General features: G+C 39.2%; 1 protein-coding gene across 1 annotated transcript; it reads left to right on the top strand.

Annotated features, from left to right (window-relative positions):
• Positions 1 to 38,709: 38,709 nt before the first annotated feature.
• On the top strand, positions 38,710 to 42,622 carry LOC308688340 (interferon-induced GTP-binding protein MxB-like). Its single transcript, XM_081361341.1, has 11 exons — positions 38,710 to 38,847; positions 38,926 to 39,080; positions 39,250 to 39,388; positions 39,463 to 39,661; positions 39,771 to 39,849; positions 39,936 to 40,058; positions 40,155 to 40,296; positions 40,612 to 40,770; positions 41,189 to 41,265; positions 41,555 to 41,797; positions 41,887 to 42,622. The coding sequence occupies exons 1-11, from the start codon at positions 38,742 to 38,744 to the stop codon at positions 42,109 to 42,111; spliced, it is 1,647 nt and encodes a 548-aa protein (XP_081217467.1). The 5' UTR covers positions 38,710 to 38,741; the 3' UTR covers positions 42,112 to 42,622.
• Positions 42,623 to 66,245: the final 23,623 nt, after the last annotated feature.

The following is a 66,245-nucleotide window of genomic DNA, read 5'->3' as shown; positions in this document are numbered from 1 at the left end:
CGTACACTCTTCAGAAAATTAAAAAAAAACTTGATTAAATATAAACAGCTAAGACAGAAGAACAAAGTCCCTAGATAAAACCTCAATAGAGAGACTAGCTTTGCAGAGAAGTGTGAAATGTTCGCAGGGAAACAGGTGAGAGCCAAACCCGCTGTGAGAGCCTTACGGCACACCACAAACAGTCCGCCTGCCACCTTCATTTCTGTCCTCGCAGCCAACTGGTTTGTCTGCTGTCACTTGCTCGGTAAATCGCTCTTGCTAGTAGATTTCACACCCAGATAGAAGCAGCTAATTGGAAGTGTGTGGACCACAAAAGAAGATGACACCTTTGAGCATTTGTTCTTACAACACTGCAAACCTTTTGTTTGACACTTTGTAATTGAATTAGAGAGCCTGCTAAAGTTGCCCTGTATGTTTTGATGAAAAAAACTAGCAGATGGAATCCGCTACGCAAACATCTGTTGCAAATAATCACCATTTTTTCAAGTGAGTATTTTACCAGTTTCCATTCTGAGTTGAGGTTTCTTTGTTGTGACAGGTAAAAGGGGAAAGAATGCAAAGGTTTGCATCTGGAGCACACTTCTTCTAATAAATGTCATTGCAAAGTAACGACTTTATTGTCTCTGTTGCATGTGCCTTTAGCCAACAAGGTTAAATGTCACATCCAATATGCAATGACCAAAATAAGTATAATTGTCAATACAGTGAGTAAAATGACAAAATGTTGAATACAAGTTGCATTGAGCAAAGAGGAACTGCAATGCAATAGCAATCGTTAGGGTGAATTTTCTCTTGCTAAAAGCCCAAACTGATCATCGTTGAAGCATTTTGATATAAAAGTGGCCTCTTGAGTGAAATATAGATCATGACGGCATTGTTTCTGAAAATTTGAATCGGATCATGGATTTAGTACTGTGGAGTTAACAAGCATTCAGGGAGCTTTTGATTCTAATAGCTTTCTACTGCTGAGGAACGGATACCATCCTGAACATCTGTATGACATTGACTCTAAACAGGCTTAAATGCCTTCCCCCGTGCCTTTCACATACTCATGAATTCCCTCATCTCGAACGTCTTCGATTTCTGATTGAATACACAATATAACCTATCACTCTCCATTGTGAGCAGTTCTTTGCCTGAGAATAATGTTCAATCACGTCCTTTTCAATCTTGCGGAACTGCCGCTGGAAATTCAGGAAGATCCATGTAACATGCCAGCAGGATTTTGGATGTTTCTGCCGATTCGACAGAATCGTGAAACACGACTCAGTCCAACAGTAACCTCCCTTTCCTCAAGCAAACGTGTGATTTGACACAAAAGTGCCACTCCAGTGAGTTTGAGGCCATATGGGCGCCCTGTTGTAACAAGCATGCAATTAATCCTGAATTAGTCCACCCAATCTGCCACACGCTACAGTCTGACGAAGACTCTGTGTGCACCCTGGGAAGCGGGCTGGAGAAGAGAGGAGAGCGTGTTAACGCTACGGTACACACACGGCTTCCAGGAAACATCAGAGCATCCGTTCCACATTTGCCTGACACCAGAGTGATCATTCCAGCTCCTGCCATCTCCAGAGATTCAGCACGGGAAGACACGACGATGAATAATTTAAACAAATGACAAAATCCATCCCGAGTAGGTGAGGATGGACTGCACGGAGGGATTACAAGGTTTCAGCAGAATATGATGGATTTGGACTGCTGCAGGATTTAGATAGTCTGGATTACAGTTTTAATATTTAGCTTTATAGTCATGATAAAAATAAATAAATAAAAGCTGCTTTGGCATTCAAAAGGAGACTAAAATCTGTTGTAGGTTGTTAAAGCTGGTGTATGGATCTCAGGAGAGGATCTTTTGATATTCTATTGTACATCAAAGTAAGATTGTCTGAGACATACAAAAATGTATCTTTTAAAAATCTAGAAATGTAACCTTAAAATTCATTATGATTTCAAACATTTTTGAAAAACAAATGTTGATTTAATGACTAAAATGTCAAGTGGTGTAAATATAAAAGCAAATCTTGAATACAGATTGAAGTGGTTTCAAACACATTTTTTTTTCAAGGTAAAAATATTTGCTAGTTACAAAACTCTGTTGTTTTGTTCTCACTTTCAGAGTGATTAATTTTCTTTCACAGTAACAACAACACCATAGTCTTGTTTCTGCACAAGCAGATAAATAATAAAAAATTATTATAAAAAATAAATCAGTCACCATGAAATCAAAAAGGAATTTTGTAGTATTTATTATAAATGATTTATCTGTGCACATTATTTTTTTTATGTCAGGTGCCCTCATAATCTTTAATCAAAATAAATAACTTCCTTCCGTCTTGTAGCGTATATTTCTTCTCTTCTGACGTGTTTACTGGCGCAAGGGCGGGGCAACCTGTCACTCACATGAGGTCGACCAATAGCAAACAACAACCATTCAATCAATTCCAGATGGACAAAATCAAGTCCCACCCTCCATTTCTTCAAGAATCTGTTTCACTTGGATATACGTCACAATAGGGAAGGAAATACTATCGCACCATCTGTTTCATGCCGTAAAAGAAACACCATGTGGGGTTCTTTTTACCATCCTACATGCAGCACTATGGCACTCCAACCACATATATAACTTAAGTAGCTTTGAGAAAAACTCATTAATTTGTGGTTTAGAGCAACAGCAGTTTTTAATGTTAAATTTGTATTACCTTACCTAACGGAGGTAAACAACCACACTGTCGGCTCTCTCTCTAATGTAGCGCTGCTTAGTCTGATTCATTCTATTCTTTTGATGCATCTTAAATGATGCATCTTTTTCATAATTTTTTTCAAGTCTGATACATTTTAGTGAATCAGTTCATCCTATAATCCCATATGTAGCTTTGTAAAGTCTGATTCATTCTAGTAAGTCAGTTAATTCTAAATGTTCACCACTCGTTATGAACAGATTACAAAAATGTTAATTAATTGTGAGGCTTTTTACATTTGGTCAATTTAATTCACCTACATGTATTTCAACAACGTGCAACATTTTAGACCTGCTAAAAATGTGAAATTAAAGACAATTGAATCTGTTCAGATCAATATACACTAATATAGATCTGCAAGCTTTTAAAGTCAGTTATATGTAAACAAAGTAATTGTGCTGTAAACTATATTCATCAGGCCGCTTTCAAATATCAAGGTAATTATTAAAGTCACCATGAAATGGCATTAGCAGACCATTTTTATGGTACATACTTCTATGTGAAAGAGTAAATTCAACAAGAAGAAAAAAAAGTAGGACAGGATTTGGATATTTTCTTCCAGGGGATTGATTAAATGGTGAAAAGTTGACTCAATATGACAGGTGGTTGGAGGATGAAGGATTGCAAAGACAAACATTTTTTCTCTGGAATAACTCCTGCTGATTAATCATTCACAATAAGACCAGTGATGTGTACTAAGAAAGTAAATAGAGTCAATTTGATTTAATGTAGAAAAAGTAAATCAAATATGTTGGCCACAGTAAATCAAACTGACTGTTAAGGCTTTAAATTTTTTTTTTTTTTCCCAAAGCTTTTTAAGTTTTAGTTGTTGTCTCTCATGATCATTATTAATCAAAGTCATTATTAAAAAATGTTAAAATAAGCAATAAATCATTATTGGCCGTGTCAATATTCCTCTTTCGATCCATCACCTTGTTGGCCAAGCTTGGGAAAACATTTAAAGCCACAGTATATTTCCAACTTGGCCACAACCACCATCTTTACTTTGTTTAACTTCTGTGTTTGTTTTGAAAAAGAGACCACTACTGTTGTGTCTAAGAAACCCATGAATCACAGAAAACCACAGCCATGCCACATACAGCACACTTTACATGCACATCCTGAACCAGTTATTGCGATACAGGCTCAGATACTCATGTATCTAATTACTAATTATTATGGTGGCTATATTCATTACACAAAATTTATTGGCACAAATCCATAAATCAATATGAAACGTTTTTTCCTTCCACCTTCGATTATATCTATCTATCTATCTATCTATCTATCTATCTATCTATCTATCTATCTATCTATCTATCTATCTATCTATCTATCTATCTATCTATCTATCTATCTATCTATCTATCTATCTAATTTAGTTTTTTTTCAGCTGTCACTTGCCTAACATCAGTAATGTTGCATGCTTCTTTTGGGCTTTTTTCTTGCTGATCCACCAAATCTTACGCTTCAACAAACTGAGGCCTTCACATGTGCTACTGGATCACCCAAAATTTGTTGTTTTTTTCTCTCAGTATGTGTGTGTGCTCACAAAGCTTTGTCTTTCTAGACTTACCCAGAAGGCAATGGGCCAAAGGTTGATTGCTGGCAGGGTGTGTCCACGCAACAGTGTACTTGCATGGGTGCATTTCTGAAGCCCATGCTGCTTCAAGATCCCGTTAGGCTTCCCTGAAGGCTGCAAAACACACAGTGTTGAGACTCAGCAATAGTTCTGGTACTGGAGAGGCTTTAAATCAACAGATCTGGCCAAGCTAGCCAGCAGCAGAAAGCTAAAATATATGTGCTAAACGAGTCCACAGCTAGCGGCAACTTTATACCTGCAAACACACAGTGACAGCTGAAGGCAAGTCATTTGTGAATGAACGTGAGACAGCAAGAGAGAAATTAGAGAAGTAAAGAGAACATGAGAAAGGGAAAAAGACAGAGAGAGTAAAAGAAACAAAGAGAAAGAGCCTGGAAAATATTCAGTGTAAAAAAAACATAATTTCCTGTGACTGGCTTTTCCAGTGCGGGGGAAGGGAAGAGTCGTTGTACCAAGGCTGACATCATGCCACGGCAGTGGTTCTCTTACTATATTACTGACTTGCACATCAGCGTTGAGAAGTTACTTTTAAACCGCACCTTATCAAGCTACAAGCTACTCACAATTAAAGTTTTACATTTTGAAAAAGAGTAATAGAATGTTTGTTCAGAGTTATCTGGTCGTAATAATGTTCTCAACATGTTATCATTAAAATGTATTTATCGTTCACAAAATAGTTTTTCTTTTTGAAACATTTTAGTTGGATGTTCATCTAACGTTTTTTAAACGTTCCCAGCTACCAATTGTTGGTTCCCAGAACGTTCTGTGAACGCTGTTCCAAAGCATGTATTTGTAATGTTTGTTAGGGGAACTTTGTACAGGGAACATTCAAAGGTTCTCTTAAGTTTTTTTAAAAAAAGAGAACCTACAGAGAACGTTATTTGATTTCCAAAAAATAACCAAATGGGAACCATTTGGAAACATTAGGGGAACGTTCTGTGTTTGCTGGGTTACTACTTGTTTGAGAACATTCAGAAAGCATTACAAAGTAATGTCCCTGTACTGTTTGCAAAATGTTTAAAAAACTGTACCTTTTGGATGTAACTTTTTCATAACTTAATGGGAATGCTAGTAAAACTTCCTAAGAATTTTTTTTTTTTTTTTTTTTTTTTTTTTGCTGGGTCACTAATGGAGATCCTTGTTTTTTGTACCAGATAAATACAGCTCAACGTAAGCTGTACTTCAACGTTTTCTTTTTAACGTAAAAATGTTTAATATATAACTATTATCTTTGCAGATAGATACAGTAGATAGATTACAATTACAATTAAGAAAAGTAATCACACATCATCCAAAAAGGTGCAAAAGTTGAGATATTCATGTTAAGCACAAATGATGCATCACAGTTTACACAGCAAGTTTTCTGCAGAAAATATAAAGTAGTATTGAGGCACGTCTTTGCAAGCACCGATAAATGGAGAACAAACAAACCAGATAGATGTATGTATGTATGTATGTACGTACGTACGTATGTTTGTTTGTTTGTTTGTTTGTTACCGGAAGAATGTTTGCTCATAATTTTGAGAGAACCTTGCCTGTGTAACGTTCCCTGTGTAAGCTGAGTTAACACTGAATGTACACTAAACAACTAATAAAAGTGGCAAAACACTCCAATCTTTACACCTCAGTTGAAAACAGGGAAAGCATGCATTATTGTTGAAGATAGCTTGTTACTGTAAAATCTACACTAAAGAAGCTGGGCAACTTAGTTAGCTACTTCCCAACACAGATGTAGACAGTTTATTAATCATATAGATGTTAAAATGAAAGCAAAATATTTTGTTCAAATTTTGAATTTATGAAATGTTCCTTTTGAGACACCTGGCTAAATATACCCATCATTGGCTCATAAAGGTTTTATAGGCTTTTGTACAAAATGTCATGTGCTACATTACTTGTACTTTATTTGCAGTATGCAATATGTAAATTGTTAAAAAATCTGTAAATGTAAAATGGAGCGCAAACTGTATGTAACGCACACTGTCAGTGATGCATTGGACTTGACTTGTGATTGAGGAGTGACCTGGAAGTGATTTTAACATTTTTTTTTTGTTATTCATTTTTAATCAGACATTTTAGATAAAACTGGATTAAAAATGCAAAATATGTTTTTGACTGCACTATATGCCACTCACTGAATTAAACAGTAATGAGGTCATATGGCAAATAATGTAGCATACTTCCACTTGAAACCTTTAACGTTACATATTTATACCACATAGTGTTTAAAAAGAAATAGTATAGGATACAGTACCTCCACTGGGCAGTATGCAGTGAGCAGGACTCAAGTTTTGACTTCCCTAAAGTCTCCCTGTGCATTGCACTTGCACTTAAATACCTTTTTTCCACTTGTGTGGCAATTGTACATAGTGAGCTGTGCACGTAAATGGATTTCCAGGCCTGCCATGAGGGGACCGTTTCATAGTCCAGAAGGTTCCAATTTAATCACACAGAATGTATATTTTGTATGGGGGACATTCTCAACATGTCAGAGAAAAATGGCTGGTGTATATCTGTAAAATATATATAATTATAAGTCGCAAAAATCGTTTCAGACTGTTTCGTTTGCAAAAAGGGGTTAACAAAACATTTCACTGTCACAAGTGCAGGCTCCAAGCGTCTAGGGAGTGAAAGTTAATAAATGCTTTTCACAGCTTGTGTTTTGCCTTCCCGCTATACTTTGACTAGGCAGTCAGCATTCGCCTCAGCGGCCATAAATTACAGTGCGGTGTGTTTGCCTCGGGTCCTGATGGTTTATTTCAACCCTGTTCCTTCATGACAGATTTGACAATGTGGCTGTGAGATCCCCTCTGTTTCAGCTTTTTAGCCCCATCAGATTGCGTGTGATTCTGTGTCAGAACATATGTGAAGCCATGGAGGAAATACTGTAGATTTTGTCAGGTGAGCACTTTAGCATCTGACTGAGTATGTGGCACAGTTGCACTCACTACAGTTTCCGTTTTGCCCACCGAAAGTCTGTATGGCATTGATGTGTGTGCGAAAGAGGGAGCAGGAAAAATGATTTTGCCTCAGAGGAGACTCGCCGTATTATTTCAAGACTGCATTAGCCAGATTCTGCTAATGGAGCAGGACTATAACTCAACAGTTTGAAAGAGCTGTTGCCCTGAAGCACAAGCATCCCTTTGACCCTAAATTTGAATACAGATTACAATGTTGATGTGCAGTGACTGTACATAAATAGTGTTCACATGCAAACAAATTTTGAATACATGCAGGGCAGAAACAGATTCGCACTCTCTGTCATGAATACATACGCATAAACACACTAATGTATGATGTAATGCATTGCATGTTTGGTTGTATGACCTTTATATATATAAACACACACACACACACAAAAACACACTAATTTTTAAAAAGTTCAAAAAAACATGTTCCCCAAATTCACAGTTTCCACAAAAATATTAGGCAGCACAACTGTTGCAATAATAAACACAAATAGCAAATGTTTTTTGAGCACCAAATCAACATATTAGAATTATTTTAGAATGATCATGTGACACTGAAGACTGGAATGAATGATGGTATACACTCACCTAAAGGATTATTAGGAACACCATACTAATACTGTGTTTGACCCACTTTCGCCTTCAGAACTGCCTTAATTCTATGTGGCATTGATTCAACAAGGTGCTGAAAGCATTCTTTAGAAATGTTGGCCCATATTGATAGGATAGCATCTTGCAGTTGATGGAGATTTGTGGGATGCACATCCAGGGCACGAAGCTCCCGTTCCACCACATCCCAAAGATGCTCTATTGGGTTGAGATCTGGTGACTGTGGGGGCCATTTTAGTACAGTGAACTCGTTGTCATGTTCAAGAAACCAATTTGAAATGATTCGAGCTTTGTGACATGGTGCATTATCCTGCTGGAAGTAGCCATCAGAGGATGGGTACATGGTGGTCATAAAGGGATGGACATGGTCAGAAACAATGCTCAGGTAGGCCGTGGCATTTAAACGATGCCCAATTGGCACTAAGGGGTCTAAAGTGTGCCAAGAAAACATCCCCCACACCATTACACCACCACCACCAGCCTGCACAGTGGTAACAAGGCATGATGGATCCATGTTCTCATTCTGTTTACGCCAAATTCTGACTCTACCATCTGAATGTCTCAACAGAAATCGAGACGCATCAGACCAGGCAACATTTTTCCAGTCTTCAACTGTCAACTTCAATTGTAGCCTCTTTTTCCTATTTGTAGTGGAGATGAATGGTACCCGGTGGGGTCTTCTGCTGTTTTAGCCCATCCGCCTCAAGGTTGTGCGTGTTGTGGCTTCACAAATGCTTTGCTGCATACCTCAGTTGTAACGAGTGGTTATTTCAGTCAAAGTTGCTCTTCTATCAGCTTGAATCAGTCGGCCCATTCTCCTCTGACCTCTAGCATCAACAAGCCATTTTCGCCCACAGGACTGCCGCATACTGGATGTTTTTCTCTTTTCACACCATTCTTTGTAAACCCTAGAAATGGTTGTGCGTGAAAATCCCAGTAACTGAGCAGATTGTGAAATACTCAGACCGGCCCGTCTGGCACCAACAACCATGCCACGCTCAAAATTGCTTAAATCACCTTTCTTTCCCATTCTGACATTCAGTTTGGAGTTCAGGAGATTGTCTTGACCAGGACCACACCCCTAAATGCACTGAAGCAACTGCCATGTGATTGGTTGATTAGATAATCGCATTAATGAGAAATTGAACAAGTGTTCCTAATAATCCTTTAGGTGAGTGTAAATTACAGGATTTTTGTATTGTAATATTTCGGAATATTACTACTTTTACATTTTTTTAATCAAATAAATGCAGCCTGGTGAGCATAAAAGACTTGTTTCAAAAACATGAAAAAATCGTTTGATCCCCACTTTTGAACTTGTTGTATGACAATTATTAACAAGCTATCTACAGATTAGAAGAGAAAATAAGCTTGCTTTCATACAAAAAATGTAATTCTGTCATTTACTCACTCATGTCATTCCAAACAGGTATGTTGATTATTTCCCCCCCATACAACAATTTTTGAAGAATCTGCACACATGCTTTTTTTCCACATGACTGGTAAAAGTGATCTGTAAATTTTCAAAAAGAACAAATATTCTATAACTTGTCCATATGAATCATGCAAAAAAAAATCTTTGGAAATCATACAATAGCTTCCCAGACGGCAACATAGTGTCGGCCCAGATCCGGCCCTGGTACAACTAGATTTGCGCACAGCGCAGATGTGGGCCAGATCTGGGCCGACACTAGTTTCACAAAAACTATTGTGTAATGTATTGTAACATATTGGATATAGGGTTAGGGTTTTTGATAATGTGACTGTGATATTGCCAATGAGATTCCAAAACATAGATGCTGCTGCAACGTGATATTATAGTTCTCTATATAATATCTATGGGTGAACTACATTTTGAAATGGAGAAGCGCGCACGCGCCTTCACACAGAGCGAAGCCACATTAACATTTTCATGGATTAATAACTTAAATTCTGCTCTGTGCCTCATACAAAACTATTATATACTGCCAGAGAGGACTTTTGCTACCGGTTTTGAAATTTTCGCAATAAATAAATTATTGTGATTACACATGTCTGTTGTTTTTCTTCATAATTGTAGCCTACGTAGTTTTAAGAAATTGTTATGGGTAGGTTTAGGGGTAGGAGTAGGATTAGTGGCTCAAAATATCTTTTAATGCTATATTGTTAATAAAACTGCCATTTCCCTACACATGTCTGTCCATTACGTTTTATCCTTTTTATATTCTGTATAAAATGGGTATGTTTAGGTTTGTGAGTAGGGTTAAGGGATCTTACATTAATCTATAAAACGGTAAAAGGGAAATTATACAGATATCTTTATGATATGAAAGATTCGTAAATAGTTAATGTTTTGTAGCAGTAAAATCGTAATAATGTTACGTTTAAATTTTGCAGATATGTCCATTTCAGCATCTATCCAAACGTACAAAAAGTATGTTTTCTATCTTTGAAAATTACGTATTAACAATGAGACCAGGCTGGATTAAAATGACTTTTCACTCTTTGTTTGAAGAATAACCACAGAAGTGACTGTTGCAAATCAAATCTCTTGGCCGGATAGAGCCACCAGTTTCATCTTGGTTTAAGCTGCTTATCAGTTCAGAGTTCTGTAATTAACTCAACAACAAATATTGTCCATAGATAAGAAGTTAAGGGACCAGAAGTCTTTTTCTGGTGCAGTCACTTCAGCTGCTCCTCAAGGCAGAGTGGGAGGAGAGGAAAAGAGGCACAATGTGGCGACAGAGCACTCCGGTCCACACCCGGGCTCAGACAATAGGGGAAGTCCTGCCCCATAATGTATTGTGTTTAATACAGAGCCAGGACGGGGAGAGGGAATTTGTCAATCTAGCTGTGTGCTGTAACAAGGTACACAAATCAAGCTTCGGCATCGAGCCAAACCTTTGGAGGGTTCTCATGTGAGAAGAAACCAGCGATTTTTCATCGTGTTGTACAGTTCTCAAAAACACAAAAACACTGCTTTAATGGGTTCGAACAATACTCTGTAAACAGGTGATTGCCATATGCACCAAATACCCATGACATTGCAGACGTTTATGATTTAGTACCATTTACAAACTTTGGTGGGGAAACGAATGTGGTGTAAACATGTAGACAATTGTGCACATTAAATCGGAAAAGCCTTGTCTTCATTATTTAGGCTAATGGGTTTGCATGCAATGAGCACATTGTTTGTATTGCTTACTGTTTAATATAAAGTTGCTTTACTGAAAGAGAAATAAAACATGTTTTCTGTTTATTTGGGAAAAGGTAAAAACTATATATTTTTTTCTGTTTTGTTGTCAGTTAGTCATGCTGGTCCCAAAATAAAGAATTTATCATACACACAAATGTTTTTTTGGTGTTTGTTATTTTTGCATGTACTGTGTATTTGTGCATCCTCATGCCATCATAATTAGTTGAAGATTTTTGGCACACTTTGTCAACAAATTATAGATTAAATATATTTTTACCAGTTTAAACCTGTACACCACAATCAAGTTACCATTAATAAAAACAATAAACTGCATGTGCAACATTACTTGAAATGTCAGGTTTTGGAATCCATACATAATTTTTTAACTATTAGTAAGTACATTTGGGGTCAGTAAGATGTAAAATATAAAATATAAATGCTGTTCTCTCAAAAGAACAGCATTTATATTAAATATTTAAATGTTCATTAAAGTGCGCTATTTTAAAGTTCCTAATTTTGTTTTGGAGGTCTCCTACAACAGGTTTACATGCATCCAAGGTCAAAAAACACTTTAATTTTCTCATAATATACAGTCTCAAAGAGTCTTAAAACAGGGTCTTCTTGACATGTCGACAACACAAACCAAACTTCCAGTCTCAGCTAGAACTACAGTGAGGCCGGGTTAAAGTAAATGTCATTCGTGGGCAGCCAATGAAGACTATAGGCTGGCATTATGCAAATTTGTTACAATGTTACGTAGGTATGTAACAGGATGGGAGACTGGACTTGCTGATCTGTTGTGCACTTTGATCTTTTCTACTTTTTACATTCACAAACATATATATTACACACTGCATGAAAGGTAAATTCGAAAAAGCATAGCAGAACTTTAAAATTCAAGTACCATTATTTGAAAATGTCCACAAAAAAAAAAAAAGTGCCATAAACAAGTTTCATAAGGAATTGCGTACAAAAGGGATCTGGTACTTAATTTTTATTTTTTTTTTTTACAAATCCTTTCTTAAAACATCAACATTTGCAGTGTCCTTTTCAGACATAATTTGAAAGACGTTGTTGTATAACGTTTTCGGCAAAGGGGAACACATCTGTTCTTTGCCATGCAATATGAGACCGTTCTATATTACAGCACAGACAGCAACATAAGCAAACTGGCAGTTGTTATTGCAAATGAATTATGACAGTATAACAGTGATTAATCAGGAGAGAATTCTTTTAATGCATGGCTTTACATATTCATCGCATAAATCACCACAAAAAATGCCCTGCGCACATAACGAAGACAACGAATGAGGTGTTTCATGTTTTAATAGAAAGAAATAACAGCTTGTGGTTAACAAAAGCATAAAAGACATGAAAAATTATAGCCTGTTCAGGAGTACACAAGTGGTGATCTCACTCAGATGGTTTTGACAAAGTGACCAAACGAATGCACACATAGAGGAAGACGTTTGAGCTTAGAGGTAGCTTCAATCTCAATATGAAGGAGAACATGGTCTCTGTGGGCTACATCAGGCAGGAGCGCGTGGGTGAGACTGTTTCATGCTTCTTGGACTATGTCATGCTTCCCATTTTCAGCCTGCCAGCATCTATGATCCCAGGCTACTGAGGGACCTTCACTCAAAGTGGTGGGCGACAACAGTGTAAAGAAGTGCATGGGATGAGATATGCCAGTGAGAACTGACGATTACATCATTTTTTTTTGTAGAACTGCTTTATAGATGAAATTAACTAATTTAATAATTGATGATCTTTACAACGGAACTGAAACAACACTGAACTGACCTGAACTGCATCATTTTCCTGTTATCACTGTAAAGCTGCTTTAAAACAAGCTCTATTGTATAGAGCGCTATATAAATAAAGGTGACGAACTCTAAAGTGATTGTGGGAAAGGATGCAATAACACTAACATTGTTTTGTTAGTTCTAACATCAAGAAGATTCGACTTAAAAAAAACAAAAATGGAAATAAAAGCATACTGTTGTTTTTAAAAGCCGAACTTATGCATACACACACAGAAAAAACAAATTGCTGCATTTTCTTAAATATGTTATTGTCAGTGACAAAGGTTATAAAAATACTGTCATTTTGTATTTCTTTTGGGTTGTGGTAAAAGAAAGGAAAACAGCAAAGAAAAAACAACAGTCCTGGTGTTTGTCAAATTCAGCTCTGATTAAACTGACATCCTTGACGATGAAAATGTCCCTTGAGGAGGGCCATATGCTTAGACTAGTCTTCTTTCCATTGTCAACGTGAATTTGACCTTTTTAGATAACTTTGAACTAGACGTTGGAAATGTCTTTGTGAGTAGGTTTTAATTTGTGTTATTTTACTTTATTTATTTATTTCAAATTTTGTGCAAATGCCCGAACATCTTCAGCACACAACATGTGATGCTGGCATATTCCATGTGCCTGTTTCTTGTTATTTTTAATCTCAGGCTTTCTAAACAAGGGCCTAATAGACTTTTTAAATAACTGGGTGGCTCTCCATACAAAAGCATCTGGGAAAAGGAAGGAAGCATGGCTCAATGATGGGAAGATGCGTATGTGTGTGTGTGTGTGTGTGTGTGTGTGTGTGTGTGTGTTTATATGTTTCATTTGCATGGGAAAGGATTCAAGTTATAACAGACTGGACATTGCAGGTTCCTCAAACACATGTGGTCCAGTCTGCTTAAAAAAAAAAAAAAAAATATGTGCACAAAAAGTATGTTACAAACTTTTACACATAAAAAAAAAAAAACAGATTAGAAAAAAATAATAATCTGATCCTGTTCAAACTAAAAAGATCAAAAGAGTCAAGTGTTTAGTATGTATATATATATATATATATATATATATATATATATATATATATATATATACAGTATATATATATTCTTTCATCATTTACTCACCTGTTCCAAACCTGTATGAATTTCTGTCTTCTGTTGAACACCAAAAAATATAGTTTTGAAGAATGTTGGTTACCAAACAGTTTAGGTTCCCATTGATTTCATTGTATGGACAAAAAACATAATGGGAGTAAATGGGAACCAAAACTGTTTGGTTACCAACATTCTTCAATATATCGTCTTTTGTGTTCCACAGAAGAAAGAAAGTCATACAGGTTAGGATAGAAATGTCATGAGAGTAAATTATGACAGAATTTTCATTCCCTTTCGTGGTCACTCCGAGTTACGTCGGATGACGACGATTGGGGTTTCGCTTAGAAGCCTATCACCTTCGAGTATATAAAACGAGCCAATGGCAATGAAATGCCATGGGTCTGCGGAATTTGCAAAGCGTAACTCCGCCCGCCGCAGGGGGTATATAAGGAAGTACGCTGGCAGAATGCAGATATGTTTTCGCTTTGGAGCCGAGAACTTCTCCACTCCTGCAAGCCAAATATTCTGAGTTAATCTTCTCATTCCCTTCGAGACGAGCGAACTCTCCGGTGTTGGTGTGACGGCGATTTCAGCGAGTGCTCACTACCCTGCTGATCTGCTCAGTGATCTGACAGATAGTGTGTTTCTCCCTGTTCGCTTCAACATTCGCGGAGTTTTTCCTCTCACAAAAAGAGCATTGCACGCGGCACGTCTTTTTAAAGATGCCTCGCCCGTGCACTTCTGGTTGCGGTTGCGACATATTCTTTTCTGATGGGCACAATCTCTGCTTAGCATGTTTGGGCGTTGATCACGCTAAAGCAGCGTTTGTGGATGACTCATGTTCCCATTGCGGGAACATGACCATCTCCATGCTGCGGTCGAGACTCAATGAGCTCGTCAGAGCGAGAGTCCCCTCATCCACACCCCGATCTACGGTCTCCCCGAGAGGCTGTACTTCGGCTGGTGGCCAGGGTGACCTGAGGGTGACTGTGTGGGACATACCGCCGACACGTCCACGGTCCACACACCCCTCTTCAGCATCGGTACCCGCGAGTGTCCAAACCGAGACCGCTGGTCCCTCTACGGAGGCCCCGCGCGTTTCGTTTGGCGCTCCAGAAGAGGATACGATGTCGATCGCTGCATCACAAGGTGGGCGTGAGTCCTCGGGAAGTGAGGATTCGGCTGTGTTGCCGCCCTCGGGCGTGCCAGCATGGCCCGAGTCTGATCCCGAGCTGACTGCCATGCTTTCCCGGGCAGCCGCGGCCATTGGATTAGAGTGGTCCCCGCCACCAGATCCAGTGCGCTCGCGGCTGGATGATTGGTTTTTGGGAGCGGCCGCTGACACCCGTCGCCGCCCAACCCCAATACCATTTTTCCCGGAAGTGCATGAGGAAGTCACGCGGTCCTGGAAGGCTCCCATGTCCTCCCGCGATCGTTTGTCGGCTTTCTCCGCCTTTCCTCCCCTCGATAGAGCTGATGCTTGTGGGTACACTGGGATTCCCACGGTTGAGCATTCTGTCGCGATGCAGCTGTGTCCGGCAAGCGCTTCATCACGTGGTGATCCTAAGCACCCATCCAAAGCCTGTAGATTCTCATCTTCCATGGTGGCGAAATCCTACAGAGCGGCGGGACAGGCAGCTGCCTCTTTGCATGCCATGGCCATCTTACAGGTCTACCAGGCCAAGATGCTCCGTGATATGCACGAGGGTAGGACAGACCCAGGGCTCTTTGATGAGCTGCGTGCCGCCACCGACCTCGCTCTCCGGGCGACGAAGGTGACCGCGCGCTCCCTGGGTTTGGTGATGTCCACAGCTGTGGTACAGGAGCGACATCTCTGGCTGAACCTGGCCGATATGCGTGAGCCCGAGCGGACTCGTCTGCTTGACGCTCCCATATCCCAGGCCGGCCTTTTCGGCGGTGCAGTCGAGGACTTTGCCCAACAGTTCTCGACTGCCCAGAAGCAGACTGAGGCGATTAAGCACATTCTGCCCCGACGCTCCGCTGCTCAGCCATCGGCACAGAATCCTCAGCCTGCTCGCCGCCGAGGGCGCCCTCCCGCGGCTCCCGCCCCTCCCGCACGGCCCCAGCAGCAGCCTTCATCTGGCCCGCGTCGTGGAGGAAGCCGTAGGAAGGCGCCACAGCCCTCTCCAGCCCCGCAGCCCGCTAAACGCCAGGCTAAGCGGCGCTCCTGAGACGGGCAGCTCAGGATTGGCATTCTTTTCTGTTCAGGAGCTGGTAGTAGGGCCACTCCTTCCCCCGGTGGAGGGCCGGGGGAGAATCTTTTGTTCTCCACTCCCCGCTGCTCGTCCAACGACGAGCAGTACCCTAATGTGGTTAAAGACAGAATCGAATCCCCCAATCCTGAGCCCACAGAGCTCGAGGGCCACAGTGCGCGCCACCCTCGGGTCCCGCCACTGCCGCCCTCCTCTGTCCCAAAGGTCCGGGATGACAGCACGCGCCGCCCACGGGCCACGCTCCTCTCATCCCCCTCTGTCGCCAGACCCCTGCCAGAGCACGCCCCCGTGGGACGCGCGCCCTCCCCTGGCCTCCTCTGGCAGGACGCGGTTAATGACCGTGCCCCCGCACAGGGCCGCTATGCCACCCTCGCCGGTGCCGGTCATTCCGCCTCGCTGCCCCACCGACGGTACGTCTGTGGTTCGTATGACCCCGCTGGTGCACTTTCTGGAGGCCTGGCTAGAGCTTCCCAGACTGTCCCGCTGGGTCGCGAGAACCATCAGGCTCGGCTACGCGATTCAGTTCGCGCGATCTCCTCCCCGCTTCAGGGGAGTCCGCTTCACTATGGTCGGTGGCAATGCCCCTGTCATGAGAGCGGAGGTCGCCACCCTGCTGGCGAAGGGTGCGATCGAGATTGTCCCTCCAGCCGAAATGAAGTCCGGCTTCTACAGCCCTTACTTCATTGTACCCAAGAAGTCCGGTGGGTTACGGCCAATCCTCGACCTGCGCGTCTTGAACCGCTCCCTTCACAGGCTGCCGTTCAAGATGCTAACGGCCAAACACATCCTCCAGTGTGTGCGGCCGCAGGATTGGTTTGCAGCGATCGACCTGAAGGACGCCTACTTCCATGTCTCCATTTTACCTCGTCACAGACCGTTTCTACGGTTTGCTTTCGAGGGGCAGGCATACCAGTACGCGGTTCTCCCTTTCGGGCTAGCCCTGTCTCCTCGCGTCTTTACGAAGGTCGTCGAGGCAGCCCTTGTTCCCCTCCGGGAACACGGGGTTCGCATCCTGAACTATCTCGACGACTGGCTAATCCTAGCTCACTCTCGAGACCAGGTTTGCGAACACAGGGACCTAGTGCTCCGGCACCTAGCTCGTCTGGGCCTTCGGGTCAACTGGGAGAAGAGCAAACTCTGCCCCGTGCAGCGGATCTCTTTTCTCGGTATGGAGATCGACTCGGTCGCCATGTGCGCGCAGCTTACGAGCGAGCGCGCGCAGTCACTGCTGACTTGTCTTCGCCAATTCGAGGGCAAGAGTGCGGTTCTACTGAAACTATTTCAGAGGCTCCTGGGGCATATGGCATCCGCAGCCGCAGTAACGCCGCTGGGATTGCTTCATATGAGACCGCTTCAGCTTTGGCTTCGCGATCGAGTCCCGAGGTGGGCATGGCAACACGGCACGCTCCAAGTCCAAGTGACTCCAGCCTGCCGTCAGACCTTCACCCCGTGGACGAACCTCAATTTTCTACGGGCCGGAGTGCCCTTAGAACGAGTTTCCCGGCATGTTGTTGTATCAACAGATGCCTCCACCACGGGCTGGGGCGCCATGTGCAATGGCCATGCTGCCGCGGGCTCCTGGACAGGACCCCAGCGCCTTTGGCATGTCAATTGCCTCGAGTTGCTGGCTGTACGTCTCGCCCTGCACCGCTTCCATGCGTTGCTCAGGGGTCAGCACGTACTAGTCCGATCAGACAATACCGCAACAGTAGCGTACATCAACCATCAAGGTGGTCTACGCTCCCGCCGTATGTCGCAACTCGCTCGCCACCTCCTCATATGGAGTCAGAAGCATCTGAGGTCGCTTCGAGCCATTTATATCCCGGGACACCTGAACCAGGCGGCCGACGAGCTGTCTCGAGTTCGGCCTCTCGCTGGAGAATGGCGACTCCATCCCCAGACGGTCCAGCTGATTTGGGATCAGTTCGGCGACGCACAGGTAGACCTGTTTGCCTCCCACGACTCGTCCCATTGCGACCTGTTTTATTCCCTGACCGAGGGCACGCTCGGCACGGATGCACTGGCGCACAGCTGGCCGCGGGGCCTACGCAAGTATGCGTTTCCCCCAGTGAGCCTCCTTGCGCAGACCTTGCGCAAGATCAGGGAGGACGAGGAGCAGGTCATTTTGGTTGCCCCGTATTGGCACAACCGGACCTGGTTCTCCGAACTAGTACTCCTCGCGACAGCACCTCCCTGGCCAATTCCTCTGAGGAAGGGCCTCCTTTCTCAGGGACGGGGCACCTTATGGCACCCTCGTCCCGATCTTTGGAACCTCCACGTGTGGCTCCTGGACGGGACGAGGCAGGTTTGAGTACCCTACCACCTGCGGTGGTGGCTACCATCACTTCCGCTAGAGCTTCGTCCACGAGACATGCCTATGCGTTGAAGTGGAACCTCTTCGTCAACTGGTGTTCTTCTAAACATCAAGAACCCACGAAATGCCCGATCAGTGTCGTGCTTTCCTTCCTGCAAGAAGGGTTGGAGCGAAGGCTGTCTCCCTCCACCCTGAAAGTGTATGTTGCCGCCATTGCCGCACATCACGAAGCAGTCGATGGTAAGTCTTTGGGGAAGCACGATCTGATCGTCAGGTTCCTGAGGGGAGCGAGGAGACTAAATCCTCCTCGTCCTCCCCTCGTACCCTCTTGGGACCTCTCAGTGGTTCTAACTGCCCTGCAGAGTGCTCCATTTGAGCCTTTGCAATCAGTGGAGCTTAAGTTCCTGTCAATGAAGACAGCGCTCCTGGTTGCATTGGCCTCCATCAAGAGGGTAGGGGACCTGCAGGCATTTTCGGTTGACGAAGCGTGCCTGGAATTCGGGCCGGCTGACTCTCACGTGATCCTGAGACCCCGGCTTGGATATGTGCCCAAGGTTCCTACCACACCCTTTCGAGACCAGGTAGTGAACCTGCAAGCGCTGCCCTTGGAGGAGGCAGACCCAGCCTTGGCACTGCTCTGTCCAGTACGCGCCCTCCGTGCTTACGTAGACAGAACGCGGTGTTTCAGGACCTCAGACCAGCTCTTTGTCTGTCATGGTGGGAAGCTGAAGGGAAAGGCTCTCTCAAAGCAGAGGTTATCTCACTGGATAGTGGATACCATTGCTTTGGCATACCAGCTGCAAGGTCGTCCGTGCCCCCTTGGTGTGAAAGCCCACTCCACACGTAGTGTGGCTTCCTCTTGGGCTCTAGCGCATGGCGCCTCGCTAACAGACATTTGTAGAGCTGCAGGCTGGGCGACACCCAACACATTCGCGAGATTCTATAATCTCCGAGTAGAGCCAGGTTCTTCTCATGTACTCGCTTCAACCAGCCGGTGCTAGATTCTGCTCAGGTGTCTTCGCTTGCTCGCCATTCCTCTCCACGGACGGGATACGTGCGATCATCTTCTCAGGTGAGTCTGATAAGCTCTGAGTTCCTCCAGCACTGGTTACGTCATCGCCTGAGTTATGCCAATTTCCATAACACAGCTTTTGCGCTTGGCTAGGTGCCTCCATGTGCATGGTTCCCCCTCTGGGCGACCCCCACATGTGTATTCCACTGTAAGTCTCCTTGTGAGCGTGTGTCTTTCCCTTGGCAAGCCACCTTGCCACCCCTGGGGTTTAAAATTCCACCTGCGGCTGGACACCCCAGTGATTTTCCATATGCAGCCCTCTGGGTCATATGTGTATTCTAAGTCCCCCCCATCAATGGCTGGGCATAATTGCATATTTCTCTCTGGAGATATGCTTCCCAGTGTACTTTGGTATCCCTGTGTTAAGTAGGACTCCTTCGTTCGTGCTAGTCTCACAACAGGGAGCTCAGACTTACGCAGGGCACTGGAAGACAGCCGAGGTGGCGTGATTAGACTGGAACCCCAATGGTCGTCATCCGACGTAACTCGGAGTGACCACGAAAGGGAACGTCTTGGTTACGGATGTAACCCTCGTTCCCTGAGTGGGAACGGAGACGTTACGTCTTCCTGCCACTTCCGCTGTACCGCTGAAAAATGCCTGGGTCCAGTCTCGACTCCTCAGCGAAGACATATCTGCATTCTGCCAGCGTACTTCCTTATATACCCCCTGCGGCGGGCGGAGTTACGCTATGCAAATTCCGCAGACCCATGGCATTTCATTGCCATTGGCTCGTTTTATATACTCGAAGGTGATAGGCTTCTAAGCGAAACCCCAATCGTCGTCATCCGACGTAACGTCTCCGTTCCCACTCAGGGAATGAGGGTTACATCCGTAACCGAGACGTTTTGGGTGAACTATCCCTTTAACATTTTAGAGACATCTTCATTGCCAGAAAACATCCAGGCATAATAATCAAACTCCTGATATGTTTATTGATTATTCCATTTCTGTGAAAGTGAGGACACAAATTATAATAAAAGCACAGAATTGATACATGGTGATCTGACTCTAAAAAATCTTTTCAATGGGAGTGTAAAAATACTGAAAACGATTTTAAATGTGAATGAAATTTGAAAACAGCTTTGCTGAAGATTCAAAATATGAATTGCCATGGATGAATAATCCAACAGCCACACTGTAAAGCATTTCAAGTCTGTTAAACTTAGAAACAAAAGTTCACCTGCTGCCTTAACTCAACTTAAATATATTCTTTGTTTCAACTCAAAATGTTGTGTTTTACAAGTTAACTAGCTAATGAACATGCGTTGTTTCAACTTGATTCTCTGAGTTTAAACAACTTTGTCAAATGTTGTTTCAACTTGATTCTCCAAGTTAAGACAACTTACTAGGTTACGTTATTGAAAGCTCATAATCAACAAATCATCTGCTCAAAAATATTTTTATTGTAAATAGTTCAATGTTGCATAAATTTAACATTGGTTTTATGATACAATTCATGTCAGGAAAACAGGTTCTAATATTAAACAGTTTCATTATGTTACAGAATTTCACAACAATTTCATCTTTCACATACTTTCTTGAGAGGTGTTAGGACACAACACAGGGAACTACACTGCGACCAAAATGGTCGCATATGCGACCTTTTGAAATGCCATTGCGACCCTAATTTTTAATGGGTCGCAAATGTATCACTGATTATTTTTGTACCTATGTTTTAGGCAATATGCTATGATTTACTATGAGCATTTATTAAAACAGAAATGTGTATTTTAAGAATACGTTTTATAACGTGCTCTGCCTCTGAGCATTCAAAACATCAAGTTAACTTCAGCCCCGCGACCGTTACTTAGAGATTAAAACGTAGCCTACCATTGTATCAGTGCTGCGCGAGCGGCTCTCTCTCTCTCTCACAAACACGGACGCGCACACACAGAGAGAGAAGATAATTGTAAAATGAAAATTGACGGGCTATAGTTTACATTTAATATTTAACGTTTCATATTTTAACGTGTTCTAACGTGTGCGTTCCTTCCTCAGCGCGTACATGTGAAGCTCACATGCACTAAAAGCCTGTCTACCAGCGCCTGGATACTGGACTAAGTTATCTTTCGAGTCTTATTGTGCTTATACTGTTAAATACACACAAGGTTTAGATAAACAAAGTCGGTTATGTCTAAAGTGAAAGCAAACTTGAGAAAATTGAGTAAATCTGCTTGTCAAATGCGTGTATATTAGACGCGTCGCGCGCAACTCTCAAAGAGACAGTAGCAATAGTAAACACGCTGCCGCTTGTCCCTAAAGGGATAGTTCACCCAAAAATCATTTACGCACTCTAATGTTGTTCCAAACCTGTATTAACTTCCTTCTAATATTTTTCTAATATTAATTTTTTGAAGAATGTGGCTATCCAGTAGCTGGTCCCCATTGACTTCCAAAGGAGAAAAATATACTAAGTCACTGGGGTACATCAACTGTTTGGTAAAACCAACATAAAAAAGAATCGTGATAAAATCGTTATTTTCCTGAAAAAAATCGTGATACAATATTTTTGCCATTGGAATAATAAATTAAGTAGCCTATCTTAATTGTACACAATGTTCCTGTTTTTTTTTTTTTTTTTTTTTTTTTTTTTTTTTTTTTTTTTACTGTTTTATAGCAATATTAATATTGGTTATTATCGGTATCGACCACAATTTTCACATCGGTGCATCACTACTGAAGAGTTCAGGAGTCTGCCCATCTGTGCCAACCATAGCATGTTGAAATCCATTTAGGAGAATATCTATCCCAACCAATGTTAAAGGGGTCATGAACTGGATTGTTTTATTATTTTATAATGTTGCCTGGGGTGCCCTTATAATGTTAGTATGATTTTTACATCAAAAATTGTCATAATTTATAAATAAAAGCCATTTTTCCAAGCCTGATTTCTGCCTCAGATTTGAACGCTCCGTTTTAAGGGGCGTGTCTGCTGTGAGACTGCAGTGCAATCGCCCACTGCTGTGATTGGCTGACATGCTTGCATATGAAATAGCTAGTATTACATGAACTCTCTCGAAAACTTTTACTTCGTTTTTACTATTACAGCTATCGAGATAACAAATCGTGAAAAGTATCGTTTAAAGCATTATATTTAAATCTATTCCATCACATGAAAGGTTGCAGCATGATGAGCACTGAGCAGATGACAGACAGTCTGTTGATCGCGTGAATAAAGATCTTATCATTGCAACGCAATTTTTGCACTCTCACAAATGCTTACACCAAATCACAATGCAAACACGATGTGAATACACAGTAAGAGCTTCGTTGTGTAGTGTAACAGTGTCATTATTTCATCACGAGTTTGGTAAGTGTCCAGATAAGCTCTCGCGGCTCGCGCTGTGCTGTTTGATTGACAGCTTGGGCGAATGGAAAGGGATCGTTCTTTGATCGCTTTCTGTACGTTAATTTAATAACAGTTTAAAAAAGATTATTTTCATAATACTACGAGAAATTATGTGAAGTTGATCGTTTAGTCACTGATGCATAAACAGTATTGAACGATTTTAAGAGAAAGATATCTGAACTTGAATAATTACACATCAGAAATCACTGATCGCAGATCAGGCATTAGAGTACACATGGTTACTTACATGTTGCTGGCAGATCCGTGTCGGGAAATTGTGATCGACTCACTGATTTAATAAAGTTTAACCATGCTGGAATCCTAAGGAAGCTTAATGCAGACTGTCTTCTTCCACAAACAGGCGCTGCACAATATTTTGTAAACCGCATGTTTATTGCTTGGAAGTAGCTCGATCCGGTTTAGCAATCATCATGTCGTCCTATGTTATTTAGCATGTTTGGGCGAATCGGTGGGCGGGGCTAAACAGGCCGTGTTGAAGTAGGCGTTGATCTTCTTTTGTGGAGGCGGTGTTTTATCCTCTTTGACGTCATTGTTCCCCACTTTGAAAAATGAGTCGTTTGCTGAGCCTGATGTCTATAAAAGCTTTTATTGGACTAACAAGGTAGTTTTCAGTTCTGAAACTTACAGGATATTATTATAGTATGATGATCTCTTATATGTCAAAAGCTCAAGGAAAATTTGATTTCTCAGTTCATCACCCCTTTAAAGAAAACAAAAACAAGAAGGCATGTGGTTTAAAAGATGGCAAGTAAAATAAAAAGCACATCTGTATGTAATACAGTTTCATTATTGTTTATTATTATCCAGAGCGGCTAACTATACATAATTTGTGCGACCAAATCATGTTTTGCGCCAGTAACTGAAAAAGTTAGTAGCGCAAGTGCCACCAGTGGAAAAGGTTAGTGTAGTTCCCTGCAACATTAATCTATTAAAAATCAATAAAAATAATACTCAGTTATACCGAATGTTGAAGGAATTATAGCTTTTGGAGTCATATTTGCTGAATAAACCATGACAGGGTGAAAAAGACACAGATATAAAGAGTCTTGTATCACATTAAACAAGGGGTTAAATTTGTGACAAGCACTGTAAACTTCACAGCAGTCCATCTGGTTGTATGCGTATTTGGGACAAGGCCTTAGTGGCACAAATATGTTGCCATGGTCAACGTCATGATTCAAAATATATTTCATCACTCAATGCTGAAAATGACTAAACAGTATAACGTGATCTAGAGAGACATGCCACAATTAGCTGTATTCAACAGATAAAAATGTCGAATAAATAATCTCAACATATCTTTACAGATATCTTTGACTACATCCTTTAAACTAGTTGGCTGACTCTAAAACTGGAGCTCAGTTTCCATTCCCACCCAAACAAAAACTTCAGGATGGCTTGTTTCAGCTGCCTGACTTTCAAAACACATCCAGTAGTGCTGATAGCACCACATGCAATGTCTAATACTGAGGCTTGGGTGGGCTTGGAGAACCAGCTAATGTATAAAATCACACGATCAAATGGGGTCACAATGCTCTTCAAGACTCTTGTTGTAATGGGAAATAACTGACACAGAATAAATATTTTAAAAACTCATTTATAACAATATTTACATCATCTTTCAATGTCCCTGAAAATGTGTTCTGGTCAATAAACACTGGTCAAACAGCCAGTGATACTAACAGTCCTCCAAGGCATTGAGCAGAGTTTGTGCATTACTTTGAACTTGCACCTTGTTGGTTTTGAGAAGAATAGTCCAAAAGAAAGCACAAAATGAATTAAAACCATTCTTTGAAGCAGTTTTGGTAAACAAACAGTATAAACAACTGCAGTACTTTTTCAGCAACAATTTACAAAAACGTCATATTTGAAATTATGCAGAATACAACATGTTGACAGAAGAATTCCTGTTCTTTTTTACAGTGTTAAAAATTATGCGATGACCTGAGGAAAAAAAAAAAAAACAAGGATTTGCCAAGAGCTATACATGAATTAATTTCAGCTGTTCTATGGCTTTCAATGGTGCACATTGAGAGGCTGGTTTAACTTTTAAATGAAAGCATTTTCTTTTTTTCATAAGTCATGATACATAGGCCTACATAATAGGCTACAGCATGTACGGGTTTAAACTTTAGAAATTACTGGTTCCTGCTTTTATTATCCTGGTCAGAAGACCTACTCCTCAGCAGACAGTGCTGCTCTGTTCACCTAATCATCTCTGTAGTCTGATTATGGATAAACACCCCCCTCTACAGGGTATTTCAGAGATAAAAAACGATTTCAACAGAAACTAAGCATGCAGCCTAGTAATAATGATTTAACATTAACATTCAATTCTCAAAAAACATAATATATTTTGTGAATTAACTTAATTAAGTTATATACATAACATTATAGCCTATCATTATGTTTATATATGTTATCAAAAATCAATAATATTGCAAATAATGGCTATAACTTTTTAAAAGTGGGTGATGATCTGGGAAGATTAGGACAGTGAGAACAGTGTGTATTATTTATTGATAAATTGTATAAACAGTAATTTAGATGACTTATTTTATAATCTTAGTCAAAGCTGAATAACCATATGAGAAAATGGATGGATTTAGGCAAGTATGTAAACTATAGGCCTATTAAAAAAAAGGTCCAGAGCTAGAAAAACTTACAATGCAGTAAAATGTAAAACAGTTACATAAATGATTTCTTCAGTACTCTACTCTAGAAAAACGGTTCTAAACGGTACCAAATTAGGGTTTGTCGGCTTGTAAAAATAGCAGAACCCTTTTTGGTGCTAAATATAACTCTTTTTGTAAGGTTCCACAAAGAACCATGCTCTGAAAGTGCTATATAGGACCTTAATGGTGTTACAAATAACCTTTTCAATTATATTTATTTTCATTAATATTAATATTATCAGTATCTTCATATTGTTAATATTACCATTATTAATATTATTTTTTTATAAATTATTTGAAAGCATCTGAAATGCACAATTGAGTTTAGAGTTACATTGTGTCTCTTCCATTTGATTATGTAAAAACAACTATGTTAATGAAGGCCCAAATTAGCAAAAATGGACAGTATGAGCCCTTTACCATGTTAAAAGGAAAAAGTGATATAAAATCATGGTATAGCTTTAATGTTTTTGTGACTAGGTATGTTTATGCATAAAGTCATAATTAAAAAAAAAAGTCAAACAATATGGATCATATCTCTGTTACTTACTTTGTGGAGAAGAGAAGATGAGTATCTTTAACTGAACAGGGGTGCGTTTCCGAATAGCATCGTTAGCCAACTATGTTCGCAAGTTCCGTCGTTATCAGCATAATTCAACGAGTCAGTGTTTGAAACCATCGTTCTAACGAACATTCGCAAACAGCATCGCATTCGCAGAGTTATGTGGTTGGAACGACAGCTCTCGACCTGGTTAGATAGTTTCTAGTTTGCATGACTTAATAAATCCTCATCTGGAGCAAAATAAGCAAGTTGACATTCAGTACAACCCGTGTCTTTTACTAAGAATACATACAAATGTAATTTACGTTTTAGTTTGTCGAGCACCGTTTTTGAAGAGTGCGCATGTGCGAACGTGCTCTAGGCTACTATGTAAGAACGAGTCTATGACTGAATCTGGAAATAAAGCAAAATAACTGAGAAAAATGAGAAATAGTCCTCAGATGTCATGTCTGTAATTTATAGCAAAACATCTAGCGTTGACAGATTCATTAAAATAAGTTATTACTCCACCACGTGCGTGACGTCATAAACCAACGTGGTTGAATGACCACTTTGCAATACAGTTTCGAGAAACAGTCGTGACTAGCTAGTTGATTTCTTCAACGATGCATCCCAAGCGGGAAGGAAGTCAACCGGAAGTTGAAGCCGGCCGCGTGCCACCATCTTGTAGCAGAACTTCACCTGCTGTTAGCATCCCATTGACTCCCATTCATTTTGGTGTCACTTTGACAGCGAAAAACTTTACATCTGAGGCGTTTGAAGACTCCATTTGTCCATTATTTATTTCCAAAGAAACACGACAATTTATAAAATGCTCCTTTACCTTGTAGCTTATGTTATGGCCCCGTAGAAGCAGTTTTTGTAAAAGTAGGCTAACGATTGCGTCATAACCACGCGACTCTGTCGCACAGTAGAGAGATTACCTTATGGACAGGAGGAGAAGCTTGCGCGCAATCAAGGGGACGTGGAGGCAAAATAAAAAAATAATGAATCAGAATACCTAGCAAAAGTTTCTCTTGCTCCAAGCTCATGGACAGCTCCTACTCACACTCTCCGTCTCTGCAAGTTTCGGAAGGGAATGATTCAGATTTCTCATGCCACAGCCACTAGAAGACAGACGGGTTACTCACGTCACATCTACGTCGTCAAGCTCCGTTTGAAGCCCAATTTATACTTCTGCGTCGAACTTACGTCGTATACGTCGTAGGCTGTGTGTAGCACGCATACCCTTCGGCATACCCTGACGTGCACCTCTCCAAAAATGTGACAACGTGTCAACTCTACGCAGACGCAAGCGCTGTGATTGGTCTGCTAGGACCGCTCCCTCGGGTTTCACATGCTCCCTCTGCGCGCGTGAACGCGGACAACGACGCAGAAGTATAAATGAAAACCAACGCATTGCCTACAGCGTAGAGGCTCTGGCGTAGGTTTGACGCAGAAGTGGTAAATTAGATATATATCAGCCTTGAGTCGGTTTGAGTCTGCGCGTTAACGGAAGTCCTAAAAAATCACTGAAAATGGGCTTCACTTGTCTCAATTGAGTTCCAATGAGATGGCTCTGTCCACTTCTTATACTGTCTATGGATGTATCGTACTATGGTAGTTATTAAGCAGCGAGTTACGTCGTTGTTCGGGAAACGCACCCCTGCTCACACTTACATGTTCTGTTAAACTAAAAAGAGAAAAATTCATGATTTTTAGGAAATGATTGTTACAATTTTGTTACAAAATTATTACAAAGTTATCATTTATAGACATTTTAAGAAAGAAATCATTTACCTGTTGAGAGTATGTTGACAGTCTGTGTAGTTGTATAGCTGAGCTCCAGAAAATCAGTAATAAGGTGGCTTTGACAGTTACAGATAAAAAAAAAAAAAAAAAAATACTCTGGGCCTCGTAGTGTTTTTGCGCTTCATCAGTGTTGCAGTGTTGTAGTGTTGCACGTCATCACGCATCACACACATGACCGGCGTCGGCCAATAGTGAGCCTACGTGGTGACGTGTAACACAGACGCGCTGCGCAAAAAGACTACGCGAACCAACTAGAGGCCCTGAGAGAAGGAAATGAAAAGTGGAATAAAGTCGTTATTTTTGTTTGTTTTTGCGCACAAAAAGTATTCTCGTCGCTTGATATACTTAAGATTGAGCCACTGGAGTCACTTGGACTATATTAACGATCTCTTTAATGACTTTTCTGGGCCAGCAAGTTTCGGTCACATAGCAGCCTATGGAGGAGTGAGACATAGCTCAGATTTCATCAAAAATATCTTAATTTGTGTTCCGAAGATGAACGAAGGTCTTACGCGGTTGGAACAACATGAGGGTGAGTAATTACTGACAGAATTTTCATTTTTGGGTGAACTAACCCTTTAAATAGCCTTATTATATAAAGTCATTAAACTCCCTTGATAAAAAGGGGTGGATCAAAAATGCATCCAGGGATTTGAACCATTTTGGTAACCATTTTTTTATATATAGGCTACTGTACAATAAAGCATAAAGTAGAACCGCGAAGGACATTATTTCTAGTAGGGAAATAATCATTTCGAACTATTTACAAATAATATTTGCATTAATTTGCATTCAAATATGTACATATGATTTAGGCCTACTTTTATTTGTATGCTTATTTCGAAAATGTCTCGTCACACTAAGTTTTGAACTAGGCTATACATTAATCACGTATATGCATATTTTCAAATTCAAAACGGCCTTGTCCCCCTCAATGTACACTGCCGTTCAAAAGTTTGAGATAGGAAAGATTTTTAAAGTTTTTAAAAGAAGTCACTTATGCTCACCAAGGTCGCATTTTTAAAATACAGTTTAAATTAACAGTGTAAAAAAACTATTATCTATTTGAATATATTTTAAAATGTAGCCTAATTTATTCCTACGATCAAAGCTGAATCTTCAGCATGACTACTTAATTAGTGTCCCATGGTCCTTTAGAAATCATTCTAATATGCTAATTTGATGCAAAAAAACCCATACTTTATTATTATCAACGTTTAGAACAGTTGTGGATTTTTTTTCAGGATTCTTTGATATATAGAAAGTTATATTTAATTTATTTGGAATGGAATCTTTTGTAACATAATAAATGTCTTTACTGTAACTTTTTTTAATCAAATTAATGCATCCTTGCTGAATAATGTTACAAAAGCTTTCTATTTTAGATCAATGCTGTTCTTTTGAACTTTCTATTCCTCAAAGAATCCTGAAAAAAAAATGCACATAACTGTTTTCAACATTGATAATATTAGGCTCGTTTGAGACGAGCAAAATCTGCACAGAACCGATCACCGGTGATCACCGCGAGATGCATGCCGGTTAGAAATGTGTCCGAGCACGGTCCGCCTTGCTCTGATGTCATGCTGACGTAGGGGAGACCGGGGACAGTTGTAACAGGGGATGGTTGCAACATGTCATTTTTCTCCAATCAGAAACAAGCTAGAGTGATGACACTCACACTGAACATGCACAGTTAGACCCTCCTCCCACCAAGAAAACGGTAGACACATTCAACATCTGCTGCTGCATTTATTGAACAAAACTTGTTTTGGAGGTATGAAAGTAATTTTTTTCACTAGATATATTTTTGTCATACTGTCCTGAAATTTTGTATGAATTAATCAAAACTTACTTAGTTTGAATTACTGTTGTGCTGACTTCTAAGTGACATGGTTAGCATGTGTCAAAGTCAGTGTGTCTAGCAGGAATATGATGTTCTGTCATGGCTGATAGGGTCGGGGACGGTTGCAACAAGTTATAAATTGCATGTTTAATAAAAGTTTGTTGCATTGCAAATTGTTCAATTCTTCCTGTCTGACACTAAAATATGGAGAGATTGAATAGCATCTGTAACACCTGCACACTGAATCTATGTAGGCCTATGTTCTACGCATGAACAAACAAAACTCAATAACCGTTATTTGATAAATATGACTAAATAAATAAATAATAGGCTACAATAATATTATTGAAATAAATAATACTATAATATTATAGTAGGCCTAAAACAGTTAATATTTTCAGAATTATATGCTCATTGAGACAAGAAGATTAAGTTAATTAATTAAATTTAAGGTATTTTTAATCATGTTGCAACCGTCCCTGGGTTGTGTTGCAACCGTCCCCTGGGTCGGGGTCAGTTGCAACATCTGACTTCTTCCATTCAAATAAATACTGTGAACGATATGTCATATATAATCATCTTTAAATGGTATGGGTAATTAGCAGACAGATGCAAGTTTAATATATACAAATTTGGCTGGTCTAGTCCAAATAGTCTCTGAGTAATTGAGAGAAATGCAAAAAGTGTTGCAACTGTCCCCGGTCTCCCCCTATTGTCAAAAAACTCTCGCGACGGCGAGGCGGGGGCGCAGTTGCTCTCCACCGACTGCTGATCGAAAGCACGATGGGAAACGACTTGCTGACAACATAGCTTTATGCTCATTGGTTTAAACAACCGTGATTGTTCTCTTTTAAAATGTTTGATATTAACTCTGATATCATGTGTTTATGTTTATAAATGATGTGTGAATATTTCCATTACATAGGCTATTCCCTTTATACTTTGTCAGTGTGATCTCTATGGGTTATGTGATTGTTTAGCCTATATATACAGGGGCGTAGTTTGTGTGTGTGTGTGTGTGGGGGGGGGGGGGTAGGGGGGTGATAACCCCCCCAATATTTAAATCTATGCATTACAACCCCCCCAATATTTATACCATGATCACATGAAAAATATGCAGAATAATTTTTCAACCCCCCCAATGTTCAAACCAAATCTACGCCCTTGTATATATAATGGAAATAAATAGGCTAACAGTACTTTTGTGTCTTGTTCATTATATTTATTTTCATATAAAAGCAAGATAACTTAAATTACATTCATTTTATTAGCAATACTGTGCATGAGTGTAAATCGCGCAATATCCACCTTTGACATCGCAGGTGTCTGATCCATTATTTCTATAGGTTATACAAAAAAAGACAAAAGAGGACAAAAGAAATAGGCTGAATAAGCTGATCTATAGCATGTAAAATGGTGGTAGCCTAGTCTATGAACGGTACACCCCCCAAGCTCACAGAAATGGTTAGACCAAAGTCTTCAGCAGCCAATGACACTGACCCGTTCAAACGGATTTTTAACGTTTCACACATATTTTACATGTATTTAATGCGTAGGCGATCTCACATGTGAAATACGCATTGAATACGCATATTTAACGCGCTGATTTGTCACGCGTATTCAATGCGTAGCCTATTTAACACGTTATACGCGTTGTTGACGTGTTAAAATTCACTGGCGCTCTTGGCTTTCCACATGGGACACTTCTGAAACGCACCGCGTCGCGGCTGATGTAAACACAAGCATTTATGATAGAGTGGCTGCGATCAGCTCCGGTGGCCGTGTCGCAGCCGTAACGCGCCGCAGACGTGTGCAGTGTAAATAAGGGGTAAAAATAAACTATAATAAGATAGTTTACAAGTAGTATTAGTATAACTACAAATAAGTATTTTCCCTAATACATTTCCAGTCCACTTTGACTGTAGCCTACAATAAACCTCACGATATGATTATTTTTCATGTAGGCTATTGAAACTGAGAAATGAAACCGTTCTTCAGGGGACGAAACGAAACTACTGTGATATCCAGGAAATGAAACTAAACAAGTACATAAACGCTCTAGGATTCACTTAAAGGGACACTTCACCCATTTGCATTAAGCTTTGCATTGTTAGAAACCCAGTCATACTATTGAATGGTCATGCAACATTTTTTCATTTTCCCCCGAGACGAGAGAAATCTGTATTTACCTCTTTACACTTCCTCCTACAATGACGCAAAAATCATCATTTTGCGTCATTGTAGGAGGAAGTGTAAGAGGGGGGGATTTCTGTTAAGACTACAAGCACTAGATCCACCCTGTTAGCGCATTGGACCTAATGCGCTAACAGACCTATCACAGATCAGTGCGAGTGCGTTTGATTTCAACGGCAGAAACCTGCAGAAAACATGGACGAAGAAAGCTGAGTAGTAGGGGTTACCATACTCTATTTCCCGGACATGTCCGGCCGTCGAGATCGACAAAAATGTCCGGGATTCAGCTTTTGCTTTCTGCGGTCGCCATCCATTGTTTACATGCTCACCTTTTGTTTCAATCTAACTGAATTCACCCCGATTGGTGAATCTTAATGTAATGTTTACATGAATGCTAAACAAGTAATCGGTTGATTTGCGTTTTAACATTGCTAAGAAAATACCCGCACCTCCGTGAGAGATAGCCCATGAGACCGGTGCATCTCACAGGCGTGCTCATCAGTAATCACAGTAATACAGGGAGCAGGACGAGGCTAGCGCCGCGGGAGAAAGACGCGAGGCCGGATGCGTGATCGATTGAAAGACGCGAGGCCGGTGGCGTGATCGGTTGATGTGTGTTTTACCATTGCTAAGAAAATAGCTGCTACCTGCTCCTCCGTGCGAGATACGAGAACAGTGCCTCACAGGTGTCGGTCGTCAGTAATCACGCCACCGGCCTCGCGCCGTTCTCCCGCGCCCCTCAGCCTCGTCCTGCTCGCCACAGTAAACATGATGAATGGCGACTGTAGAACGCAAAAGCCGAATCCCGGACATTTTGGGCAAACTCGTCACGGAGACTCACTCGTAGCCTAGCCTTGCCTTGATGTTTTTGTTCTCAACTGCGCTGTCTTACCGGTAGGCGTGGCTTGGGAGTGGCCTTGTAGGGCAGCGAAGCAAGTGCATTCTGGGAGTTGTTGTCTTTCATCCACATAAGCCAAAAATACATTTTCTGGCTTTTCTCAGTCTAGAAAGCTCCAAATTCAAAAATAATTTCACATTTCTTCTACATAAATGACCCACTTTCAATACACATTCATGTCTCCACGGGTGAAATGACCCTTTAACCGGTAAAGAGCAGCATCATCTGAGACAATCATTTCGAGGAGTGCGCGAGCATTCTGCGCCAGACATATCAACTTGAAGTAGCCTTTTTTCTCTTTTTTATTTAGACATTTCCGTCGTTGGTTGATGAGGATGGAGAAAATTAGTTATACATTCAGTCAGCAATATATGGGGCGCCGTTTGTAAAGCGGCTCACGCTGAAAATAACAGCAATATTTTGTCACATTTAGCTTCAAACTATGTTTAAAAAACTGGTATGAATTTTTGACAGTCACTTTTTAGCACATTTACAACAATATTTGTCAACGTAGAGATATTTTAAATAGTTAAATCTTAATATTAAATGTTACACCTAAATGTTAAATGTTAAATCTAAATCTAAATGTTAAATCTAAATCTAAATGTTAAATCTAAATGTTAAATATAAATGTTAAATCTAAATATTAAATCTAAATCTAAATATTAAATCTAAATGTTAAATCTAAATGTTAAATCTAAATGTTAAATCTAAATGTTAAATCTAAATCTAAATGTTAAATCTAAATCTAAATGTTAAATCTAAATCTAAATGTTAAATCTAAATATTAAATCTAAATCTAAATGTTAAATCTAAATGTTAAATCTAAATGTTAAATCTAAATGTTAAATCTAAATCTAAATCTAAATGTTAAATCTAAATGTTAAATCTAAATGTTAAATCTAAATCTAAATCTAAATGTTAAATCTAAATGTTAAATCTAAATGTTAAATCTAAATCTAAATGTTAAATCTAAATGTTAAATCTAAATGTTAAATCTAAATCTAAATGTTAAATCTAAATCTAAATGTTAAATCTAAATCTAAATGTTGAATCTAAATCCGATTACCTCCATTTTGAATTTGCATATTTGTTAAATATTTAGTTTCACCTGAAACATTTAGATTCAACATTTAGATTTAGATTTAGATTTAACATTTAGATTTAGATTTAACATTTAGATTTAGTTTTAACATTTAGATTTAACATTTAGATTTAACATTTAGATTTAATATTTAGATTTAACATTAAGATTTAGATTTAACATTTAGATTTAGATTTAATATTTAGATTTAACATTTAGATTTAGATTTAATATTTAGATTTAACATTTAGATTTAATATTTAGATTTAACATTTAGATTTAGATTTAATATTTAGATTTAACATTAAGATTTAGATTTAACATTTAGATTTAACATTTAGATTTAGATTTAACATTTAGATTTAGATTTAACATTTAGATTTAGATTTAGCATTTAGATTTAACATTTAACAATTAGTTGTAACATTTAATTTTTAGATTTAACTATTTAAAATATTTCTAAGTTGACAAATATTGTTGTAAATGTGGTAAAAAGTGACCGTCAAAAATTCATACCAGTTTTGTAAACATTGTTTGAAGCTAAATGTGACAAAATGTTGCTGCTATTTTCAGTGTGAGCCGCTTTACAAACGGCGCCCCATAGCAATATGAGGAAAAAATCCGCCCTTGCATCGACACTATCGACAATTTACGGTCTGTGGGAGTCGAAAAGGACCTGGCGTTGCCTGCCATCGCCGTCATTGGAGACCAAAGCTCAGGAAAGAGTTCTGTTCTGGAGGCGCTGTCAGGAGTAGCGTTACCCAGGGGTAGTGGTAAGGACTGTAGGGAAACACATTATATATATAAATATAAACTAAAACAGAAATAAATAAAGTATAGCCTAACTTAGGCTATGTGATTAACTATCCTTAGCAACGAATATGGCACAGTGATGATATACCGGGATATCTTTTTTTTTTCATTTTTTTTTTTTCATATTCATATAGCCTACCTTATAATTTAGGGGGAGCGTGGGGCACAACGTAACACGGGGCTAGTTGTAACACACTTGTTTTAAATACTTCCACACATGCTAGCATGACGAAACTTGGTGTGTTTACTAGTTGCCATATTAACACTACAGAGAAAAAATTAAGCCAAAATTATTTATTTTTTGGAAGATATCCATAGACATTAATTAAACCATAGCAAAAGTAAATTTCTTAAGTTAATTTTTTATCTCTATTTTTTGTGTTAAAAATTAGACAAATCTGATATTATTTTAATCTCCAATATGTTATAACAGTTAATGCTTCGCTAACTAGCAGAAGACACCAGCCGGGTTTAAATCCCAGTTGTGCAGGCGGGGCATGTTGTCACTCTGCGTTACAGTGCGCCCCTATTAGAAATATGCTATTATATTCTATACTTTTAGTAATTCTATTGAGAAAACATGAGAAAAAGGTGAATAAAGACTGAGACTCAATGTTCAGAAATTACTTATTATTTATTTGTTTTGAACTAGGCCTATGTTGTATAGCTGTGTTTTCCTGTGTCCGTGGTCAAAACTCAAAAATTTGTTTATATTAATTATAATTATTAAAAAATGGCATTATTTTATATGAAAAAGTTAATAATTGCATTTTATTTAGAAAATATTTTAGTTTGTCTTGTATTTTTTTTTATTAGATCAGATAGCATTTTAAGCTGTAATATGGTCATGTTACAATGTGCCCCTCACATGTTATGTATACCCCACCTATGGGGCATGTTGTCACATTTCACTTCCATTCTTTCGGGGTATATCAAGAAAAAAAAATATATACTGTATTATTAAAACAAAACCACATAATTGTAATAGACATGTGTGAAATTAACGTGGAAACAAAATAAATACTCTGAACCATAAGTAGATTTAGCTACACAAATTGAAAAAGTCAAAAAGCGTTACTTTGTGCCCCGCTCTCCCGTACATGGTACCGTAAAGCCCTATTATAGTTTAACATGGAAAGGTGGGGTAAAGTAATCATTACCAGAGCTTCTCTGTGATTTTAGTCCCGTCCTAATGTGCCATCTCAGTAATCATTTCAATGTCAGTAAAAATTACGGCGACTTTTACTTTCTGTAAAAAGGTCCGGAAAAATTACCTCAGGTAGGCTAAAAAATACTCATTCCGTGCGAATAGACCAGCTGTAATGTAGGCTACCGTGGCTACGTAAATATTCCGTCATTTCCTTTTTAAAAGTATATGGCGACCGACGCTTGAAAAAGCATTCAGTTGCGTTCTAGACGCTGGAAGAAGTCTCTGGCTAAACTCAAGTGTTTTCCATAAACCATCAAAAAGAAGAAAGCACTAGAGGCACGAAGCATCTTTTAGTTGGGCTAGTGCCTATTACCAACACAATCCAATCTTAAGTTAATTAATGCATCGTTCGACCAGACATATACATATTAAATGTGTCTGCGCACCTGACATCAGGAAGCAACATAATAGGTCAAGTCAGGTAAAGTGGGACACTTTTTGGTAAATTGCATTTTAAACAACCTAAATCAGTTAGAATGTATTAAAATTTATGTGTTTTGTTTAAATAGATTGTAATGAAGGCCACTATGGTGAAATTTTCCCAATTTATGTATTTATTAACAAACTGTTCATCTTTAAACACCATCTGACACCCTCTTCAGCAAACTGGAAGCAATCAGGTTGAGTGGGACATTTTATTAGGGAAAGTGGGACACTATTTTATGGTTAAAATGAACATGAGAAATACAACCTCAATTCCAATGAAGTTGGGACGTTGTGTAAAACGTAAATAAAACCAGAATACATGCATTGAAAATGTGTGGCGCATTATCAAGCGCAAAATACAACAACGGAGACCTTCAATTAATTAATACTTGGAAGGATTTTTTAAAAACACATTTCTGGAAATAATGCAAAAATTGTAACACTGTAAACTTCACTCTACATTTAATGAATGGATCTTTCATTAAGCCTACATCCTTTTATCACCTTTTAACAATATCAGTGAACACATCCAAGACAGATTAAGTCATCATCATCCATAAGTCCGTTGAGCTCTCCGCAGGACTCATGATACCACCATTGGCAGTGGCAGCAAGCCACCCATTCCTCATTGGCCTTTGGGTCGCTTGCATCCCCGTAGACCCCCTTGCAACCAGTACAGGGGTCACTTTCCTGAACTGTTTGCAGGGGAGGAATGGCAGCTTTTTGGGGGCGGACACCAGCAGGCTTACGCACTTTGGTTGTTTTTTGGTTTCTTTTTGTCTGCTTTGGCCTGGACAAAGTTGAAGTGTTCCTGGCTTGTTAGGTGGTAGCTGGGTGGCCTCGCCATCATCCTCTTCTTTCCCCTCTCTCTTGTAGGTACTTCAATAAGGTCTGAGAACCTTACAATGGAAGCCCACTCAGCTGTTGAAGTGCTGGGTAGAGAGGGTGGGCCCAGCTGTGAGGGTGGAGGCATGGGGGGCTGGCCCAGTTGTGAGGGTGGAGACATGGGGGGCTGGCCCAGTTGTGAGGGTGGAGGCATGGGGGGCTGGCCCGGTTGTGAGGGTGGAGGCATGGGGGGCTGGCCCGGTTGTGAGGATGGAGGCATGGGGGGCTGACCAAGTTGTGAGGGTGGAGGCATGGGGGGCTGGCCCAGTTGTGAGGGTGGAGGCATGGGGGGCTGGACTAGTTGTGAGGGTGTAGGCATGGGGGCTGGCCTAGTTGTGAGGGTGGAGGCATGGGGGGCTGGCCCAGTGGTGAGGGTGGAGGTATGGGGGGCTGGCCAAGTTGTGAGGGTGGAGGCATGGGGCGCTGGCCTAGTTGTGAGGGTGGAGGCATGGGGGGCTGGCCTAGTTGTGAGGGTGGAGGCATGGGGGGCTGGCCTAGTTGTGAGGGTGGAGGGAGGGGGGCTGGCCAAGTTGTGATGGTGGAGGCATGGGGGGCTGGCCCAGTTGTGAGGGTGGAGGCATGGGGGGCTGGACTAGTTGTGAGGGTGGAGGCATGGGGGGCTGGCCCAGTTGTGAGGGTGGAGGCATGGGGGGCTGGCCCAGTTGTGAGGGTGGAGGCATGGGAGGCTGACCCAGTTGTGAGGGTGGAGGCATGGGGGGCTGGCCCAGTTGTGAGAGTGGAGGCATGGGGGCTGGCCCAGTTGTGAGGGTGGAGGCATGGGAGGCTGGCCCAGTTGTGAGGGTGGAGGCATGGGGGGCTGGCCCAGTTGTGAGGGTGGAGGTATGCACGTCCTCATCAGGCTGGCTGGTTACCACCACTTCTTCCACACCAAAATAAATGTCCTCCTCTGACAACAGAAGGGTTTCTGATGTTTCCTCAATCACCCTTTCAGTGACACATTATTATTACTTATAACTTTAAAATGTTATCTTCTTGTTCATGAAATGGCTGCACTGTGTTTGCTAGCATTAGCCCTAAAACTGTCCCACTCAGCCTGTAATGCACTGTCCCACTCAACCTAACACTGTCAGGTTGAGTGGGACAGTGCTGTGAATCTAATTTTCACAAATATTTTACACACATGACGACAGGAGGGTGACGGCGGTGTGTAAATCGAGTTACCCCTCCCACTTCTGCTAGTTTTACTGAGATATATTATCCCATGCGAATTGGCCATTACTATTACAGATGTCCTGTGGTAAAATTACATTACTCCATCTACCCTTGTATAGCTAATCCCGTCCAAATAGGGCTTAAGGCTAAAACTATGTCTGGCCTCTACCATTTTGTACAGGAATTGTTACACGATGCCCTCTTGAGATCAAGATGATAAGAACTAAGGGCGAGGACAAATGGCATGGGAGAATCAGTTACCAGAACTATGAGGAAGACATTGATGACCCAGCAGAAGTGGAGAAAAAGATTCGTGAAGGTAAAAAAAATGCTTGCTTGAATGTATCCAGAGGTCTCTCTAAGTCAGCATTTCAACAATATCTTATTATTTTTGTAGCCCAGGATGAGATGGCTGGAGTAGGTGTTGGTATTAGTGATGAACTCATCAGTCTGCAGATCCATTCTGCCAATGTTCCTGACCTCACTCTCATTGACCTCCCCGGGATTGCACGAGTGGCTGTCAAGGGTCAACCTGAAAATATTGGAGATCAGGTAAATTTAACTTTCTTATAATGTTCTTTTTGTAGTCTATGATTTGTTTTGTTTTTTACTTCACTATATTTTTCATATGATATTTTGTTGGAAAGAACAAATGTGATATATACTTGTGATATAATGGTCTGTTTAAAGACACAGGAACATTAATGAAATGCATTTCCAGATTAAGAGACTGATCAGGAAGTTTGTTACGAAGCAAGAAACAATCAACCTGGTTGTGGTGCCATGCAATGTTGACATCGCAACCACCGAAGCATTGCAGATGGCTCAGGAGGAGGACCCTGAGGGCGAAAGAACTTTAGGTGTGCATTACTCATTGCAATGCTACACATCAAACTGAATCAGACTCAGTATAACTATTGTTTGTCTACTACAGGCATCTTAACAAAGCCGGATCTGGTGGATAAGGGCACTGAAGGGACAGTGGTAGACATTGTGCACAATGAGGTCATTCACCTTACCAAAGGCTACATGATTGTAAGGTGCAGGGGACAAAAAGAGATTGTAGATCAGGTCACACTTAATGAGGCCACGGCAACAGAGAATGCCTTCTTTAAAGACCATCCTCATTTCAGGTGGGTAAATGGTCACAACAGTTAGTTATTGAGATTCAAGCTGAACTTTTCAACTTTTCTAAGTAAATCACCTGTAATATGTATCACCTGCCTTTTTCTTTTCTCCCAGCAAACTCTACGAAGAAGGTTTTGCTACTATTCCTAAGTTGGCTGAGAAACTAACAATTGAGTTGGTTCATCACATTCAGGTGAAATAATCTTTATTAACAAAAAAAGGCCTACAGAATTTTTTGACTCATAATAAACATAGCTCATTTTCATAATTGCTGTGTAGAAATCCCTGCCTCGGTTAGAAGAACAAATTGAGGCGAAGCTCGCTGAAACACAGAGGGAACTGGAGGCATATGGCAACGGACCCCCATCAGATCCTACAGAAAGAATGAGCTTTCTCATTGATGTGAGTACAACATGAAATTTACACAGCTACTATATCAAAGAAGTGTGAATATTTAGTGAGTAACTAAAATCTTTCACATTTTATCACTGAATTTAGAAAGTTACATCTTTCACACATGATACCCTCAATCTGACCATTGGAGAGGAGGTTAAATGTGGATCAGATCTACTGATTTTTCCAGAACTTCGTGAAGAATTTGCAAAATGGGATGGCTTCTTGGATCGTTCAGGATATTCCTGTGAGCGAAGCACTGTTGCTTTTGTTTGTTTGTTTAAAAATACTTTAACCATATCCACATCTGCACAAAATATTTCCAACCTAAATTGCTAATTTAATCTAAGTAACTTTTTACTAAGTAACATTTTTGATGCTTTTATGAAAAAAAATATATATAATTTTTGAATTATTTGACAACTTTTATTTCCTTTAATGTATGAAAAGCATTCATTATGCTTTGTTTAAATTAGATTTTTTTTTTCTGTGATCTGTGAAAAAATCTGTGGTAATGTAAATGTAAAAGTGCCTTCTGACATTTTTCATAAATCCTTTGCAGTCAACACAAAGATTGAGAAAGAAGTTGATAACTATGAAGCCAAATATCGGGGAAGAGAGCTTCCAGGATTCATCAATTACAAGACCTTTGAAGGGCTTGTTAGGGATCAGATCAAGCTGTTGGAAGAACCTGCCTTAAAGACGCTGAAAACTATCTCTGGTTTGTGTTGTTTTTTTATATTTTTCATATAGATCTTGCTTTGTGTACAGGCCCTTTGTCATTATGAAACTGGTGGAGTCTTAGAACTGCTAAATCCATTTTAACCTCAAGTGAACTTTCCGGTTTATCCAATAGATATGTTGATTGTTTCAGTTGTTGACAATACGTTTTGTTTCCTAGTGGATAAATATCAAATATCACATTGAAAGGTGACTCATTAACTCAACATTCTGTCCTCAAGTAAAGCATGTAACCTTAAGCTACAGGTAGAGTTTCCTTTAATTACATTAACATTTTGCTTTGGATAAAAGTATTACAGTGCAGTTTCTCGTGACAACTGGATTCACTGGATAATCAAACTTTCAAGCTGGAAGTTTGGTAAATAAGCTATATTAACAGTGTGTTTGTGTTTACATAGATGTGGTTAGAAGGAAGTTCATCCAGCTGGCCCAGTGCAGCTTCATTGGATTCCCTAATCTTCTGAAAACAGCAAAGGTAGTTTTTATTTTGTTTTATTTTTATTTAATGCCAATGTTTCTGGGAATACACAAATTCAGTGTTCATTTCGAACTACTTTCAGTTGGCTTTCTTGGACTGTCAAGTTGACAGTTTGACAAATTGATTGAGTGTTAATATTAAATTTCACACAAATAAATCACATTACTTTTCAGTGACAAATAATCAGTAATGCCTTTAAATAATAATAAAGGTTTTAAGGAATTTTCTGTTTTATCACTTAAAGAGAGTTACAATTTTTCAGTATTTTTTTTTTATACTTTCAAAGACTAAGATCGAAGCCATCAAGCTGGATAAAGAATCACTGGCAGAATCCATGCTGAGGACCCAATTCAAGATGGAGCTCATTGTTTACAGTCAAGATGGCACATACAGCCGGAGCCTGAGAGATGCAAAGGAAAAGATGCAAGAGGATGAAGACACTAAAGACCGTTTGAATTGCATAGGCATTAGCACAGACAGTCACGCCACCTTGCGAGAGATGAGGTTGCACCTTCAATCCTACTACACGGTAAGTGTGCCAACTAAAGCTTTCTGTGCCATCAGTGGAAGCTCAAACTGTACTGTATTTCTGAGATGCTGTCTTATATACCTTACCAGATTGCAAGCAAGCGTCTAGCCGACCAGATCCCAATGGTGATCCGCTATATGTTGCTCCAGGAAGCAGCTTTGGAGCTGCAAAGGAGCATGTTGCAGTTGCTGCAAGATAAAGATGGTGTGGACAACCTGCTTAAAGAAGACTTTGACATTGGCCAAAAGCGGGAGAGCTTACTGAGTCGCCAGAAACGTCTGATGAAAGCACGCAGCCTCTTGGTTACCTATTAGAATTCACTTCATATAGTCGATTTCAACGGTTTTAATGCAACAATATGCTCATGAGGTTATAGCTTGAAATATTACATTTACATTACATTTTACATTTAATCATTGAATCATGGCATGCTGTCTTGCCCCACGAGCAATTTTGAACCACTGTAATTCGCTGTATAATGGCATTTCTCAGGGTTCCATCTCTTGTCTGAAGCTGGTACAAACACTGCTGCTAGACTAATCAAAGGGAAACACAAACATGACCACATTACACATATTTTAATTTCTTTGCACTGGCTCCGTCAAGTATCAGATTGATTTTAAACTCATTATTTGCCTACAAAGTCCTCAATAACCTGGCACCCCAATACTTAACTGATTTATGGGTGTTGTATACACCTTCTAGAACCTGAAGATTTTGTGACCTTGGCCTACTCACTGTCTCTAGAGTTAAACTTAAAAATCGTCTCTATTGCGCTTTTGCTATACTGCTGGACCGAAACTCACTTGGAATAGCCTTCCTCTTTACATTAGGCATGGCCTATCTATCACTGCTTTTAAATCCTATCTTAACACATTTATTCTTCCTGGCTTTTTAACACACCTTTAGTATGTTATTTTGTGTCTCTTTTTATAGTGTTGATTGTCTAGTTTTTTTTTTTTTTTTTTTTTTTCTCTATATTTTGTTCTTTTAATTCATTGCGATTATTTTATCCATTGTAAAGCACTTTGGTCTACCTGGGTTTTATTTAAATGTGCAATATAAATGAACATTGATTGATTAATGTGCTGAAAAGTCTTAAGCAATACTCTTTAGTATATGCCAGTCTATCACAGTCTTGGGGGTTAAAATCAACTTGCATCAACTGTTGCTTCAGCTGATCCTCATAGCACTTGCATGGGGATCCTCGATTTCGCTTGCCCTGGCAACCCTTATGAAAAGAAAATATATTTCCCTATATATGAATGATCAATATATTAAATGGTTTAAAAATATACAGAATAATATATTACTATATATTGAATAATACATAAGGAATTCCCACTTTTCATATATTGAAAAATATGTGACACTATATTTACTAATAATGTATGTATTTTTATATTCAGTAATACACTTCATAATATATTGATGTATATGTGGTCAGATATGTTACTGCATGTGTAATATATTGCAGATATATTTACTCATGAAGCATACAAACTTGTATAGAAAAAATACATTGTGTAATATATTTCTTATATTTTTTAATTATTATCATTATAAATGTTTTATATTTTCAAGCTAGTTAACAAAAACACATGCATACCTGTATGTACTTAAGTATTTAGCTAAGAGTCATCACAGTGCTTATTACTTATAAAATATAGTAATTCTAGTCTTAATGGTTTTTGGCCAGTTGTTAACCCAACCACAGGCTCTACTCTTCAGCATAATGATAACCCCAAAAACTCACACATACCAGAAAAATTTTAAATTCCAAAATGATAGAACATTAAACACTAACAGTAACAGGGTACTGTTCTACTTGAGGATACAGTAATAATGCATAATGCACTTCATGACCATTGTGGACACTTGCACATTGATCATTAAAGGGATAGTTCACCCAAAAATTAAAATTCTGTCAGTAATTACTCACCCTCATGTTGTTCCAACCCCGTAAGACCTTCGTTTATCTTCGGAACACAAATTAAGATATTTTTTATTAAATCTGAGAGCTGGATCACTCCTACATAGGCTTCTAAGGCATTATAACTTGCTGGCCCAGAAAATGTATTAAAGACATCGTAAATATAGTCCATGTGACTACAGTGGCTCAACCTTAAGTTTATAAAGCGACGAGAATACTTTTTGTGCGCAAAAATAACGACTTTATTCCACTATTCATATCTTTCTCTCGGGGCCTCGAGTTTTTTCACGTAGTATAACTGCGCAGCGCTTCTGTGTTATACGTCACACGCATCACACACATGACCAGCGTCGGCCAATAGTGAGTCTGCGTGTGACGTACAACACAGATGCGCTGCACAGTTATACTACACTGTAAAAAAAGTGTAATTTTAAAGGTAATTGTCTATTTTTTACAGAATTTTACCGTTTTGTCATTATACAGCAAAGATCTGTAAAATAAAAGGCATTTGCTGTAATTTAAAGGTCCACTGTTAAATTTACAGGTAACAGCTTGTATCTTGGTTTTACATCAATTTTACTTTTTTTAAAGGAACTTGTCTGTATTTTTACCAAGTTATGTGTAATTTTACAGAAATTAAGTAATATTTTACAGATTTGTTCTGTGAAATTAGAAAACAAAGAAAAGAAGGTATAACTGCGGAAATCTGCATATTCAATATGTTTTCCTTACAGATTATTAAGCATGTGGGGGTTAAAGTGAGATTTTTAAGGTTAAATAATAGCATTTGTACATACAGAACCCTACCAGAGAATGTCTAATATGGCGAGAAGTTTCACTCTCAGTACACTTCCGGCTTCTGAACTGGTTGCAGTTCCACTCTGATTCCATATGAGGGCGCTCACAGGACGAGTGCAGAATGAATGGAGGTCAATGGCGGTATACCCCTCAAAATCCACTTTTCTCAGGATATAATTTTTTGTCTAGTAATTTGAATGTTGTTTTCGAAAGGAGATGCAAAGAAATTACACATTGCTGGGTGTTAGATTTTTTAGAGTCACTTATTTGCTTTAAAAAGTCTTTCAAAATGTCAATGACGTCAGAATGCTGACGTCATTAGCAGAATGCTAGCGTGTTATGGGCAACAACAACTCAACCTGTAAGAAACCGAAAGGACATAAGTACTCGTTCATTCAACTTTCGACCTAAAACCCATGTTGAACTTGCAAAATCTACAATCAGATCTGAGATTTCTCAACGGCAATCGGGTGAAAGAGACAAATTTAGCCGTCTAGCCCCATTGACTCCCATTCATTTTGCACTCATGGCGAGCGCCCCCAGTGGAACTCTGGTGGTACTACAACCAGAATTTGGTACAATAGGGCTTAATAGGGAGTGGGCAGGCTCTCCGTAGACGGGCTCTGACCCTACATAGGCAACAGTAGGCCTGTATTGAATTATTTTTTATTTCACATTTTATTTTATACTCATACATCATTATTTCATTGTCTTATTCTCCCATAATTGTCATGTATATTTTATGAATATTTTTCCAAATCTCCGTTGCTGCACATTCAGGGCTTTGTGTGTGAGAGTGCGGGCGCGCAATGACGCAGATTCAAATTCACCGCCATTACTTTTCCGCTGTTTAGTCCCGCCCACAACGGTTAGCTGATCCAGTGGTTTCCAAACCTGTCCTGAAGGCACCCCAACACTGCACATTTTCTTTGTCTCCCTAATCAAACACACCTGATTCAACTCATCAGCTCATTAACCCATGTGATAATGAGCTGATGCGGTTGAATCAGGTGTGTTTGATTAGGGAGACAAAGAAAACGTGCAGTGTTGGGGTGCCTTCAGGACAGGTTTGGGGCGGGAGATTTGAATTCAGTCTACTCTCCTGAAGTGGAATTTGTGAGATCAACCGGGGTTCAGCCGTGAGCAGGAGCTGTTGTCAGTCAGTCAGTCCGTTTGGATTCTTCGGAAATAACGCCCTTTTCAGTGAGCCTTGTTCCTCACAGCGGACATCATGCCAACCGATCACCGGCTGAGGTAAGAGTCTCATTATACTAAGTTACATGTGAACGATATTTTATATTACATTTGTGTTACGTTTACAGTTTTCAAGCTAACGTTAGCATTCTTAAATGATGTTCAGTTAACTGGCGAGAGCTGGAGGGCAAAACAATGAAAATGTAGCATGCGTCTTTACATTTTCCATCTGTTTTAAGAAAGATCAGTTGAACCCACATCTCAAAAGACCTAAAACAAGCTTTCGTAGACTTGTTATACATATCAAAGTCCATTTAATTGTGTATAAAATCTTCGTTAATACGTGATAGTATCTGTCAGTAAATCAATCTCTTAAATGGCGGGACATTTTGAAACACTGCCTGGAAGCTGAAAACTCTTCTCTTAAAAAATATCCTTGGTTTTAATTATAGTAACCACGTTTTTGGCGGATTTTTATTACCATTTTTAATAACCACAGTTATACTACAAATAGGCCTACCATGTTTTTTTTTTTTTTTTTTTTTTTTTTTTTTGTGGTTAAACCATAGTTAATTTTTGTAAGGGTTAACGTGGCTATCAAGACTGTTAAGAAAACAAATTCAGTAAATACTGTGCTTGATGACACAGGAAAGCACATGAGACTAGAACAGGGGTGGGCAAACTACGGCCCGCGGGCAGAGCCGGATTAACGCAAAGGCAAACTAGGCACGTGCCTAGGGCCCGATTGGCGGGATGGGGCCCAGACAGAGGGACCAAAAAAAAAAAAAAAAGTCCTATCTACAATTTATTTCAATATTTATTAGTTAACTAAAAATAGTGACGATGTTTATCTTAACCATAGACTGTTACATTACTGCAGTTAAACCAATGAATGTGTCCGTTACAAAGCGGGTGCCGGCTTCTGAAAGTACAGGTATGTGTAACGAACGCATCCATCAGGTGCTGCGAGGCAAAAGCCTAATAAGCACACAAAGAAGCACTGCTCAAAATGCAGGTGTGTGAGTTGTCGTCATCTATTTTGGAGTGATTGCAATGTATTCTAAATATAAACTTGTACTGTAGATCAGCGTCATTTCTGGAAAAATCATTCACCGCTTTATTACGAGTTTAAAAGAGCGCGAGCGTCATTAACGTGCCCAGACGCGACGCTTTGAATTTGCGCGTACAATGAATAACATAGCTGACTAGTAAAAAAGCTACAAAATTAAAAGACAAGACGTCTGTATTCTAAGTTATAAAGCCAACACACTACAATATTTTTAAATGTTTCAAATAAAGGATCTCATATCTATGGGTCTATCTTCTAAATTCTGCTGCTGATTAGATTCCTGACATTACGCCAATAATATCAGTTTATATATTTTTTTTCTGCTCAGTAGCGATCGTGTTTTTCTCTTCCACTTGATTTGTGTATAACATATTTAAGGTAGCAATGCAATATAAAGCACATATGCTCATCTACTGAAGTGTGATTCTGGAACTGTGAATAAATTGAATAAAACAGCAAAATAACAACAACAACAACAATAACATCTTCATTAAACAAAAAAGAGATTACCTTAGATAAAGTTTGATTAATATGTACATACAGTACCGGTAAAAGTCTGGACCCATTACTATTTTTAATGTTTTTGATTATTATGCTCTACAAGCCTGCATTTATTTGATTAAAAATACAGAAAAAAAAGAAACAGGAATATTCAGCAAGGATGTGTTAAATATATAAAAAGTGATAGTGAAGACTTTTTTAAAACAACTTTTTAATAATCAAAAATCCTGAAAAAAAGTATCACAGGTTATAAAATAAATATTAAGCACCATTTCTAACATTTGATAATAAATCAGAATATTATAAAGTTTTCTGAAGGATCACGTGACACTAAATTCAGCTTTGCATCACAGAAATATAACGTATAGTAAAATAGAAAACAATTATTTTAAATTTTAATAATATTTCACTATATTATTTTTTCTGTATTTTTGATCAAATAAATCCAGGCGTGATGAGCATAAGAGACTTCTTTCAAAAACATTAAAAATAGTAATGTGTCCAAACTTATGTAGTACTGTGTAAGTAAAAATATACTGCTTTTAAAATTAAATGTTGTATAAAAAGGTTAGGAATCATATTTGTTTCAAGTGTTTTTTTATTGGGGGTGGGGGGCCTCCAACATGAATTTTGCCTAGGGCCTCCTAATGTCTAGAACCGGCCCTGCCCGCGGGCCACATACGGCCCGTTAGGCTGTTTAATCCGGCCCGTCGAGTATTTAAAAAATTGTCTAAAGATCGCATTCATTTTGCCTTTTTCTTGCAATACTTTGCGTTATGCGTTGCATATATTTGACAATCGGAATATCAGATATTTCATGCCATAGCTAGCAAATGTAAAAAAGGAAAAATTACATAAAAGCAGATCATCATTCATTCAGCGCTGTTGTGGCTGCGGTGTGTCACGTAACAAGCTAGACGCGTCACCATGGAAACCAAACAGACAGCGCATAGACTTGGTGCACGTTAATGTTTTTTTTTTTTTTTTTAAAAACTCACAGAGAAAAAAATGTTCGGTAACCGCTTGCACACATGTTTAGTTTTTCCTTTGATTTGTCTGCTATTTAGTTTTGCTACTCTGGATTTGTGGATGTATCCTCCTTTATCGCCCGGCTTTCGACTAACGTTACGCTCCCCTGTCTGCCATGTACAACCCGGTTTTGTTCATTAAATGTTCTGATCTGCCTTTGCTTTTTATGTTTTATTTTATTATACTTAAAATAAATTTGTATAATCGTTTATTTCGTTTTTTTTTTTCACAAATGTATGACTTTTGGAAGTGCAAATTGATTGCCATGCAGTTTTAATAAAGTTGAATTAACGTAACCTTCTGTCATTTTTACTCTTCTAAGTGTACACTTAGGTTTTTTGTTTCTAATTTACGGTTAGGCCCATTAAATAATAATAAGGATAAAACATATTTAAAAAGTATAGGCTATAATTATCAAACATCTGACTAATTAAAAATTAACCTCAAAACATAACATATGCTAAATGGGGGATATCTAGCATAAAAAAAATGTATTGTCAGAATGTCGTCTCTCAGTTGTTGAATTTCGCGCAGACGTTGCCACAACGTAAATGTGTTTGCCCAGCCCGATCTCATGAAAGTTCGAATACCACGAATTGTATTTGTAGTTCTTATGAAACGCAGTTTTCGCGTGCATATGATACGCACTTAAAGGGATAGTTCGCCCAAAAATTAAAATACGGTCATCATTTACTCACCCTCAAGTTGTTTCAAACCTGTATGAATTTCTTTTTTCTGCTGAACACAAAAGAATATATTTTGAAAAATGTCGGTAACCAAACAGTTGATGGACCCCATTGACTTCCATAGTATTTTTTTTCCTACTATGGAAGTAAATGGGGTCCATCAACTGTTTGGTTACTGACATTTTTCAAAATATCTTTCAAATTATTTCAAATATTTTTTTAAAATTGCACTCCGCACCCCTAATCCTAACTAATGGGTTTACAGTGCGCAGCATATGCACGCAAAAAATATATATTTTTGGCGTATAAATGGTACGAGAAATTTAATTCGTGGTATATATACGCACTTTCATGAGATCGTGTTTCATAATCTGCTACTGGGCCGGCCCTCTGTCAAATTTTAAAACCCAGTGTGGCCCTTGAGCCAAAAAGTTTGCCCACCCCTGGACTAGAATATGAACACCACATGATAAATTTCACGATAAATTTGCATATTCTGGCTGCATCTGCTTGTTAACACGTAGTTATAGAATGAATATGTGCATATATTAGGCTTATAAAATAAAAGTTGATAGAATGTTTGTGTTCTGATGAAGAAATTAACTTATCTACATTTTGGATGGCCTGGGGTCATCATAGCCTTTTTCATAGGATACTTTTGATAATTGGTTATAAAAATTGCATTGATCCAGATGAACAGACAGTTACACCCCTAGGTGTCTCAGCTCAAAACTTAACTGTTAGCCTTTCCTGCTCAGCTTTCAGATCATAGTCAGTTGAGGTTTTGCATTGTCCCAGTGGAACATATTCTCTTACATGTGTAAATGTAATACTGAGTTGTTAAAAAAATATATATTTTTGTGATTTCAGGTCAAGTGGAAAGCAGAATGATCATGGCAAACAAGGTATGGGAAGAAGTAATTTAAAATATTGTAATGGCCGAGTCTTCTGATTCCATATGATTGCACTAAAAGTGGCAGAAAATTTAATTTGTTTTATACTGTATTTTCCCATGTGAATATTCATTTGATCCTTGTGAGGCCACTGCAGCTGCACAAGGTTGTGTTTTACTACAGTAAGACCACGATTGTGTTAGATTCCACCCATCTATTTTTTTTTTTTTGTAGTGTAACTAGGCTCTGTCACGTAGAAACATGGCTTTTCCTACCACTTAATGACATATATCTCTACCTTTCATTCCATCCAGAGGATCTGACGGTTGTTGCTCACATCTCAGCCTACCTGATGGAAAATTCTTGCTGGATGAATGACCTTCACCTTCAACTCAACCTTGCCAAGACAGAACTGCTTATGGTTTCAGCCAAACCATCCTTGCTGTGTGATTCTGCTGAGCTGATTTGCCTTATACAACATCAGAAAGATCCGGCCCTTCCTATCGGAGCCACACAACTCCTTGTCTAAGCTCTTGTTCTATCCAGACTGGACTATTGTAATGCTCTCCTGGCAGGCCTTCCAAACTGATCCAGATGCTGCAGCAAGACCTAAACTCACTGCTTCAGATCTATGTGTCTCCAGAAGCTTGTGTTCTGTGCTACACTAACTGGGACTGGTCACTGCACTTGTTGCTTCTATTGTTCTCTTATTCATTTTTAAGTCACTTTGGATAAAATGTAATTGTAAATGTTTAAAATAAGTTATATTAGAGTATAAAGGTATACAGCAATTGTCTTTTTAATGTGGATATTTTTACATGTTCTAAATTACACTCACCTAAAGGATTATTAGGAACACCATACTAATACTGTGTTTGACCCCCTTTTGCCTTCAGAACTGCCTTAATTCTACGTGGCATTGATTCAACAAGTTGCTGAAAGCATTCTTTAGAAATGTTGGCCCATATTGATAGGATAGCATCTTGCAGTTGATGGAGATTTGTGGGATGCGCATCCAGGGCACGAAGCTCCCGTTCCACCACATCCCAAAGATGCTCTATTGGGTTGAGATCTGGTGACTGTGGGGGCCATTTTAGTACAGTGAACTCATTGTCATGTTCAAGAAACCAATTTGAAATGGTTCGAGCTTTGGGACATGGTGCATTATCCTGCTGGAAGAACCCATCAGAGGATGGGTACATGGTGGTCATAAAGGGATGGACATGGTCAGAAACAATAATCAGGTAGGCCGTGGCATTTAAACGATGCCCAATTGGCACTAAGGGGCCTAAAGTGTGCCAAGAAAACATCCCCCACACCATTACACCACCACCACCAGCCTGCACAGTGGTAACAAGGCATGATGGATCCATGTTCTCATTCTGTTTACGCCAAATTCTGACTCTACCATATGAATGTCTCAACAGAAATCGAGACTCATCAGACCAGGCAACATTGGAACTGGAACATTTTTCCAGTCTTCAACTGTCCAATTTTGGTGAGCTCGTGAAAATTGTAGCCTCTTTTTCCTATTTGTAGTGGAGATGAGTGGTACCCGGTGGGGTCTTCTGCTGTTGTAGCCCATCCGCCTCAAGATTGTGCGTGTTGTGGCTTCACAAATGCTTTGCTGCATACCTCGGTTGTAACGAGTGGTTATTTCAGTCAAAGTTGCTCTTCTATCAGCTTGAATCAGTCGGCCCATTCTCCTCTGACCTCTAGCATCAACAAGGCATTTTCGCCCACAGGGCTGCCGCATACTGGATGTTTTTCCCTTTTCACACCATTCTTTGTAAACCCTAGAAATGGTTGTGCGTGAAAATCCCAGTAACCGAGCAGATTGTGAAATACTCAGACCGGTCCGTCTGGCACCAACAACCATGCCACGCTCAAAATTGCTTAAATCACCTTTCTTTCCCATTCTGAGATTCAGTTTGGAGTTCAGGAGATTGTCTTGACCAGGACCACACCCCTAAATGCATTGAAGCAACTGCCATGTGATTGGTTGCAGTGCTCGCAAAATCGCCTGCCCGACGTCCCGGGGCTATTGTGTTTTCAAATCAGGCTACCAAAATGCATAACCGGCCTGCCCGACGGGCTATCTGAAATAGTGTTTGCTTCAGTCGTTATAATCAGATTCAGCGCGTCTTCATCTTCAATCCGCAGCGGCGCCGAGCAGAGCACATGTCAGAAACAGAGGACAGGTGTGTGTGTGTGTGTGTGTGTGTGTGTGTGTGTGTGTGTTCACCTGAGTCTCATTGGTCTGTCAATGTCAGAATATTTGAGATGACCAATCAAATCAAAGTAGGCGGGCTTTATATACACAGAAGCTGCTGAGCGCGAATTTGAACAGAGCGACGAGAGCGACTTGCTTCAGTTTACGGTCAAGTGCGAGATAAGATGTAAGTAGCTAAACTAAACATTTCATATTTGACAGCTTTTTTAGGTCATAAATATGAAACGAATGACAAAAATAATCAGACAAACGAATATATTTTTGTCGAATTTCGCCATTTTGAACTGAAAATAGGCCTATGTAACGTGACTAATAATTATTAGTTTACTGTCATTGTGAGGGGACATTAACAGAGCATTGACAAACTTTTTCCATGTTAGGCACAAGATTAATAATGAATGTGTACATGACATGTTGAGAATTAATATACAATTTGTAGCCTTCAGTAAATTCAAAAAGTTCAGCTTTAGGAGGGGAAGAGACAGGGGAAGATGAGGAGACTGAGAGAAAAAGAAAGAGTGATGGATAAGAAGTGAGAGCAAGTATTGACAAATAATCTACTGCCCGCTGACATTGTTTTAAAGCTATTTCTTATCCTTTTTTGGCCTTCAAACATCTTGAAATGGACATATCAGAGAAATAAAAAATTTGAACCCCCTAATAACCTTAAATGTAGGACCTTTTTGATTATAAAGCCCTGTATTAGGAATAAGATCAATAATGAATGTGTACATACTGTGAATGAATTTAATAAACTGTTATCTAGCTTTCTTAGTAGCTTTCAGTAAATGAACAAGTCTGAGAAAATGATTCATAAATCAATCTATCAGTTGACCCTGTTTACTTCACTGACAGACAAAAATGAAAAGCCTATATCAGTCAAAGCTCAGCTTTAGGAAGAGAAGAGACAGAGCAAGAGAAAAACAAGGAGAATAGGAGTGTGATGCTGATGAGGAGAGAAAAATAATCAGCTGCCCACTTATATGGTTTTAAAGCTATTGATATCCAATTTTTTTGGCCTTCAAAACATCTTAAAATTTATGTAGATCAGAGAAATCAAAATTTTTTTGGGGGTCCCCCCAAACTAGCCTACCTAACATTCGGGACCTCAGTGATGATAAAACCCTGCCATCTGCATGTTAATGAAACTAGTTAATTCATTAGTCATTAGACCCTAAACTAAAGTGTTACTTTTTTTTTTTTTTTCATCATCATACCCTCATTGGGGGCTGAGCCACAGACACAGACTGATTCATGTTCCATACTGGTCACACATTTCAGTTCATTGAACCAGATGCATATTTGTTGATATTTTGTGTTTTGAAAAAGTTTTTGATTCATTGTTTTGACTCCTAACCAATTTTCTACATTAAAAATGGTCTTTTTATTTGGGCTAGTAAAATTCATTTCGGGCTACCAAAATCTGAAGAGTGCCTGCCTGAAGGTCTACCAACGATTTTTAAATTTTGCGAGCCCTGGGTTGATTAGATAATTGCATTAATGAGAAATTGAACAGGTGTTCCTAATAATCCTTTAGCTGAGTGTATATACTAAGATTGTATTTCCTATCACTCACATATCTTGATGTTCAGTGTTTGTTTAATGAGTAATACTGTAAATGTGCAGGTATTCCGTACTTGTATGTTTAGTTAATGTAACAGAAATTGACTGTACATTTGCTATTATTAAGTACGTAATTAGAGATTGGTCAAAGTTGTGAAACTGGATCTGCAAAAATGAAAACTGTAAATATACAAACTCTGTATTTGAATTTATGTACTTATTGCATTTTTATACATAACTTCATAGTTATTTTACACAGAAAAACTATATACTAAAAGATAATTACTATAGATAGACCTAAAGTACATAAGACACTTTCAAATCCTCTGGGACATCCAATTGTAAGTTGTATAGGATCTCTCAAAGAACCTCTATCAATTTTCATTGACCATCATCTTTTTTGCCAACCAGCCTTCATATTTGAGAGACACAAGTGACATTTTTGATCAGCTTAAATCAGTCAAGGTGGACAAAAAGATCAAATTAGTGACTTTGGATGTAGTTAGTCTATACACCAATTTTCCACATTCTGTGGGCCTTACAGCGATGAGACATTTTATTGATTCAAGAAGTGACCCTACACCTCCTAGTAAATTTCTTGTTGACATGGAAGAACTTGTATTGACCAAGAACTACTTGATGTATAATAAGGAGTTTTATTTGCAAAAGAATGGTACAGCAAGTACAGCAAAAAAAAAAAAAAAAACGTTTTGGATACTTACTGTATGTTTGTGTCAATGACAATACTTTATTATTTACAACTCTTTATAGAAAACCCATGAACCGTAACAGTATTCTTAACACTAAAAGCTTTCATCCCTCTGAAGAAAGGTCTGCCCTACAGCCAATATCTTCGAATCAAGAGAATTTGTATGAACATTGACGATTTTGAGGTGGAGTGTGACAAGATGTACAAGCAGTTCCTTCTAAGAGGATATCCTGAAAAACGGCTCAAACAAGCAATTGTAAAAGTCAAATCTACATCAACTAAGTCACAATCTAAGTCATCTCATAGATCGTTTCACATGCTTTACCACATATACTGTCCACAGTCAGACAATTAAGTTCATCATTAATAAACAATGGCATCTTCTGAAAACTGCTGACATTGGAAATAAAATCTTCAAGAAGCCTCCCCTTTTTTAACACTATAGGGGATGTAATAAGAGATTATCTGGTCAATTTGGAAACTTTCATCAAGGAGAACAAACATGTGACTTTGGACCACTCTACTAGCTTTTTTCCATGTAAGATATCCTCAGCTTGTGATAATGCCATCAAAACTGATTCATTTATGAGCACCGCAACTCAGAAAACATATAAAATCAGAGAGTCACTTGCTCATCGTCTTTTGTTGTTCATGTTCGTGCGATATACTGCTAAATATATACTGGTAAGTTCTTTGGTAAGAACAACCACCAATTAAAGATTCGCATCAATCCGCACCGTGCTGCGTTGACATGGGAACATCAGGTGAAAATAATGAGGAAATTACGTTGTCTTTCGTTGCTCCCTTCATCAAGTGCATTCCAAGCGGCTACATAATGGCCCTGCTCACTCCTAAGTCCCCACTTCAAGGGCTCTGCCGTCTGCCCTTAGAAGGTAGTAGGGCATAGGGATGCTCATGAGCAATAAGCACGTCCCAGCCAGGTTCGTTACTTATTGGGGTCCCCTGGAAACATTTCCGTTGTGGTCTGTGCTATTTGCAGCGCATTTCTGTATTTGGTTGTGTTGTTAAACTGATGAAGATGTTTTCTTCATTTGCGGGTGTTTTTTTTTTCCGATTTGCATGTGTGTGTGTTTTCTATTTGCATGTGTTTTTTTTTCTTTTTTCTATTTTCTTAAGTTGCTGCAGTTGTTTGTGACGTGGCAAAACCGGATTCATTGTATGATCAACCTTGGAAGTGAACGTTTGCAAAAGCAGTTGTAGCTACTAACAGTGTGTTTGTTTTAACATAGATGTGGTTAGAAAGAATTTCATCCAGCTGGCCCAGAGCAGATTTTTTCAGATCTTCCCTAATTTTCTGAAAATAGCAAAGGAACTTTTTTCAAGTGTTTAAGTCATTTTTATGGGTTTTTCTTTTAATTGTGCATGTTGATGATGCTAATAAATTCCACAGAATTTCAAGTCGCATTACTTTTCAGTGTTCATCATTAATGCCTTTGAATCACAATACAAATGTAAAGAAACTGTGTTCTTGTTACATTTTTCAGTAAATATTTTATATACTTTCTTGGACTAAGATCAAAGCCATCAAACAGGAGAAAGAATCCTTGGCAGAATCCATGCTGAGGACCCAATTCAAGATGGAGCTCATTGTTTACAGTCAACATGGCATATACAGCCAGAGCCTGCAACATGCAAATGATAAAATGATGAAAGAGATGAAAACTTATGTGTTTGTAGAAGCTTCAGGTAGCGTGTTTTAAAAGCGCCCATCACTATGCATATACGATGGACATTGGTTATGTTCATCTTTGGTAGCTCCTTAAGTGGCATCTTGATTGGCTAGGTGCACCTATATCTACATAAATTACATCATTTATATAGATCAGTCCTATAGCCTGTGCACAAGATGGCGCCATGGGAGCTTCGGTGATGAGTGTGTGCATGTTTACTTAGTGACGAATTGGGTCCTCCTTTAAAGGGATAGTTCACCCAAAAATGAAAATTCTGTCATCATTTACTCACCCTAAAGTTGTTTCAAACCTGTAAGAATTTCTTTTTTCTGGTGAACACAAAAGAAGATATTTTGAAAAATGTCTGTAACCAAACAGTTGATGGACCCCATTGACTTCCATAGTATTTTTTTCCTACTATGGAAGTCAATGGGGTCCATCAACTGTTTGGTTACAGACATTTTTGGTTACAGAGTGAGTAAATCATGATGCATTTTTTGGAGGGTGAACTATCTGTTAGGACAAGGGGCAGTGCTTGACAGTGCGCGCGCTTCGGGCGTAAGCTACGCGCTCAGAAAAAATGCATCATGTCAGAACAGAACGCCAATGAAATGTCTAACTGGCAAAGCTTTAAAGCACGAGCAAATAATAAACTTTTGTGATTGCGAATAAGTGCAGTGTCCTGTGAGTGTAACTCAACCGCTGCGTTAACGTGTGATGTGAATGTATGTCGAGTGGTAGGTGTTGGGACGGAGGTGACAGAACTGCAGCTGATAGAATGTGCGCTGTAGCATGATACCATACTTCTTCAAAAGCAGATCATGGAGACATTTTAATCCACGTTAGCTATTACAAACATAGACTGGGCTCGTAGGTTTTGCTAACTTTGTAACCTGTTGGAAGCGAACCACGACAGCCATCAGCACAAAGTTACATTAACTTTGGCAGATTTTGACATTGGTTTAACAAAATCTATTTCAATGACTGTCTGCTGCACTGCGTCGGTTAGGCTACTACACTAACCATAACGAGTAACAGTAGGCCTATTTGATTGGGGACAATTAATTCATATCGAACATTAAGCTTACCTGATCGTATGGTTTCCGAGGGCTGTGTCAACTCTAAATCAATGACTTTTCAACATATCAATCAATATTTATTCAAGGTTGGCTTGCAGAAAGCATGCACAAAACATTTTTCTCCTGATCAAGATAGACTGCAGGTTACCATACAATACAATATTTTTGTAGGCCTACCCATTTCAGTCAAAATGTTACACAACAAGTGCACTGTAACGCTAAAAGTTGAGATGTTTGTTGCCCAGAGAGAAAAACAATAATGTGTTTTGTTTTCCCCAGAAGGAGGTCATCCAGACTGGTAACACCCTCAGGGTCTGCTTATATAACACTCGTTGTCTCTTCCTCTTATCTCCTCAGTGCTCTTTGGCTGCCTTCTGCGTCTCGTCTGCAACATATTCATCAATCTGATGGTAACGCATTCTCTTTTTTCCCCCTTCTTGTAATATTTGTGCTCTTTCTTATACATGTTTTATCTCTCTATTCTACTTTTAATAAAAATAAGGATATGAAAAAGTGGTCTTTCTTATAGCTTAGCAACATGTTTTCTCTCTCTACTCTACTTTTAATAAAATACTTTTAAAGTACAAAAAAGTGGTCTTTCTTATACATGTTTTCTCTACACTTTGAGCATAAGTAGCGGTCTCATCCTTACCTCTTTGACTTCGAATTTAAAGGTGAACTAAGTAACTTGTTTACCTTAACTGAACAGCTTCGGAGTCATTGGAATGGTTATATTACTTATTTCGGGTTGAATGGTGGTCGTTTCGCACCCCCCTGGTGCCCGTGAGCGGAAAATTCGCACTTGCAACTTTGAGACGGCGGGCCGCCGGCAGCCGCGGCAGGAAGTATCGCGTGATATCAGGTCTCGCGATGTAAACAATTGCTTTACGGCCAAAAGAAATCTGCTCAAATACTGTCATTATTGCGCTCCCTCACGCTGTTCGAACCCAAAGGAAGAAGACGTTTTAAAGAATGTCCCATCTGCTTTGATGTCGTTGATCTGCTAGCCTCTGGTGTCTGAGAATCACCAAAGAGTTTTTACAACAGTGTTGTCAAATATCTATTCCGAAGCTGTGGGGGGAGCTCTAGAGAGAAACCTGCGAGCAAAAAGCGAGAATACAGCGAAGAAATCCCGAAGCTACTGAGTGCTGCTTTAACTCCGTACAGCCGATTTTGCACTTGCACACACATATAACTCTGCAAAGCTCTGCAGCCTAACACTCACATTAGGCTACTACTAGATGAATATAAGACATCATATAAATGTTATATTAATTGTATTAAAAATAAAATAACTATGTAACAGTAACAAAATTGCCAATTGCATAATTGATTTTCCAGGGAATAAACAAAATAATAAACGAGTATACATTAGCTAAATACGTCAAACAACGAAGCGGGGTAATTGTATTCTTATGCATATTACACAACATTATTTAAATTCAGATAAAATGTTGTAACTTCAGGAAAAAATAATCATTTCATGTCATTTGAGTGCATAACTCCATTAATGAGAGTGGCATATTTAATCTAAATGTGTATCAAAATGAAAATAGTGATGAAACTCATTCTGTTTACTTCATTAATTCGCTCACACCAGTAAAACAGTGGATACGCACGGTCAAGAGTGTCCGTAGGTTTTCACATATATGACTAGTTTATTTTCGGCTCCGAATGGCAGAGTGGGGAGCAGGACACTTGTGTGTCATAATGAAGGTATTTAATAGGGTTAAAGCTCAGTTTTTGTTTTGTTTTTTTCTGCTGTAGTTCTGTAGTTTCTGCAGGCTATCAGGATCAACACATGTCCTTAAACTGAGACTGCATTTGAGATCTTTGTCTGATGAGAGCACTGATCCCTCTGGTGTAACATTATCATGCAGTGGTGCTCATAAGCTGGACTCAATTTTCACACTTCCTTTACTTTTAGCTTTTGAATATATTGGAAACTCACAACAAACTTTAAAAGCTGATCATCCTTTGGTTGACTGCATTTTAACTAAAGTGGACCACTTAAAGAATTTTTTTTTTTTCTATTATCTTCTGCTGGGTTAGGTCATATTGGTCTTTCGGGAAATGAACGAGCTGATATAGATGCAAAGGAGGCTATTAATCTGGAAGTATAAGAATGTCAAATACCTCCTTCAGTCCTTAGACCTGTCAATCATTATATATAAAAAAAGTGGCAAGAAGAATGGAATACATATACAAACACAATCCATCATTTACATTACATTTAATCCATCCTGAAATTTCCAACAGACTTTTAATCTCCTTTAAATAAGATTTGATCAAATGGTGTTCACTAGATGTCGCATAGTTCATACAAGATTGCATTTGTGCTTAAAGGGCACCTATTATGCAAAATTCACTTTTACATGGTGTTTGAACATAAATGTGTGTTGGCAGTGTGTGTGCACATCCACCCTATAATGATAAAAATCCACCCAGTGCTTTTTTTAAAATCCCCATAAATCACTGTCTCAGAACAAGCCGTTCTCAGATTCGGGGCAATGTGACGTCACTTTGCACAGGCCCTTCCCACGACTGTTGATTGACACTGCAGTTTTAGTGTAGACCCGCCCTGAGTGAGCTGGACACAGTCCGCCATTGTTTCCACGCTGGAGCAGCTGTAGACAAGAATGTCTTCTAAGCGATTGAGGTGTTTTGTTGTTGGATGTCAGAATGAACATCAGTCTTCATTTACTCACGTTGTTACTCGAGAATGGATCTCACCAACTGTTCGTGATCAAGCTTACACTCTCCGGAGCAACAGGCCTAACGTTACTGATCACGGCAGAGATGAAAGTGAGAGTGTGCACTTTATGACAGCTCATCGAGTCGTTTTACAGATATACAGTTTACCAGTTTATTAAGCACCCACTGAAAAGGTGTGTATATTTGTTTACTGTTAGTTGTAACAAGTGTTTTGTGTACTTTGCTGTGTATGTTCCATGCTAATGAAAGAGAGAGAGAGAGAGTTTATGGATAAGACTTTAATGCGCACTTCTTATACAGTGTTTATTCAGCTCTTACAGTGATTTTCTGGAGTAAAACTACAGTAATGCTTCATCTTTTGTGTGATGTACAATAAACTTCATTGAACTCGTCAGTATATTTTGGTCATCATTCGGACGGGTTTTGCTACAGCAGGCTTGTAATAGTGGATAAAAGCAGATGACAAATAAGTTATAACCGTAATTAAACTAAACTATACCTGTTCTATGTCCATACAGCATATATTCTCTGGTTCTGTGGGCATTATTGTCCGAATCCGGGTCGAAATGAACACCTACTGAGAGTTTCTGTTTTGATAATCAGATGAGATTGTCCTGGCTCTGAGCACGAGCTCGTGAGGCTCCGCCCTTTGGGCCGGCAGCAGCAGTTCATTTGCATTTAAAGGGATACACACTAAAACGGCACGTTTTTCTGAGCTCCAAAAAATAACAATTTAAACATGCTGTAAAAAATTATCTGTTGGGTATTTTGAGCTAAAACAACACATACACACTCTGGGGACATCAGAGACTTATTTTACATCTTTTGAAAAGGAGCATAATAGGTGTCCCTCAAAGGTGAAGACCCAACTCTATGTAGCCTACTGCAAGACCACCCCCCGGCTGATATACTGGACTGTTCCACTTTTAATAAAAATGCATGGCTCACTTAAGGACTTGTTTAGTGAGATTTTAACAGAAAAGTTTTTAGAATTTTGATTATATATTAATGTAAAACATTTTGAATATGTTTATTTATTTTATTTTTTACTGTATTTATGCAACTCTTGAATTTTTGTAACTCCATTCTTTTGCCATGAAGATAGCCTCAGATGCTGACATAGCATTAAAAAGATTTAAAAAAAAATTATACTACAACTCAGAAGCTGGACCTTTCTATCACTTTGTTTGTTTCTTTCTTCCTTTTGCAGTTACTGAATTCTTTTCTTTTTATTCAAACCCCTTGATTAAATAAATGTTTTTGTTCCCTTTCATGGTCATTACAAGTTACGTCATGACGACGAATGGGATTTCACTTAGAAAGTATATTTTGAGTATACAAAACGAGCCAATGGCAAGAAAATGCAGAATTTGCATAGCGTAACTCCGCCACACCTCGTGGGTATTTAAGGAAGTACACTGGCAACATGCAGTTATGTTTTTGCTTCGGAGCCAAGAGTCCTTCTTCACTCCACTCATCGCGACCCGCAGGCGTCCTTCGCCTTCACGGCAGTGCTGACCCGGGAGTTGTGTTAGACCAGGCCGCCGTGGAATGCTAGTCCTTCCCTGGCCAACACTGACAGAACGTGGTCATCCGTCCATGCGGTTTCCTTAGTCTGTTTCCTGCCGACGCCACCTCCCTGCGGCTCCGCCCCTTAGCCGGCCAAACGCCAGGCTAAGCAGCACTCTTGAGACAGGCAGCTTGGAGTTAGGGCTCAGTTCTTCTCATGGGGGATAATCTTTGTTTTCTGAGAACTGATGCCTCTTCCTCCGAGCCCCAAGAGGCTGTGGATGGCAGTGTGCGACGCTCTGTCTTGCCACTCTCGTCCCCCTCTGTTGACCCCTGGCAGAGCAGGCCCCCGTGGAACACTGCTGTCTCCCTCCACCCTCAAAGTGTATGTTGCCGCTATCGCCGCACATCACAACACAGTCGAAGATAAGTCCGCGGGGAAGCACAACCTGGTCATCAGGTTCCTGCGAGGAGCAAGGAGACTGAATCGTACCCTCTTGGGACCTCTCAGTGGTTCTAAAACGCCCTGCAGAGTGGTCCCTTTGCAATCAGTGGAGTTTAAGTTCCTGTCAATGAAGACAGCGCTCCTGGTTGCATTGGTCTCCATCAAGAGGCTAGGTCCCCTGCAGGCATTTTCGGTTAACAAAGCGTGCCTGGAATTCGGGCCGGCCTATTCTCACGTGAACTTGAGACCCCGTCCTGGATACGTGACCAAGGTTCCCACCCTTCCCTTTCGAGATCAGGTGGTGAACCTGCAAGCGCTGCCCTCGGAGGAGGCAGACCCAGCCCTGGCACTGCTTACGTAGACAGAACGCAGTGTTTCAGGACCTCAGACCAGCTCTTTGTCTGTTTGTCTGTGTAAGCCACCTTTATCCAAAGCGAGATGTAAATTTAAATCTAATGGAAATCTACCCATTGACCCTTAGTAATTTATGGTTACATCTGTACCAACAAATGCACTGTAAACCTGAAAGTTCAGTGTGGCTAAAATGTAATTAGATTTCCTTGTATTCTTGACAAGATTCCATTTTGAGGCAACAGTCCTAGAGAACGACCTTATCATTCTTCAGAATGGCAAAGGGCCCACGTACATAAAGTGAGTTCCGTGTGAAAATATTCAATATACAAGGAATTAAACTGTGGAAATGGAGTAGGTGGGATTTGAGAGACCAGAGAGTCAAGAGATCAGTGCTTACAGTTTTTCTGAACTGCTAAAACACTAAACCCCATTCTCTGAACAAAATTCTCAATAGCCTAAACCAATTTGTCAAATAAATCACTCTTTCTGTGAAACATTAAACATATTCAGGTAGTTAAAACACTGTTTGCAAATTTCATGCACTTTTTGTAGTAAGTATAATATAAATGTATTAGTAAACTTGTAAGTGTACTATTTCAAACTTGGGACTAAATTGGCCCACTTTTTAGTGCATAAAAGTATTATAAGTATGTTTAAGTGTACTGTAACAGTACTTCATTTTTTATTTCTGCTGCATATGTACTACAAGTGAACTTTTAAGTATACTAGTAGTTTACTATCTTAATTCCTGTAGTACATGTTTTAATTTATGAAAGCAGACTTTGAAGTAGGCCTATACTCTCAGTAAACAAATAGTTTAGTAGTTTTATACTGCAAGTATACTTGTAAGTTCTCTTTAAGTAAACATGATATTATACTTATATTTTACTATTTAAATATTTAGAATTATTTGCATTTTAAGTCTAAGTTCCTTTTTAGGTATTATTATACTTGAAATATACCTTTAACTGTACTTTAAGTCCTTCCATTTTAAAAACCTTCTATTCTAGCTTCACGCATTCTTTTTTTTTATCAAAGTTTAAGTTTAATTTAAAAAGCAACATTTTAAACAAAAAGCTGAGAAAATCGCATTTTTGAGTACGTCCGGATTGGATTCAGAATGATGATCAAAACACACATGAAGTAAATCGAGTCCATCAACACCCCCAAAGCTTCACAGCCGTTAACCCTTCCTGGGTCGACATTTACAGTTTTTTCAAATTGCTTACACAAAAGTAGAACTTGAGGCCCACTCAGTGAAACCATTCACTCATGTACCTAATCTTCAGACCAAGTCTGCAAAACTGCAAGCACATTATACGCTTTACACTCAGTTTGAAATTGAAAAACAAACTTTTTGCAGAACTCTAAACACAGTTCTCTACATGCCACACTCATTTACTGATGACTTTGCTTATTTTACCATCACTTCATCTCCTGCTTTCAGCTCTTCCATGGCTTCCTCAGTCTGCCTCTTAGACTGTACCTCATTTTGTACACAGGCCCTTTATCATTATGAAAAAATGAAAAAGTAATTCTCCAGAACTGTTGCCTTAAAGGTGGAAGTTTTCTTTGCTCAAGTTATAACTGAATTGAATGTGTTTCAGATATTTGTCCTCTGTCTGTAACAGACACAAATAAAATAAGTTGTTTTCTTTTCAGTGTGGTTCTGTATTGTTTGGACAGCAATGCTCATATTAGGATTCATCAATTACAGTAAAAACTTGCTGGTGAACAGATCAAACTGTTGGAAGAACCTGCCATAAAGATGCTGAAGACCATCTCCGGTTTGGTTGTTTTTTTTGTATTTCAAATTCCACTCTTTTCCTTTCCATAGATTTAATTCCTTATGTGTTGACTATTTTCACACGTAACTCACTGTGTGCACGTGGGACCTTTGTCATTCTGAAGAAGGATATGGCGGTTCTCTAGAACTGTTGCCTCAAAAGTGGATTCTTAGAATTTTAAAGAATTCCAAGTGTTATGATTTCCTGATTGATCTAGGGGACGAACGTAAGAGCAAAATAGATGGTGGTGAATGAGTGTACAACAGTATGAAACCACCACATCTCCAGGCCCAGATTCTTTTCACAACAATAACCCAAATATCTAACCTAAAATTACAAATCCTCATTAGGAGACGGTATGTCCCAACCATAGACATGTATAAATGTCTATACAATATAAATCCCAGGTAATGTAAAGGAAAAGTGGTTACATTAGCAGTGTTCATTGCGAACTTCTTTCAGTTGGCTTTCTTGAACTATCAAGTTGAAAGTTTGAAATTTATTATAAGTTTATTTTTAATGCTTTTAAATTTCACACAAATAAAATCACATTAATTTTCAGTGATAAATATTCAGTGCTGCATGTCAAACATCAGATTTAAAGATTTTTTGTTTTGTTTGATCAATTACTTTTAATTACTTACAATTCTTGTAGACAGTTCAAAAGTTTTTAAAGCCAGAACCTAAAGATAAAGATGGTGGACAACCTGCTTAAAGAAGACTTTGACATTGGCCAAAAGCGGGAGAGCTTACTCTGTCAACAGAAACGTCTGATGAAAGCACGCAGCCTCTTGGTTAAATCCCTTAGTCGATTGCAACAGTTTTAATGCAACAAAATTATATGCTCATGAGATTATAGCATGAAATATTCAGCATGAGGAACTATGTAAATTTGTATGCTGTTTTTTTTTTTTCCTTTTGGAAATTACAATTGAGCTCTTTATTACGAAACATGTGAAGGATCGAATAATTGTTTGTAGCAACCTTTCTGTGTAGTTGTTTTATTTTCTTCCTTTTATTTTCATTAATTTATAATTTATCATAATCAATTTATTATATTCAATCATGAAATATGTATAATTTATGTATCATGTATAATTATCATTTAAACCATTTATACTCATTACATTTCATTCATGCATCAGTTAATTTATATTATTATATTTTATAAAATGTTTCCATTACGGTTTAGTCTTATGTTGTGTACTGTGTTGTCTTTGAGTTAGAGATACTGTAAGAGAAGGTCTCCATTTCAAGAGTGAAACATCTCAGGACAATGTTGTGAAGCAGAGATTTTCCATTGCTACTACATGTATAACACTTGTTGAAGTTGTGCTGGTCAGACAAAGTTTTACTGAGCATTGAAACAGACGAAATTAAGATTATTAAATAAACTTTGCTTATTTTACCATCACTTCATCTCTTGCTTTCAGCTCTTCCCTGGCTTCCTCAGTCTGCCTCTTAGACTGTACCTCACTTTGTACACTTTGTATTATGAAAAAATGAAAAGGTAATTCTCCAGAACTGTTGCCTTAAAGGTCGAATCTTAAAAACATGTGATGCATTTCCCACATATTCTTTTGATAAAGAATATTAGAACTGTTGTCCAGCTGTTTGTGAAGCTACTTTTAGCCCCTGAAGTGCCTCTTAATGCAATATGAATGCACTCACTATTTAAGTCCAAGATCTACTGAAAAAGCTTATTGTACTATTTTAAAGACTTAAGCAATACATTGTAGTTTCAGAGTTTCTGTGAGCAAGCAGAACTTGTATTTCACCAAATGTTGAAAATGAAATTTCATAGTACAGTATCTTAGCAGAGTATCGGTGAGGCAGCAGAACTTGTATTTCAACACGTTAGAAATGAAACTTCTTGGCACCACGAAATTATACAATCAATGACTATTATTAGTGGAGTTTAATGTAATTGCTGAAATTTTTGACATTTGCTGAAAACCATCTCTGATTTGGTTGTTTTTTTATATTTCAAATCCCACTCTTTTCCTTTACACAGATTTAATTCCTTATGTGTTGACTATTTTCACACGTAATTCACTGTGTGCACGTGGGACCTTTGTCATTCGGAAGAAGGATATGGCCGTTCTCTAGAACAGTTGCCTCAAAAGTGGATTCTTAGAATTTTAAAGAATAGCAAGTGTTACGATTTCCTGATTGATCTAGGGGAGGAACGTAAGAGCAAAATAGATGGTGGTGAATGAGTGTCCGAAATTCGCTGACTGAAAATGCCTGCAGGTCCCCT

The sequence above is a fragment of the Scardinius erythrophthalmus genome, assembly GCF_964197995.2.
Source record: "Scardinius erythrophthalmus genome assembly, chromosome: 3".
NCBI classification, from domain to species: domain Eukaryota; kingdom Metazoa; phylum Chordata; class Actinopteri; order Cypriniformes; family Leuciscidae; genus Scardinius; species Scardinius erythrophthalmus.
Note: the sequence above shows the minus strand (reverse complement) of the source record. Positions and strands in the feature narration are given on the sequence as shown.

Excerpts from the sequence above, each read along its gene's own strand:
- LOC308688340 (XM_081361341.1), top strand. The coding sequence starts at position 38,742 with ATGATAAGAACTAAGGGCGAGGACAAATGGCATGGGAGAATCAGTTAC. Across the intron at positions 39,389-39,462 it reads TGAGGGCGAAAGAACTTTAG|GCATCTTAACAAAGCCGGAT; the intron begins GTGTGCATTACT and ends TGTCTACTACAG. Across the intron at positions 41,798-41,886 it reads ACCTTCAATCCTACTACACG|ATTGCAAGCAAGCGTCTAGC; the intron begins GTAAGTGTGCCA and ends ATACCTTACCAG.